At 39.1% G+C, this 62,026-nt stretch overlaps 5 protein-coding genes across 8 annotated transcripts; all 5 read right to left on the bottom strand.

Moving 5' to 3' along the window:
- Positions 1-2,201: 2,201 nt before the first annotated feature.
- Positions 2,202-5,478, bottom strand: LOC131248148 (S-norcoclaurine synthase 1-like). Its single transcript, XM_058248231.1, has 4 exons — positions 5,122-5,478; positions 4,204-4,451; positions 2,575-2,899; positions 2,202-2,468 (listed from the first exon to the last, which is right to left on the bottom strand). Exons 1-4 carry the CDS (start codon positions 5,371-5,373, stop codon positions 2,223-2,225), a joined length of 1,071 nt encoding a protein of 356 aa, XP_058104214.1. The 5' UTR covers positions 5,374-5,478; the 3' UTR covers positions 2,202-2,222.
- A 5,775-nt stretch (positions 5,479-11,253) lies between these two features.
- LOC131248147 (S-norcoclaurine synthase 1-like) lies at positions 11,254-14,793 on the bottom strand. Its single transcript, XM_058248229.1, has 4 exons — positions 14,456-14,793; positions 12,189-12,436; positions 11,735-12,059; positions 11,254-11,625 (listed from the first exon to the last, which is right to left on the bottom strand). Exons 1-4 carry the CDS (start codon positions 14,714-14,716, stop codon positions 11,380-11,382), a joined length of 1,080 nt encoding a protein of 359 aa, XP_058104212.1. The 5' UTR covers positions 14,717-14,793; the 3' UTR covers positions 11,254-11,379.
- A 14,997-nt stretch (positions 14,794-29,790) lies between these two features.
- On the bottom strand, positions 29,791-34,899 carry LOC131248146 (uncharacterized). The gene is made up of 4 exons (XM_058248228.1): positions 34,527-34,899; positions 31,116-31,212; positions 30,304-30,358; positions 29,791-30,206 (listed from the first exon to the last, which is right to left on the bottom strand). The coding sequence occupies exons 1-4, from the start codon at positions 34,692-34,694 to the stop codon at positions 30,062-30,064; spliced, it is 465 nt and encodes a 154-aa protein (XP_058104211.1). The 5' UTR covers positions 34,695-34,899; the 3' UTR covers positions 29,791-30,061.
- Positions 34,900-36,524: 1,625 nt separating this feature from the next.
- LOC131248145 (peroxidase 20-like) lies at positions 36,525-41,469 on the bottom strand. Its single transcript, XM_058248227.1, has 4 exons — positions 41,043-41,469; positions 38,631-38,822; positions 37,119-37,284; positions 36,525-36,982 (listed from the first exon to the last, which is right to left on the bottom strand). The coding sequence occupies exons 1-4, from the start codon at positions 41,274-41,276 to the stop codon at positions 36,537-36,539; spliced, it is 1,038 nt and encodes a 345-aa protein (XP_058104210.1). The 5' UTR covers positions 41,277-41,469; the 3' UTR covers positions 36,525-36,536.
- Positions 41,470-45,043: 3,574 nt separating this feature from the next.
- On the bottom strand, positions 45,044-51,886 carry LOC131248143 (type I inositol polyphosphate 5-phosphatase 2). 4 transcript variants are annotated; one of them, XM_058248224.1, is made up of 11 exons: positions 50,640-51,886; positions 50,433-50,538; positions 50,231-50,311; positions 49,514-49,619; positions 49,317-49,421; positions 48,121-48,943; positions 47,544-47,728; positions 47,017-47,125; positions 46,709-46,857; positions 45,814-46,050; positions 45,044-45,412 (listed from the first exon to the last, which is right to left on the bottom strand). In XM_058248224.1, exons 1-11 carry the CDS (start codon positions 50,667-50,669, stop codon positions 45,394-45,396), a joined length of 1,950 nt encoding a protein of 649 aa, XP_058104207.1. In that variant the 5' UTR covers positions 50,670-51,886; the 3' UTR covers positions 45,044-45,393. The 4 variants fall into 4 exon arrangements, with proteins under 4 accessions (XP_058104207.1, XP_058104206.1, XP_058104208.1 ...); XM_058248223.1 differs by having other exon boundaries at positions 50,231-50,318; positions 50,434-50,538; XM_058248225.1 differs by lacking the exons at positions 50,433-50,538; positions 50,640-51,886 and adding an exon at positions 50,039-50,105 and having other exon boundaries at positions 50,232-50,316.
- Positions 51,887-62,026: the final 10,140 nt, after the last annotated feature.

The following is a 62,026-nucleotide window of genomic DNA, read 5'->3' as shown; positions in this document are numbered from 1 at the left end:
TTGTTCGACAACTTTTATACAAGGATCAAATGTCTCCTTTTCCCTTTTTTGTCACTCGGATCCTTAGAATTTTGAGTTTGTTTTCTTTTGTTATATAGAGATGGGAGGAGTTACACATCTCATAAGCATTGCATCTGCAAATGGATGTTCAAAAGAGTTTACATGAGCATTTGGAAGTACATAACACCGCCATGACTAGGCTCTGCATCTAGCTATACACGAACCAAGTTAGCTTGGTTAGCTTGCTCGACTTGACTTGAAAAAGCTCGATTCGACTCGGTTTGAAAGTGAGTTCGAGCAGAGTCAAGCTGATTTTTTTAGCTCGAAAAAATTTTGAACCGAGTTTGAGCTTGCCCGAACTCGACTCGACTTGACTCGGATAGAACCCCAACTCAAATCGAGCTCGGATCAAACCAGTTCGGTGACTCAGTTACTTTGATATTGATGTTGCTCACCAAGTGTTTGATGAAATGACTCAATGAAGTATCTGCTGGTGGCAACGAATGTATGTATATGAAACAAATACCCTTCTTTTTTTTCTTAATTTTGATGTTGCCTACCAGGTGTTTGATGAAATACATGTAAACAGTTGCTATTGTTTTACATATAATAAGACATTGAAAGTGCATTCCATGTGTTTGTGAAAATGCCGCACAGTCTCGATCTTGGCTCGAACTCGGCTCAAACTGGCCCAAGCTGTTGACTAAACCGAGCTTAGTTGGCCAGTCAGGCTTAAGAACCGAGCCAAGCCGAGTTCGAGCTGGGGTCAGCTAGTGGCCGAGCCGAGCCGAGTTGTGACAAGCTCAACTCGGTTCAACTTGTGTACACCTCTAGCTCTGCAACTTGGGTTAGGGTCGAATCAAAACTAGTTCTTGCACACTCTTTCAAATAACAGATAAGCATTTAATAATCATGAGTCTAATTTGCAATGGTTCAAAAAATGTACAAATCTGACCATCTTAAACATACAGTTGGTAGCCTGAAGAGGGCTAGTTAAAACTTAAAACCATAGTCCAAAAACCTGAATACATGACTGGACTCAGTGTTCAGATAGGGTGGGTTGATTCAAAGATTCGACCCAACTTGATATTTAATTACTAGAAATTCCAAATATTAGGATTTATGATAAATACTCAAAATAGTTCAATTTGGTACAACAATATGAAACATAACTCAAAGTAACAAGACCATTGTTGATATATACACCATAGGTTGTTGGGACTCGCAGAAGCACACAGAGCAGAATCAAACAAAGTAATCACAATTGCATAAGCAAATTCGATCAATAGAGAACATTCTAAATTTACATAGAAATATCCTTGCGATGATGCACTATAAATACCAAAGTTATAAGAGATGAAACTTTACCACTCAAAGCCCCATGAGAGAAACACTAGCTTTTTCTCTCTCCATAACCCTTTCAAACTCTTATATACGTCTAGCCCTCTCCCTAATCCTAATTACACTCATAAATATAAGGTAAAATAAAAATAGAAACAAATCATGTAAAATCACACAATCCGTCGACTTGTCAATTTAACTAGTTGAAACGTGCCAATTGATCAGGCAGACTTGTCAACCAAAGTTTTTGATTGGTCAAAATTTTTAAAAACTGTACAGAGAATTTTGCCAAAAAAATTAAATATTTTCGATATCTTTCAACCTATCGACCAGACTATCTATCGATCGATGACTCCTGTTTCAACATAGATTTAAAGCATCTGATTTTCAACATTAGTTAAGGTTGTTGCCTTTATAACTTAGGTTGGGGATTTTAATCCAGTCATACCCAACACTAAGTTTCCTATAGTCTCTGACTTGTGTTGACTTGACTAGGTTTCAAGTCAAGTTAGCAAGTTTTAGAACTATAAAGACAACCAATTGATGATTACTACCAATTTTTGTAACAGATATTGGATCTATTTTTCCTTTACAGCATGTTTGGGAGCTTGGATTTAGAATGGATTGGGGTCCAAATCACAATTACATTTAAATCAAATTAGTGTGTGTATATATATATATATATATATATATATATATATATAAAAGATAGAATGACTGTAACAAGCCCATTGAAATATATACTTTGGCCAAAGATAGGAAAATTTCAAGCATTGGGTGGGCAATAAACTTAAGGATTACAAACAAGTGACTCGTTGACGGGAGATATTAATGGGAGAGTAAGTGCACAAGAACATAACTTCACTAGCAAGATAACCCATTCATTTTATCAACTTCATGGCATCCAAGGTGCTCTTCCCATCGAGTTTATTAGAGAGAATAAACTTCACATAATCCTCTCTTCTTACAGTCTTATAGTATGCTTCACTATCTTTCGTGAGATCTGGAAGAGGTCCGATTGCCGTGCTCATAGCCGGACTGTGAAATGCAGCGATGGAGAGACGTTCCTTCTCTGTGTTTATTACAGCCCGATGCTCGATGCTTCTATATATACCATTGCTTAGTATCTGCAAATCAGTAAAAGAACATAAATAAATGAACTAAAAACCTCATCTCTGTCGATGAGTTAGACAAAAACCCAAGAGGGGAACAGAGCATTTAACGTGGACTTGCCTCAAGAACATCGCCGATATTGACAATGAAAGCACTAGGAATAGGTTTTACAGGGACCCATTTCCCATCTTTCCTTATTTGCAATCCTTGCACTTCATTGACTTGAACAAGCATTGTTAGGCCGGTGGCATCGGAGTGAGGAGAGAGGCCCAAGACCTTGTCTGCCTGCGGACATGGAGGGTAGTAATTCATCCTCACCCCCTGCATCCCATCCAAAAACCTGTCTGTCAACTTCTCCGGATTGATCCCCAAGTTCTGGGCCATCAAACCCAGAAGGCGAATTACAACTCTTTGCAGTTCTGACGAGTATTTGTCCAATGTATCCCTGCATATCATACACATGTAGTTAAAACACAAAAGCTGATAGACGTCAGGTTAGGTACTGAACATTGAACCCTTTTTTTCTTTGATTGAAGGTGGATGGTACTGCTGAAATTTTACTGCATTAAACTTTGAACATTTGAACACACCATTATATTCATTTGTATAAGAAAAGCCGAATGCAATTACCCGATTACAATAGGTAAGTAACGAAGATTGGTTACAACTCCCAAGTATGATCATGTTAAAATACCTTCCCTGACACTATCCGAAATTGACCTTGTATAGTTCAGTCAATACAGTCTGCTCTAAATTCTAATAAATCAGTAGGTCAACCTAGATAGAGCTAGATTTTGAGCCCCACAAACATGAGTCATTTACTACACCAGAGCATCTGACTCGAGTACTTCAGTTTTTTAGAAGAACTTGAGTCATCTTGTGATGCCTACAGCTATCAGTGGTAGACTACATGCCACATTTGAAGTTTTTTTTTTTTTTTAATAACTTCTATGATGTTAGGTCATAAGTCTGTTATTCGTGATTGTTTACTTGTTTTAATTGACTTACTTTACTTTTACGTTTAAAAATAATAATAAAAAATAAAAATAAAAAAACAATGTAACCAATCTTATGAGGATCTCTTATGTCCTTTGTTTGTAGTTGGGATACTTGGATTTGTATTCTTAAGTTGGGTGAAAACATAATAGCTAATGTAAGACTTGGGATCTCTTTTTCCTAATATATAAACGGCGTCAACCAAACCCTATGTCTAATTTTTGGGCCTTAAATTAGCCCACCAAGCCCATATTGTTACTCTAAAACTCAGGCTTAGGATGGCCGTGACAGACATAAACAGATCCCAGTTTGGGTTCAGACCCATTGTAAATAGAATGGTACTAGAACTGAAACCTGAGTCAAACCAAACAGTCCTCAACTGAATCTAAGCACAACTATGTTGGGAAAAGCCAATGGATGGTGAGATCAGCCCCTTACCAAACATCATGAAATTTCTTTATATTTTCATTCTAATTCAGTGCAAAGTATCATGAAATTTCTTAGTATTTACCAAATGTACCTGTGCCTATAAAGATACATGTACATGTAAGATGCCTTCAGCTGCTTAAATACATGCATCTCTTAGTTCATGTCATACATTAGAAGAACCTATTTAAATGAATAAAACCATCATAATGAATTGTATGGGCACATGTGCATGGATGCATGGAATGTAGGTCGCACTACAGAGTTATTATAGCACCACACAAGACACTGTGTTTGCTGGTTGAATGCAATGGCAGCCTAGAGTACCTGAAAGTCGGGGGATGAATGGGCCAGAATTTCATTTTCCTTGAAGGGATTGGGCGGGGTGCGAGGAAGAGCATGTCTCCCCAGTCGAGTTTCTGCTCCTCTGATATCACGAATGCTTGACCATAGCCCTCGATACTGTTGGGGGGCTGAGAGTATGCCATCTTTTCCTCCAATGGTAGCTTGAAGAATTCATATGTATCAGCTTTCATTTTCTCAGTCACTTCATCTGCAACTCCATGGTTTATCAGCTGCGAACGTACATCATCACCATGTATTACTTAATTAGGACTAGTACTTCCATACGCATGATGCAAAGCCGTCCATCAGGTCGGTCCACCTCCAAAAAATGAGGCTGGCCCACTCATCAGGTGCTGCGGAGTGCACAAAACAAACCGGCGTCCATTTGTTTGCCGTGATGTGGCTCACCTGATGGGTGGATCAGGCTTTTTTTTTTTTTTGGGCCTGGGTATCTAAAATGTGGGACCCACTTAATGGCTTAGATGTCCCGCACGTGTGCCATGGCTGCAGACCATCCGTTCTCCAACGATTCCAATGTTGCGGCCCACCCGACAATCGAAACGGCCTGATTTTTGTGCCAGGTGATCTTCATGATAGGGCCTACAGTTTTCATGGTAGGGATGCCCTGAACAAGTGGCACGTTAGCCAGCATGACCGTACTCATCTAAAAAAATCAGAGCCAATCTTTAAATCAGGTGGCCACACCAAACAAACAAATGGTTGATAGGCAATGACCGACGGCCCAAATTCTCTTCCAAGCATGCCCCACCTGATGATCAGATGGGACTGATCATCAGTAACGGCGTCATAACACCGTTTCTTAAATCCTCACTAAGCAGTGTAAAGGGAGAAAAAAAAAAAAAACCGTTAAAGGACACAAACATTTATGATTCTATATACCTGGAAAAAGCCCCACTCCTGGCAAGCCTGGTGAAGCTTGGCCATTTCAAGCTGCGAGAACCGTTGGTCAAAGAGCCTGCTTAAATCAACGACGGGGATCTCCAGTCGCTCATCATATGAGACCGGGTCTACCTGGATTTCGGGCCTGATGTACCTTTGAGGGATTTCATCAGAGATCTTGGCTGCAAGATCTTGTACATTCCTGACGGGAAGAGAACCGCCTAAGTCCTGTATTCCGTTCTCAATCGTCATCACTCCGTTTTTTTTTTTTTTTTTGCTTTACTTTCCACCACACACTCAACCATCCTCACTTATATAAGTTTGTCTTGCCGTCGCTCGTCTAGGAAAGAATATGTGGCAACTCACAATCAACCGCCTGCTGCTGCTCCCTGGCGTCCACATGCTGAGTATTCTAATTATCTGAACCGTCCCTGTTTGGTAATCTCTGCCATAATGACCACAGTACAAACTTGCACGGGATAAATGTTGCACGGGCGTACCAAAATTAAAATTAGAACACAATTCAAACCAAACAACTATCACCCGAGTGTTAAGATAGGCAGACTAATAGTGACTAATAGTGTATGACCAAGATATAATGAAATTGACTGCCTTATCAGCTACTCGATTAATGTGTAAATAGGATTGGCGATATTTAGATAGTAGGGTTCATCCTCTTATGTTGGGCCATATCTTTAACTTCCATCCGTAAGTACTTTATAAAATAAAAATGAGAAAACGAATTCATAAGGTTAACTGTGAGGTCTATATTCCATATAACATATTCATAAGGTCACACATACCTGTGTGAAGGGACAACACAAACCTTTAATGGCTCCAAGAAGCTTTTAGCTGTAGGTGGGTTCCACTTGAACTTTAGTTCTACCTTGTTTTTGGGCTAATATACTAGAATGATCTTTAAAAAAAATAGATGGATGATATGGATCTAAGAAATACATCATTTTAGGTTGAGAAATTTCGATGCTTGATGTGTTGTGTAGTGCAAAGTGTTGACATGTGAAACTTCTGTGGGCCCCATAATGATGTATGTATTAGATCCATACTACCCATATATTTTTTCGTACCATTTTAGGGCATGAGAACAAAAACAAGGTAGATCAAAGGCTTAAGTGAGTCACACTATAGGAAATAATGAGAATTGGATGTCCATCGTTGAAAGCTTTTTGGAGCCCAAAGAAGGCCCTAGTCAAGTTGATATTTGTGTTTTCCCTTTATCTAGGTGTATGTGACCTTATGAATAGATGACAAATAAACCTCATGATAGACCCTAAGAAGATTTTAACCGAAGTCATTCAATCCTGCTACTTTCTACGATGTGATCCACTTGAGCTTTGGATGTACCTTATTTTTAGGCTCATGCTCTAGAACGATATCAAAAATTGATAGACAATTTGTATCCAACACATAAATCATAGTGGGCTCAAAGAAGTTCCACACCTTAAAAGTTAAGTTGTTTAGTAAGCAATCTATGGAGAGATAAAATGAGCATGTGTTAATCCAAACATTGAATTTTTTTTTATTTAATTCAATAAATAAATATATACATGTGTTAATAACCACCTAATAGGCCACATAAAATCTAATAATTTCTTGCACCAAAATCATCCTAAATTCAAGGATCTTAGGACCTGTTGGGATAGTGGGATTAAATGATATAGAATTGTATTATATGGGATTAACACCATTATTCCGTAATGATTGTATGTTTGGAAATATCATTATATTTTGGCTATCCAATTCCCATATTTGGGATAAAATACTTGTTACGGGAAAACACTAGATTAAGCAAAATCTTATTTGGTGGATCATAAAATTGTAATCAACTAACCAAATTCACAATGAAAGTTGGACAATATTATGTAATTAGAATATCATGTGTGAAGGGCATATGCGATGGACAATATGAACAAAACACATGCATCCATGTGGGGCTCACATGTGTAGTGGATTTTCAAAATTCACACAAAATACCTATAATATTCTTCCTTTTTTGTTTGTCAGCCATAATTGTTTGTCGGCCACTTATTATTATTATTTTTAATATAAATCAAGACTATTTGTGAACCTCGGATGATTGCAAATTTCTATGTAATTTTCTCTTTCATGGCCACCAGCTGGATGTTGGTAACGTTCACATCCATGCCATATGCGCCTTCCCTCCTTCTAGAAGGGGTCTATAATTCTAAAAGGGTCCAGAATTCTAGGAGTCTATAGTTGGGACAGCCTGGATTGACGTAGACGTGTGTGGCCTGGACGTGAATTAGTCGATTCGATTCAATTAAAAAAAAATACGGCAGATACATACAAAAGCTAACTGTCGTATTAGTTGGCTTTTGCCTGTTATTTGACGTTTTAAATCTGGACCGTTGATAAGACTGTCGATTTGTCCATGTTTCTTTTCTATTAGTCTGATTGCAAGAACTGTCAGTGGATACAGCGATCAAGAACACTTAATATGTTCACTATGATTTGTCGCACGTGAGAAAACAGAGGAGAGAAAATGAGAGAAACTGATGGAAATAATGCTGCTACATGGAGGGATAAAGACTCTACGTTTTTAATGGTTTGCTTCTCCATCTTCACTTTTTTCTATGGCCTGGGCCACTTGAGTTTTGGATCTCCATGATTTTTTGTAGCTCATCTTATGGTGTGGGCTGCTTGAGTTTTGAATCTTTTTAGCTTATTTTATAGTGTGGGCCACTTGAGTTTCAGATCTGCATTTTTTTTTTATTTTAAACTCATGTGATAATATGAGTCGGTGGAAAAGATGTACAAGATCGATCTCACACAGGCATCATTGTGGTTTGTTAGACAGCCTACTTACAGCTGATCCTCCTATTACAGGATAGGTGCTCGAAGTTAGTGGGAGCGGATTAGATGTTGCTACCATTACCATGTTGGATAGACCTTGATGAATGTTTTGTATATCCACACTATCCATCAGTTTTTCAATATCATTTTAGTACATGATCCCAAAATTTAAGAAGATACAAATCTTAGGTGGGCCACACCATTAGAAACAGTGGTGAACGACAATTAAAATTTGTGGGGCAAAAAAGTTTTGGATCAAGCCGATATTTCTATTTTCCCTCCATCCAAGTCTGGATGGCCTTATCAACGGGTTGGATGTAAAATAAGCATTACAATTGGCCTTAGGAAGTTTTTAATGTTGAGCGTTAAATCACCACTATTTTGTGTGTTGTGCTCTGCCTGACATTTGGATCAACGGATGGACGGCATGGATGCAAGAAAAATCATCAAGGTAGGCTCCACAGTAAGGATAACACCCACTAAGGTGTTAGACGGTCCCCAACATATTTGCAATCCAGCTTGTGCCAAAAATCTGGTACACCAAAAAGTTCAAGTATTATTCTCTTGAACATAAATTTTTGAACAAGTGTAGCTTTAATTTGGACCGTCTGATGCGAATGAAACTTGACGTCAGGCCTTCCTTTAACAGGCCCTATCCAACAGTCCAATATTACTATATGATTAATCAATGGTAGCCATAATGCATTTTGATAGCTTATGCTTATCCATGGTCTAAGCAACATGTGCATGTGTTTCATGACAAAACTAGCCGCTTGTTTTGAAGTGTAACTTACGAATTTTGTACTGAACAGCTTGGTTTTGTTTTTTTTTTTTTTTTTTTTTTTTTTGTATTTTAGTTAGTAAATACAAGCATGATGTACGGTTAGATCACATGATTAAGATTAAGAGTGTAATATGATATATGAGTTCATGTACGGTCACTTTCCTGTATAAAAAGGGTAGAAAGTGATTTTTTAGATGGATTAGTCAAATGATCCATCGAATGGATGACTTATATTAATGATTAGATACATAAACCATGGATGGACAGGAGACTTGATTTAATGCATGCTCAACGGTTAAGATTAGACAAATTTACAAATGAATGGTTGATTTGGATTCATACACATGACCTTCCACTATGATACCATGTCAAACAACCAGTTAATTTAGAAGCTCGATACTTTAGAGAATGATGCATCAATGCGACGATTCGACTAGCAAGCAATCGTAACCTTCTTCACCTTGTTGGGCACCTTTCATACAGGGATCAAATGTCTCCTTTCCCCTTCTTTGTCACTCGGAACCTTGGAATTTTGGGTTTGTTTTCTTTTGTTGTATAGAGATGAGAGGAGTTGCACATCTCATAAGCATTACATCGGCAAATGGATGTTCAAAAGAGTTTGCATGAGCATTTGGAAGTACACAACACCGCCATGACTAGGCTCTGCATAGAGCTGTACAAGAACTAAGTTAGCTCAGTTAACTTGCTCGACTTGACTTGAAAAACCTTGATTTGACTCGGTTTGAAACTGATTTCGAGCTGAGTCAAAGTTGATTTTTAAAGCTCAAAAAAATTTTGAATCGAGTTTGAGCTTGCCTGAACTTGACTCGATTCGGATCGAACCCCAACCTGAATCGAGCTCAGATCGAACCAGTTCGGTGACTCGGTTACTTTGATATTGATGTTGCTCACTAAGTGTTTGATGAAATGACTCAACAAAGTGTCTGCTGGTAGCAACAAATGTATGTATATGAAACAAATACCCTTGTTTTTTTTTCTTGAATTTGATGTTGCCTACCCGGTGTTTGATAAATACATGTAAACAATTGTTGTTGTTTTACATACAGTAAGACATTGAAAGTGCATTCCATGTGTTTGTGAAAATGTTGCACAATCTCAATCTTGGCTCGAACTCGGCTCAAACTGGCCCAAGCTGCTCACTAAACCGAGCCGAGCTAGCCAATTAGGCTCGAGATCCGAGCCGAGCCGATTTGTGACAACCTCGACTCAGTTCGACTTGTGTACACCTCTAGCTCTGCAACTTGGGTTAAGGTCGAATCAAAACCAATTCTTGCACATTCTTCAAATAACTGATAAGCATTTAATAATAATGAGTCTAATTTGCGATGGTTCAAAAAATGTACAAATCTGACCATCTTAAACATACAGTTGGTAGCTTGAAGAGGGCTAGTTAAAACTTAAAACCATAGTCCAAAAACCCAAATACATGACTGGACTCAGTGTTCAGCTAGGCTGGGTTGATTCAAAGATTCGACCCAACTTGATATTTAATTACTATAAATTCCAAATATTAGGATTTGTGATAAATACTCAAAATAGTTCAATTTGGTACAAGAATATGAAACATAACTCAAAATAACAACACCATTGTTGATATATACACCATAGGTTGTTGGGACTTGCAAAAGCACACAGAGCGGAATCAAACAAAGTAATCACAATTGCATAAACAAATTCAATAGGAAACATTCTATAGTTACATAGAAATATCCTTGCAATGACGCACTATAGATAATACAGTTACAAGAGATGAAACTTTACCAATCAAAGCCCTATGAGAGACGCTAGCTTTTTTTCTCTCCATAACCCTTTTAAACTCTTATGTATGTCTAGCCCTCTCCCTAATCCTAATTACACTCATAAATATAAGGTAAAATAAAAATAGAAACAAATCATGCAAAATCACACAATCCGTCGACTTGTCAATTTAACCGGTCGAAACGCGCAGACTTGTCTACCAGAGCTTTTGATTTGTCAAAATTTTTAAAAACTATCCGGAAAATTTTGCCAAAAAAATTTAAATATTTTCAATATCCTTGGGCTTATTGACCAAACCGTCGATCGATCGATGACTACTGTTTCATCATAGATTTAAAGTTGCTGGTTTTCAGCATTAGTTAAGGTTGTTGCCTTTACAACTTAGGTGGGGATTTTAATCGAGTCAGACCCAACACCAAGTTTCCTTAGTCTCTAACTTGTGTTGACTTGACCAAGTTTCAAGTCAACTTAGCAAGTTTTAGAACTAAAAAGACAACCAATTGATGATTACTACCAATTTTTGTAACAGATATTGGATCTATTTTTCCTTTACAGCATGTCTGGGAGCTCGGATTTAGAATGGATTGGAGTCCAAATCACAATTACATTTAAATCAAATTAGTATGTGTGTGTGTACGTGCGCATGTGTATATATATATATATATATATATATATATATATATATATATAGAATGACTGTAATAAGCCCATTGAAATATATACTTTGGCCAAAGATGAGAAATTTTCAAGCATTGGGTGGGCAATAAACTTAAAGATTACAAACGAGTGACTCGTTGACGGGCAGATATTAATGGGAGAGTTCAAAGTGCACAAGAACATAACTTCACTAGCAAGATAGCCATTCATTTTATCAACTTCATGGCATCCAAGGTGCTCTTCCCATCGAGTTTACTAGATATAATAAACTTCACATAATCCTTATTGCTTACAGTCTTATAGTACGCTTCACTGTCTTTCGTGAGATCTGGAAGAGGTCCGATTGCCGTGCTCATAGCCGGACTGTGAAATGCAGCGATGGAGAGACGTTCCTTCTCTGTGTTTATTACAGCCCGATGCTCAATGCTTCTATATACACCATTGCTTAGTATCTGCAAATCAATAAAAGAACATAAATAAACGGACTAAAAGCCTCATCTCTGTCAATGAGTTCGACAAAAACCCATTAGGGGAACAGAGCATTTAATAACGTGGACTTGCCTCAAGAACATCGCCGATATTGACAATGAAAGCACCAGGAATAGGTTTTACAGGGACCCATTTCCCATCTTTCCTTATTTGCAATCCTTGCACTTCATTGACTTGAACAAGCAATGTTAGGCCTGTGGAATCAGAATGAGGAGAGATGCCCAAGACCTTATCTGCCTGTGGACATGGAGGGTAGTAATTCATCCTCACCCCTTGTGCCCCATCCACAAAACTGTCCTTCAACTTCTCCGGATCCAACCCCAAGTTCTGAGCCATCAAACCCAGAAGCCGAATTTCAACTCTTTCCAGTTCCAATGAGTATTTGTCCAATGTATTCCTTCAAATCATATAGAGTAGTTAAACGAGTTAGGTACTGAACATTGGAACTCTCTCTCTCTCTCTCTCTCTCTCAAACACACACACACTTACTGTTTGGATGGTTGAATGCAATGCTAATCTAGCGTACCTGAAAGAAGGGGGATGCGTGGGCCACAAACTCATTTTCCTTGCGGGGATTGGACGGGCCATGAGGAAGAGCATGTCTCCCCAGTCGAGTTTTTGGTCATCTGAGACCACGAAGGCTTGACCATAACCCTCGATACTGTTGGGGGGCTGAGAGTGGGCCATCTTTTCCTCCAATGGTAGCTTGAAGAATTCATCTATATCAGCTTTCATTCTCTCAATCACTTCATCAGCCACTCCATGGTTTATCAGCTGCACATGCACATCATTACCATGCAGTACTTTGTTATTAAGGACTAATACTTCCACATGCCAAGTGGCCATGTATGGATGGCTTAGATGTAGCCGTGCCATGTTCGCACATTTGTTGGTCCATAGTGGGCCATATATATATATATATATATATATATAAGTAAGTTAGATTTTAAATCATTTATAAGTAACTTTTTTACTTAAAAGTAAGTAAATACTTTAGCTTAATAAGTAGAAACTAAGATAAACAACTTGAAGCATAAGTAATTTATCTTAATTAACTTAGGATCCAAATGCCTCTTAAATAAGTCACTTTTTGAAACTCCCAGAACTCAAAAGTTAGCTAATGAGTTTTTTTTTTGTTAGCTGGTTAGTACACCCCACTGCCAGTTCACACTCACTGTTAGCCACCCCCACTAGGGATCGATACCAAGACCTCAATGTTGAAACGAGTTATCTTTCACTCAATCTGACACTTGAGTATGGATCAGGGTGTAGAAGTTAGCTAATGAGTTCATACTCAAGGTGTAGAAGTTAGCTAATGAGTTGTAATAAAGAACGGGGCAAATAAGTCTCCTCATGAAACTCTCTCATCTACCAGATTTTTGAATCGGGTTAGCTTTTGGACTCCAATTACATGAGGTGATTCATTTAGGGTATATCTGATTTTTTTAAATAAATATAAATGTATCGAAAATGTATAATAATTATTTTCTTTGGAAGTTACCCAATCTTCCCAAGGGTGGTTTTGACTCTTACTAGTCTCAACTCTAAAGGGAGGATGCTGCCAAATATACGTAAGCTCACTATGATATATGTGGATTATCCACACTGTCAATGTGTTATGCTAACTGAATTTAGGACATGAGCAAAATAATAAGGCAACTCAAAGCTCAAATGAACCTAAAGAAAAAAGGGAATCGAACACCCAAAGTTAAAAACTTCATGGGGCACTGTTTACTTTGGTGTGGGCCACTTAAATGTTAGATCTTCCTTATTTTCGGCTCATGCCTTAAAATATTCTGCTAAACGGATGGACAACGAAGATATGTAATATACATCATGGTGGGGCCCACAAATTTAAGCCCGTCCTTGTGAAAACAGGATGAAATTATAATAATTGGTTATCTACAAGGCATTTAAGGTAAATTTGGAAAATCAAACGGACCCTTAGTGGAGCAATCACATGTTGTGACCACATCACACGTGTTCTCATGAAAATCGGTTTCCACGCCAGCATTTCACCGGTAGGAAAACAGAGTTATCCGCTACATTACCATGCAATGTAGATGCGATGTCCAAAAAGAGAAATGGTCACGTGCAGGTCACGGCATGCTAACTTGTCTCGCCGGATTATCATTCCCGCCAACGTGCCATTTATGCGGAAAATCCACACCATACAAACGCTAGGCTCCATTATGAAGATCCCACATCTAGAAATCAATCCAATCCACTCATCAGATGGGTCACCACTGTATACTGAATCAGACCGTTGGTTCTCCATCGATTCCAATGTTACGGCCCACCCGACCGTCCAAACGGCCTGATTTTTTTACCAGATGATCTTTACGGGAGGGCCACCGTCTTCATGGCACGGATGTCCTACACAAGCGACATGTTGGCCAGCATGACAGTTCTTATCTAGAAAAAAAATCACAGCCAATCTTATAATCAGGTGACCACACAAAACAAACAAATGGTTTTTTTTTTTAAACACACGCACACTCACCCCACACACTCACACTGGTGGAATTTCACCACCTATGGGTACTCGAACCCTTGACCGGAGTTGAAACTCCTGAGAGTCTACCACCCGAGCAAGAGTAAGAACCCAAGAAGACAAACAAATGATTAATTAGGCATTTACTGAAGGCCCAAATTCTCTTCCAAGCATGCCCCACGTAATGATCAGATGGGCCTGATCATCAGTAACGGCGTCATAACACCGTTTCTTAAATCCTCACTAAGCAGGAAAAAAAAAAAACATTTAAGGACACAAACATCTATGATTCTATATACCTGGAAAAAGCCCCACTCCTGGCAAGCCTGGTGAAGCTTGGCCATTTCAAGCTGCGAGAACTGTTGGTCAAAGAGCCTGCTTAGATCAACGACGGGGATCTCCAGTCGCTCATCATATGAGACAGAGTCTACCTGGATTTCGGGCCTGATGTACCTTTGAGGGATTTCATCAGAGATCTTGGCTGCAAGATCTTGTACATTCCTGACGGGAAGAGAACCACCGTAGTCGAAAGACTCCGATATCCCGTTCTCAATCTCCATACCTAGCGTTTTTCTTCTCTCCCCCCCACCCAAACTCAACTATCATTCCCTCTCATCCTCAATTAAATACACTTCTCTTGCCGTCGCCTGTTTAAGAGTAAAATGTCGCGACTCAGGATCAACCGTCTGTCGCTGCCCGCTGGGGTCCACATTCTGAGTCTTCTAATGATCTGAACTGTCCCTGTTTGGAAATCTCTGTTAAGATAACCACAGTAAGAAAATTGCGTTGAAACCTTTGATTTTTAACATCATGGATGAATTTAGAAGAATGAGGGGAAATTTTTAAACGGTTCTATTTAAAACTCTAAAAATCAAAGGTGAGGATCATCGTTAAAGCATGATCATCGGTAGAGAATATGGGCGGTTCAAATCTTCGGACCCTATCACGATGTGGGCCCCAGTGGGGGGCAATGCACGCTGGATTTGGACGCGGAATGGGTACTACCCCCACCAGGGCCTAGCTAGAGACGGACGGTCCCCGTCAATGACTCTGTGGGGCGCGCCGTGATGTATATGTATTATCCACGCCGTCCATCCATTTTGACAGATTATTTCAGGCAAATACACCATAAAGGAGGCAGATCGAAGGCTTAAGTGGACCACACCAGAGGAAGCATTGGGTATTGAAAGCGTACCGTTGAAAACTTCTTGAGGGCCATAGAAGTTTTGGATCAAGCTTATATTTATTTTTTCCCTTCATCCACGTCTATGTGACCTTATGAACAGGTTGGATGTTAAATAAACATTACGGTGGGCCTAGTAAGTTTTCAACGGTAGGAGTTCAATCCTCACTGCTTCCTGTGGTGTGGTTCACATCATCCATTGACCTGCCTCTTTTTTGGTCATAATATTAAATTGATCTTTCAAAATAGATTAATGGAGTGGATAAAACATATTCATCACCATATTCATCACGGTGGGCCCCACAGATCCCCTAACAGGACCGTCCCAATCCGTGGGCCGGCTGGATTCTGAGTCGCGACAGAAGCAAAACGACGTAAAGAAATATTTAAAAAAAAAAAAAAGAAAAAAAAAAAGAAGAGTTAAATAAAAAAAATGAAAGAAAGAAACGAATGAATGATCACATGCGGCAGCGTGTGAACATTCGTATCTGTCCTTCTTTTCTTTTTTTTCCCGCTTCCACCATCATATCACGTGCGTCGAGTATCTGATCTGAAATGAGTGGGTCACACCATGTGAAAATTAAGCCAATCCATCAATCGAGAGGACCACACCAATACACTGAGTCATACCAACGGCTGTCCATTGATTTTGACCTCGAGTCCCATTCGATGAGTGGATCAACTTGATTTTTGCATCGGATGCTCAAGCTGGTATGGCCCACTTTTCTCATGAATCCGATATGGTATATATGTAACAGTTTGAAAGTGAATAAAGGGCTGTGTGTGACCAAGAGAAACCCTCGTAACACTTGCAAGCTGAGACCATTTCGGTGGGGTTAGTTAGAAAATGCCTCGGCCTAGATATCAGCGGGACCATCCATCAGATGGACTACACGTGTGGTCTATTGTTGTCGAAATCCTATCTTTTAGGATTAATGATTTGAGTAAATCTAAAGAAAATTGATCCGAGTCGCACCATAAATCCCTTATTATATGAATTTGAAGGATGCTATTGTCAGATATGGAGCAGGTACAGTATGGCCTGGCTCCATCTTTGAAAACGGTCCACGGTACAGTTAAATCCTGTTATATTGTCCATGCACCGCATGAGGAAAAATTGAAAAGACAGAATTCCGGCCAGGAGATTAGATACCTCTTGACGAGAGATCATTACCTAACCGGAGTATATGTGCTATGTTGTCACGTTGTCCATCTTTCCTAATTGCATGTACGTTGTCGGGTACGCAACAAGCTCTGGTCTTTGTGAAAGTAATCTCAAATAAAATCAAACAATATGATAGGGAAAGAAAATTGAAATAACAGCATAAAATATGCAAAATTTACCTAGAAAAATCTTTGTAAGAAAAAACCATGATATTAATTGTCAAACAATTCATGACCATCAGAAAGTTACAAGAGATAAAAAACTTACCAATATAAAAATCCTAGCTTTCTCACTCTCAAAACTCTTAACTCACAAACTCTCACGCTTTCATTAACCTTAATCTTGTATTAATTCAATTTACATAATACACATATAGAATTATAAACAAATTCGTGCATTTACGCAGAAGTTGCACAAACCGTTGATTGAACCATTGATCGAATCAACTCCAATCGATGACCCATCGATCAAATCGATACCTAATGTCAATCAAATCGGAAATGTTTAGAGAGTTAACTTATATTTTTCGAATTTTCTCGATTTAATCGACTAAGCTGTCAATCAAATTAAAAACTCTGATTCAATATTAGATCAAAGGCACCCGATCAACACATGTATCTCATCTTTTCTATTGTATTTCAAATTATTTTAAAATAATTTAGTGTTTCAAAATATCCGTTGAGACGGGCCATGACTGTGGCCAAAGGTGCACATGTGGCCTACAAATGTGTCTTTTCACTTAAGTCTGAAAGGTTGCATCCTTTTAATTTTTGTTTTGAAAAGTTATCTTTTGAAACCTAAGGGTCGCATCGATTGGGTTTAAACCCAATAGTCACAACCTTTTTGAAAGGGTGTCTCTACACCCTTAAGGGTGTCTTCACAAAGTCTATAAATAGACTTTCTCTCATCTGTTTTAAATTAATAAGAAAAAGTTTGTTTTACATTAAAAGTATAGTTTAAGTGTTTTCTAGTTCAGGTTAAGAGTGCAAGTGATTCGAGCCCGTGTACAGTGAGTGCACCGCTGGGACAGGGTCATAGTTGTTATATCCTGGAGGTCGATTGCTCTGAAAACCTGTTGCACTTTCTATAAATTGATAAGTTTTCTAACTTTCTTATTTTAATTTTATATTTTTAAATAGTTTTCCAAAATCCAATATCCAACCATCTTGAAATCGAATTTTCTTGGAAAACTATTTAAATTAGGGAATTATGGTTGTGCATCTGTCTTATTCAAAAGACATTGAGGAATAGCCCAAAAGCATATACCACCGACTTGATTTGTGAGTCAAGGCCCATATAACCCAGTGCCATCATATCCCTAAAAATTATGGATATTTGGTTTTTCAAAACGGACAGTCCATATAAATATGTTGGTATATTTCGCAGTTCCTAAGTCCCTTATGGCCATGGCTAAAATCTCCTAGAAATTACATTATAACCCCTTATGTGTTCCAACTCAGTGAATCGGGGCGAACAGGATTTTGCTTCTCCTAGAAGTAGCACCTGGCATATACATGATGAATATTAACAAAAACCCACCAATCCTTCAACGGTTCCTTATGAATGGGCCAAGGAGATTACATAAACGTGAATTATCACTTACTACCTATCACTAGCATATAAATTAGCAACATAAGAGAAAACATCACCAATTTGAAATTTATGATAGTAAGATCAAGCCAAGTTTTAGTAAGTGGTCAATCCATCTTGGTGCCTGTAGGTTGTACGGTTCAGATACACTTGTATATGATCCATGAATGACATAGCTCTTAACTATCTTTCTCATGGTAATGATATGCTATGTCCATTTTGGGAAATAGAGGGCCCTGTACAATACCTGCATCTCTGCATTCGAAATCATTTTACATGAAATTGGTACAAAGGGTGAAGAAAGGTGTTGCCGCTTATTCTTGAGTTTTCTTTTAGAGAGACCTTTCAATTTTATTTTATTTATAATAAAAAAAACACGTTGGAGTCTTCTCCTTCTTTTCCTAAGGGCAATGATGATCCGACGATTTCCAAAGCCGCTTTATACAGAGTCTTCTAAGATCCCTCTATTCCATGAGATGACGATTCGTGAAATCTCAAATGCCTATGGTTAGGATTCAGAAATTCTGCGATTAAGAGTCTGACGAGTAAAGGATCACAAATTCTAGGGCAGGAGACAAAGCTACATTGTGTGGGATGTCGTTTTACTACAATTGGTCCACTTTTAGGGTGGAGTCTACTTTTAGGGTGGAGATATGGAACATTCTAATTATTAGTTTGAGAATGAAAGGCCCTAGGATTATTTATGTTTAAGAGATCATCATGGAGTTATGTTTATAGATCTATTTTGAGAAACCAAGATTGGACGGCTCTCATTGCTTCTTACAAATTGAGGAGATTTTATTATAATGAAATGAAAAGAGACAGATAGGGAATAGTTCTATTGAACTAGTGAGTCATTGGATGAATGGCTAAAATCTATTTAGCAGTTCTCTGATGATGAGATTTCATTTGGGAATGATCCCATTAGATATTTTTCCCAATTAGGTGGGAGTCCTGAGAGGGCCAATCAATGCCATCTCCAACCATAAATACATTTGAAGCTCTGACGATGGCAAAAGTGGTTGCAAAGAGAAAAACTTTTTCTCTATCAACCATTCAAAGCCTTAATAACAGGAAATGATTGGTTATGTGATGGTTCCAATGACAATGACAGGGGTTTGTTGTTGTTGTTGTTGTTTATATGTGTAAATCCTGACCCGGATTCCAGATTCGAAACGTTGTGAGAATAGATGACAGTTGTGGATGTGAGAGGATCTAATGGCTACAAGGTCCTAAAATTTTAAAGAGAAAAAAAAGGATTTCCTCATTTCTGTTTTCATATCTAAGGTTTTGTACGTTAGGATTATTCTAATGTCTATTCTCTGGTTGTGTCTATTGTTGAACTTTCGTATGCACCAAAATTCTCGATGCTTGATATTCGTTACATACATCAGGTGTGTCCTTTGATGTCATGTCATGGAGCTAAAATATCATGTTTGGATCTCTGGTTACTATATAATAAGAAACGGTTCATGTAAAAAAAAAAAAAGGGTTTATCAATCGATGGCTGAAATTATCCTCTACTGTCCACCCATAAGACTCCACTAGATGAACCATCTGGATCACTGGGGTGATGCTCCATCTTTATAATGTAATGCTGTCTTGATCAGGAAACGGTGTCGATTCTCGCTGAGACTGTATATTAGGCACAAAGTTTATTAAACTTTTATCCTAAGAATTTCCAAATAAGCGGTCACGATCATCTCTTGGTAGGCAAAAGGAGCGAATCCCTTTAAAAACAATATCTCCACAATTGTTGTTATAAACCGCTAGATGGGTAGTGCACATCCTGTTTAATTTAACATAATTTAAGTTATGTTGATGTTAACATGCATTAGTTGGGTGATGTTACTCATGACTCGTCAATTTTCTTTGTGGATTAATTGAGAAATGCAACACTCAAATAGGGAAAGATTCTAAAAGTTCTCATGTTAGTATGATGCATGTGTGAGAGATCTCGACCGTCTACCAAGTAGGGTTATAGATAAACAGGCTTTGTCTAAATGTTAAACATGGATGCTGATAAAAAAAAGCATTCTCTTACAAGTATATATGATAAGTGGATTGGCCAGGGACAGGGCATTATCTATAATCAAATGCATATATTGCTTAAATCGGATCCCTCTCACGTGTTGCAAGTCATATGAAGTAGGCATAACACTTCTCATTGTTGGAATAGTTTTCTGTCATATGATTTCATGCTTACTTAGAATTATAACTTTAGATCTATGGTGCGTACTGCATGCATAGAATCCATGATCCAAAATATCAATTTTAATCATGTCATTTTTCATATGGCACATGTGAGAGTGAAAATATTATTTAGTGGGTTTTGCCTTTAATGGCCTAGATGGAGGGGTATTCATCTCGGACACATGACACATGTAGATAATGCATCAGTGCTAGCCATTGATGGAAGTAGTATCATGTAAAGGCAAAAGGTCAAAAGATGAATAGTAAAAAAAAAAAAAAAAAAAACTCTTGTGGTTTTCAACTAGGGGAATTGATTGGAAAGACCGACTAAATGCATAGTTTGGATTCACCGTTAGATGACAATTGGATTGTAATTACAATTTATTTTAGATGTGGTTCTTCATTGGTTGTTCTATAGAATAATGGTTCTCACATGCCTTGATTGGAATGACTTCAATTGTGGGCCCCACCATGATGTATATTTGTCATCCAACCCGTTCATATGGTGGGCCACTTCCAGCAGTGGGCCCACCCCAAAAATTAGTCGAATAAACGGCTCAGGTGGCCCACATCAGAGGAAACAATGGGATTGAATGTATACCTTTGAAACCCTGTTCTGGGCCACAGAAGTTTTGGATCAAGATGAAATTTATTTTTTTCCCTTTTAGCCAGGTACGTGTGACCTTATCAACGGATTGGATGGCATACAGACATGACGGTGGGCCCCACATGGGACCCACAGTGATGTATGTGTTTGTCTCCCACCATCAGCGGACGGTGGAGCCCACTATGATGTATGTGTTTTCTTCATACCATCCAGACGGACGGTGGAAAACCCCCCAGCATGTGTGTGCTTTATTCATGCTGTCCATCTATATGGGGTCCACCATAATGCACATGTTGCATCCAAACTGTCAATCCATTTTGCAAGCTCATTTTTGGGCATGAGCTAAAGAATGAGTCAGATCCATCCACCTATGGGATCCATCATGATGCATGTGTTGCATCCAAGCCTCCCAACCATTTGGAAAGCACATTTTTGGGCATGAGCTGAAGAATGAGGCAGATTTAGGATCAAGTGGACCACATAGCAAATAGTAGTGGGGATTGAGTCTCTGCCATTGAAATCCTTTGTTGTCACAAAAGTTTGGATTATTAGGAAATGTGTTTTCCTCTTAATCCAGGTTTGTGTGACCTTATGACCGGATTGGATAGAAAATAAATGTTAGGGTGGGCTTTGGGAACCTTAATGGTGGAAAAATCACTATTTCCACTTATATTTGGGTGTGGCCCATTTGGTATGCATGGGGCCCAATTGGTGTAGTCCATTTGAGATATATAAAGCCCATGTGATTAGGCCCATTTTGATGTATTCTAAGGCCCATGGGTTATGGCCTATTGCAATGTACATAAGGCCCGTTGGTGAGGCCCATTAATGCAGCCCATTTGATGAATGTGAGGCCCATGTGATACGGCCCATTTGATGTATCTAAGGCCCATGGGTCGAGGCCTAATGGGTTGTCCTTAGGGTCCATTGCAATGCGTGATTTCTCCATGGTTTGTGGCAGGCTATGCCTTAGGAGCAATGTTGGTTTGACGTCTACATTGCAAGTGTAATGTTGGTTAAATGTCCGCATTACGACTCTCCCCAGGACCCATTGATAGGCCGTACTTGTTGTGTGTAGGCCGTCTAGGCCCATCTGCATTGTAAGGATAATTCATCACTTTATAACATGCTTAGTATAGCTCCATGATACATGCCCATACGCATCATATGTATGCTTGATATAAGGAATGTTTGATCATAGCATAAGCCGTTGGACTGAGGCATTTACGAGACTCCTTATGAGACGGAGTGCCCCCACATGAGTGCGTGGTACGCGCAGGATTGCTGCATGATTTGATGACGTGACTCATGCATTCCACATATAGGTGACTTGATCACTGCACGCCCAGGCGACATCAGGGTCGTGGCTCCACATACACATCGTGGATGGCCGCATCGGATACTGAAAATGCTTGGTTCTAGCACTGTGGGTACTTTAGATGTCTTTGGGTAAAAGTCCCAGAACCTTTTTGGTACCAAGAGATGCTCCAACGTCTAGACCGAGTGGATACACGAGTGCTCAAGTGCCGAATATCAGTAGGCCGCATCTCCTACTGTGTCGTGGTCGGTTGGAAGGGGGTGTAGCCTTATCCGCCCGAGTGAGGGGTTTATAAGCTAGGCTGAGTTTGACCAGCTCGCAAATGAGTCCGCTATCGATGAGCCGGGTAAGTATTGGCAGACTACTGGTCAGGCGGATAGTGTGGTCTCTTCCACTTGCTTGACTGTGCAGCTAGGGAGGAGGCAGTCAATGTGAGTGTACTAGACCTCGGTGATATCCAAAAGGAAACTATACTGATATGTGTATTTGATGAGGACTGGCATGCTTGCTTTGCATCTCGCATATGACATTTGGCTACATAGGCCTCACATCACATGGCCTTGGTATGGCCAATAGCATTCATGCCTTGCATTACATCGTTTTGATATAGCTGATTGCATTCATGGACTTACCGCATATTTTCGCATTACTCTGATATTGTACACTTGGCACTTGCTCTACGCACACACTTACACCACCCTCTAAGCTTTTGTAAGCTTATGCACGACCGTTGCGTGCAGGTAGCGTTGGACAGCAATAGCGCTGAGGCAAGAGTGCGCATCAGTTTATTTTAGAACTTTTTGATCACCTTGTATTTCCCTTCCCGCTTTGTACTTAAAGTTTTTGATATAGTGGATATGTGGTGATGTTGTTTTGGTGACTTGGTTATGCTCCATTACAAAAAAAAATTCATACTGAAAATCCTCCTTGTAGGATCCCAGGATCGGAATCTGGCATGTGAGTGCCGGGATCTGAGAATTGAGCACTACGGAGGCTGTCAGCGCCGAATTTAGCGATCGAAAATTTTGTGAGCCCGTTTTTCGAGTTTGGAGCGTGACATCAATGGATCTGATCAGATCGATGATTGACTTAATTAGACCATGAGCCAGTTATAACTATTCTTATATAAATGCTTACATTTTCTTCTTGTACGAATAAATCCACTTGTAATCACATCCATCCTCAACATCATTCTATGGTAGGATCCAATACTTTTTTAAAAAATATTATTTTCATCCGATCATATGCCAATGTACGACACATGTGTTAGATCTAGTCAATTTATATGATAGTTCCAATGAAATCCTCAACTCAAAATTTGGTTAATAGGTTTATCAAGTAATTCATAGATATATCTATCTAGACTAAACCTGAAATTGTGGGGGTGCACTTGAATGCATTTAGATAAACCACTTAACCCATGGAGTATAAGTTTAATCAATAAATATTTAATAAATGGGTTGACATAAAGGCTTGTACCAAGAAATGTATATGATGAATGTTATGGATTAATATGCACATGTGTTACATTAGTATCATATAGGTTTTGTAGAAAAGATATCTAGAATCAAACTGATTACATGTTTTGATGATCTTAATTGGTGGTCATTGAATAAATGGTTAGAAAGAAAATTGTTAGTGGTTTGAATTCAAAAGATGATTGTTGGGTCAATAAGATTTTTAGGTTATATTTTATTCTCATTGGAGGCTAGATTTGAACATTTGGGATTGGTATTCATATGAGACTATAAGTTCATTTGATGAACTATGTTGTTTTACTATCAACAAATGTATCTAATAGCCAAACTTATGCACTTACGGAGCCCATTGTTCAATCCGTCGATCAAGATACTTGATAATGAACTTGAACATTTCTCCTCCATATTCAGTTGCCAAATATCCATTAATTGTATTAAATTCTAATCACTAATTGATGTAAAGCGGGTCACGAACAGTTTTATGGCCAACATGGATCAGAAAAGGCTCGGTCGATGACAGAAGTGATCTAGACCGTCGGACCTTAGATCGGGCGTATCTCGCAATTCGGAATGAGTTATCTGACGTAAAATATATGATTTTGGGATAGAACAAGCTACTTTAGCCAACCAACTTAGCTATGCCGGGTTACGCAGCCCGGAATTGCGAAAAACCCCTGGATCGACGGTCGTTTCCCTGTTTTAATTTCGTTTTTTACCATAAATAGTAAGTTTTAGTTTGATTATAACTCTTCATCCATCAGGCTTTAGGAGTTGCGCCCAATGTGAAAAGAGCTTAGAATAATTAGGAGAACGGTTTGGTGAAGCCAAATAGGACACTTACTATTTTTAGCCGAAAACCTTGCGCACTAGTAGACATCACGACCATCTATAAATAGTAAGTTTACTATTTATAGCAAGTCACAGATTCTAGGAGTTTTAGTTGTAGTTTGATTCTGATTTCTTTCTCATTGCTTGGTACCCCTATTTAAAGGGTTGTGAAGTCATTTTTATTCATTCACTAATCAAATTCGAATTTATTATAATTTATTTCTATTTCCTACTTTCTTTCCTCATGGATTCGAGAAGTCTCTGTGAGGAGTTTAGAGAAGTTCCGTAGATTCGGAATAGTTATCCTCTCGAGAAAGACGGTGCTCGACCTCACGTCCTCCGCTGCGTCACTAATTGATAATTTGGTCAACCTTTAGCATGTGATAACGTGATAATATTATAATATGATTACATGCATGACAGATTACTTTAGCATCTTTGTACTGCAGATACAATAAATTGCTTGAATGGTATAAGTACATTCAAGGCTAAGAAAATTGTATTTAAAGCCGGTGATACGACAACTATCATAATAAAAGTGATGCTTAATATCTGTTGTTTGATAGAATCATAATTATTGACTCTATGAGGTTAGAAATGAGTTTGGTATGCTTTGGTTCGAAATATAAATAGTAAAAGATGTTGCAACTGACTGTCAAAGATTTGACTGAGGAGCAAAATGAAGAATCCGCCTAAACAAAGACTCATTTTTAAGTAACTAGTTGGTGAGACAATAGCTTGGCAATATAATGATTCCTAACTGGTCTGAAAGGATGATTAGCCACATTGGGACTAAAACATGGCCAAACTCCTATGAGAGGTAACAATTGTTAATTTTTTGTAATAAGCGAAAGTTTAATGAATCAATGACGAGTGGGGTTAAAAGGCCTACGGGTCATAAATCTTTTGACCAAATGACTATCTAAAAGATTAGGCAATGATACATCGAAGGGAATGGGGCTGAGCCTAATATATGAGTTACCAGTGTTGGCAACCCAACCTATACAAGTAGAGATCCTATTAGATAGGTGTAGCGTCTCGAAATTCAAGGACCGAGTAGCAACTCGGCTCCCGAAGTGTTTTCTAGTTCGGGTTAAGACTGCAAGTAGTTCAAGCCCGTGTACAGTGAGTGCATCACTGAGACCAGGTCATAGTCATTGTATCCTGGAGGTTGATTGCTCTGGAAACCTGTTGTACTTGGGATGTTGTTCAAGGGGAGCAAATTCGATTTCAAGCCGAGTGACTCACGTCACGCCTTGACTTCTATAAATTGATAAATTTTCTAACTTTCTTATTTTAATTTTATATATTTAAATAGTTTTTCAAATTCCAATATCTAATAATTCCTACCCACATGCATGCTGGTACATAAGAACCTTAGAATGAAGTTCACCCACGTAAAAATGATTGGGCTGATCTACTCATTATGTGGGCTACAAGGGTGCCTTGAATCCAATAATGGTTGTCATTGATTCCAACAATATGACCCACTTACTGAGCAGACTGGCGTGATCTTTTGTTAGGCCTCAGTATGAAGATCACTGACTTAGAAAATCAAGATGATAGGCTCATTAAGTGGACCACGCTTAATCTTGAAACAAATGTTAGATGTCTATTAACTCTAGTGATATGCTTCGCCTATTAGCAAATGGGCATGCTTTTCTGAAAAAATTGTGTTAATTGTAAAAATTCATAAATGAATTTACCTCCCTTGCACAATCATGTTCATCTTCTTTTATTATACAAAAACACACGGAGTAAAATCTATAGAGATGTTAATTATCAAGTGTGAGGAATAAGAACAATACATTCCATGAGATCTTTACATTTGATGGACGATAATTTCTAAGAGATAAGAGATTTTTTAAAAGCTAGGGCTTGAGAAGAGGGATAAGTGTCTTAAACCAAAACTATATGGTTAATTTATAAATCTCCATCTTAAGGATATCCTACTTGGATACTAAATTCAATATCTCTTATGTTACGTAGTAATAAGATATATTGAATTACAATGCTCATTTTAATAAGAAAATTCAATCTATACCATCCAATCAAGTAGACCTAGTATGAGACCTTTAAGACTACAACCCTCGGTAAGGAATGACATTACACTAAATCCAAAAGTGGATTAAAAACAATTCATCCTAATTTTCAATTTCTTGTTTTAAACCATTGATCTGGTCACACTCAATTAAGCACGTTTGATTCCATACACACACACACACACACATAAATCTCGATACTCTGATTATGATGCAAACTTATCTCTTTTTGAGATCAAATATATTTTATCTTTACAAACTTGATAGATCAAAATCCGTTGAAAATATTAATATAAAAATATTATAAATATTTTTTAACAAACAATTCTCAATAAAATTTGATCATCTATTTGATCTAGTGCCTTAAATAAGTTTTATATGAAGCATCATAATCACCCAATCATCTACAATCTTCCTCGATTTGATCTTTGTGACCAAATCTTGATTGGCTACTTTCCCTGCGTGCCTCTGGCCCAATTAAATATATGCGCATGGCCTTGAGAATTTATACCAAAGTAGCATTACACAACCTTGCCACATAGTGTAATGGGGACATAAGAATCACCTCAATTCACACTTCGTAAATGATCAAACGTTCATCGTCTACATCATTATCATGTGGGATTTATCCGATTAATCAATGATCGATCAATGTTGTAATATACAGGCTTGAATTATTAGACCGAGTATGGAGCTGATTATGCTATCTTATCTTCTTCTTCTTCTTCTTTTCTTTTTTTTTTTTTTACACACGCACACACACCCCACACACTCATGCCGAAGTGGAATTTCACCACCTATGGGTACTCGAACCCTCGACAAGGTGTTGAAACTCCTGAGAGTCTAGCACCGGAGCAAGAGTAAGGACCAGCTATCTTATCTTGATCATTTTTATCTTATATATGCATTCATCTCAATACACATCACTTTTGTTGTGTCCAGACACACAAAGGTCTACTTTGTAAATATCTAATGTTCCACCTTCTCTTGAGAATTGTAAATCTTCTCTAAGTTATTGTTTTTGGGCCACTTATTTATTTATTTAATATCCATAGGACATCAATCAAGACAATGTGTGGGCTTTGGGTGATCTGACCGTCCCTTTCATGGACTCGAATTGGATGGTTAGGATCATTCATATCCATGCCATATCGGCCTTTACTCCATCTAAAATGGGTCCATAATTTGGACAGCCTGGGTTGATGTAGAGGTGTGTTGCCTGTGAGTGGATTAGTTGCATCGGTATAATAAAAATTGTGGCAGATACATATAAACCCAGACCAAGCTAACTGTTGTATTGTTGTTTTGCCAGTTATTTACGTTTTAAATCTGGACCGTTGCTGGGACTATTGATTTGTCCATGTTTCTTTTCTGTTAATCTGATGGCAGGACACCACTCTATGATCAGTGAACACAAATGGGTGGTCAAGATCACTTCATAAGTTCACTACAGTTATGGCACGTGGAGAGAAGAAGAAGGAGAGAAACAAATGAAAATGGAGCGGCTACACGTAGAGATAAAAGAGAGAAGACCCACGTAGAATAGTTTCGATGGCCTATGATTCTTTTCTGTTAATCTGTATGAGGTTGATCATGTTATGTACGTGTCACCCAATCCGTCTATTAAGTCCATCCCACTATGATGATCAGATGTCCCAAAATTCACACCTATCCAATTATTAGGTGGGCCACACCATACATGGATGGTTCAGATCATCGAACCACTTAGCAGGTGGGCCCAGTGCGGTGCCACATACGGTGGATCTTGAGCAACAAAAGGCATATCAAGATCATTTGGAGCGGCAGACCTTTTTCCTTCAAGACAGTTTAATACTCTGGCAGGGTGTGAAGCGTGATGGATGATACGCAGGCGCTTAAAACATGCATACGTGGCCCAAAATTATGCAGATTAAACAAATCAAGTTATAGGTGCCAGCTGAGATGTTTCATGTAACAAAACCCATTCTTATTTGATTGTCTAACCATCAAATTCATCAGACGGTTAAAAATGAAAGATCTTAAGATCTTATTTCGTGCTCAAGGCATGGAGATTAATACCATGCCAAACGTATCTGCGAGGTCTCTGATGATCCAAGGCCTGGCTATATGCGTAGTATCTTCAGGCCTTGAGTGCCTACAAGTGGGGTCCATGAACCATTGATATGGTGGGCCCTGATGTATAAAAAAACTCTCATGTCGGACAATCCCAGTCCTTCAATCTCTGTCTACAATGAATACAAAATAAGATTGCACCGAAGGTCCATGGTCAATGTAGAAAAAAAGTTTGAACAATGGAAGGAGGCCCATCAGATGGGTCTCAAGATGGCCCGAAATCTCTACGGTTGGAAAATCCAAGCCACCCCAATACATGCAATTTTATTTATTTATTTATTTATTTTTTTCAGTTGAATATAGAGGATTGCTGTATGCAACTTATTTTGAAAACCATCTATTTGTAGCATAGTTCAAAAACCTGAAAGCCTAGACATCCAGGCAGGTTGGGTCCAACCCCACGTCGATTGCCTACTGATACTGCCAGTTTTGGCTCGGTACTGGATGGGGCTGTGGGCCCAAAATCTCCGTGACGTATGTTTTTAATGGTGAGCATTCAATCACCACTGTTTTCCTATAATGTGGTCCACCTGAGATTTGGATCTGCCTCATTTTTGGGCTCATGCCCTGCAATAATGATGCAAAATGGATGGATGGATGGCGTGAGTAAAACACATACATCATCGTGGAGCCCACAGAGCACTGTCCAGTAGCGAGGTTGCTACTGGCAGTGTCAGGACACACTCCGCGTCCGATCGAACCGGAGATTACACCCAATCTATATTAAATTTAAAATATCTATAGTAACAAAAACTTAAAATAGCTGTATACAGATAAAATATATAAAATGGCTAAAACAAACCATAGTTAAAAGACTCTGGCCAGAGCTGTCCAGTCTTGAGTCAAGTTGTGACTCACCCGAGTCGGGAATGAATCGGCCTGATTCAGCTGGGTCTGGGGTGACTCATGGTATAGAACTGGATTAGGTCTGACCAAGCCCAAGTTGCAAAGGTCATGAGTTATGGTCCCTTTCCAAGTTGAATTTTTCAGCAACATGTTTGGAAATCTGAGTTTAGAAATATGATTCGTAGGCCATCGATGACAAACAGTAAGTAGAGATGCTAGGAGATCATACCCATTGAAGGTATAGGCCAAATTCAAAGCTATATAATCAGATGGGTCATAACACACCTTTCATTCGACCTTATTTTCTACCATAACATCATCCTTAACGTATCTTCAGAGAGTAAGGGAGTGTTTGGTTGCATTGAATTAGACTAATTAATCACAAAATATGATATTTGATGCAACCAAATGCACCCTAAACAAAGAAAAGAGAAGGAAAAACTCGATTTCTTTTTGGATCTTTGGTTCTCCATTTGAATGGAATCTAAAATTCCCCAGGATGCCACGAAACAGAAGGGTTAGTTACCCGACGGCATCATTCGGTCATTGATGCAATTGGTTTTGTTGGCGATTCTGAGTCGAATTGGGGTCTATCTTCATGAAATGGAAGCCCATGACATCCCTGTATTCCCCTGTCCCAAGACACCGGTCACAATAGCCGAGGCCACTTCCACCACAGGTCCTGCACCTGCTTAAACCACACAGCTTTTCATAAGAGCCAGGATACGGCACCATATTCATGCAACTACAGAAATGGCACACAATATCAGTAATGGGTACCTCACCATTTCGGCCATTCGCCTTTCGGAAGCATTGTTAGATTTATGCAATTCGTCCTGCCTACCAAGATCAGCAACAGCAAGAAAGAATGAGATGTGCAAGCGGAGTGGAACTCCTATACATCTTCCTTCAAAACAAAAATAACAAGAGAAAAGTTTCGATGCTCTGCCAGAGTGTGATGGATGATATACAGGCACTTAGTCATTACTTAGAATACAAAAATACCAGTGTAGATGTATTATGAACCTAAGGTTATTTGATTATCTGACAATTAGATTGGCGGACATTTACTCGGCAGTTGAAAATGAAAATAACCAATGTTGCTATTTGATCAAACATGTGTTCATGGATCAAAGGTCAGGATCAGACTTCACGACAGTGAGTTTCACAATTTAGTCGGTTTCGTTTCAGTTAATGCATGCCATTTTTACTAGTTCTGAATGCCTATGTATCAACCATCAAATACTGCCTGAGTATCATATTACCCTACCAAATCAAATATCCACAGTTCATTCAAATAAAGAGATAAAACCAATGCGTCTGAGAGATATTGGAATCATCTGAGTGTGATTATGGCCAAGTTTTTGTTTGGTTCATCCATGTACTTGCATGTATAAATCCTTGCATGGATGCATTACATATGATTGTACAAAAACACACAAAAGTATCATGCACGGATGCATCATCAATCCAAGCAGATGAATATGTCATCGATGCCAGTGCAGCATTTACAGCTGAGTAGACGTACGTGTGTGTGTGTGTGTGTGTGTGTGTGTGTGTGTGTGTGTGTGAGAGAGAGAGAGAGAGAGAGAGAGACCTCTTCCACGACAGTGGTGGCAATCCACTCTCCCACTTCCACTGCAAACTACACATGGTGGATTGGGTTTCTTTCTTTCTTCTTTCCAAACATTCGCCTGCACCAATCAAGAGGATTATGATAACTAGGAACACTTCTGCAGTTAAATGGTATTTGACTGCACCAAACAAAAGAGTTATTTTCCTCCAAAACCAAGTTCAATTATGATCTCTCACTCAAAATCTAGACAGTGAATTGGAGATTGATGGCTTGACTACTCGTCTTGTAGTAACCAATTACAGCTAAATCCAACAAAATAGAAAAACACGAAATGCATGCACATGATAGAGAAACATGCCCTAATGAATCTTAGGATGCATCCAATGCATTCAATACATTACCCTTTTTTTTGGGGGTGGTATCATATTACAATCATCATCAAAAGCCCACCTTTACAGGGCTAAGGGTTGCAATTCAATCCAATGGGACATCCAAATGCACCCTCAGCATCGTAGTTCTTATCTTGTATTTTTGACATGGATATGGTCTAGAAATGCACAAGTTTGTTGCATTGGTCATTAAGCTGCTACCTCTTAAGTTGTGTATGAAGCCAGAAAGTTGGGAATTGAAGGAACATTTCCCATTTTCATCATGAAGTTAGTGACAAAGAAGACAAGAAGGAATATATGGTGTTAGTTGTCCCTCTATATCAAAGTAGAACAATCGAACAGACTTGTAGAAGGCATCAGGATTTTCTTTTTAAGTTCTTTGGATTGTATTTATTTATTGTTTTTCTTTAACGAAATTTACTTTTCGAGAGTAAAGTTGACATCTGTGAGCTCAAACCTACAGATCTTTTTCCTTTCTTCTTTTTATTGAGAGTAAGTTGAAAAGGGGACAGTGTATGAATAGGAATCAGATGGATCTTTACAGTAACTCCAAAAACTGCTCCTCCATAATCACCATCTCATTCAATTGTTGGTGACACTGAAGAATAGAAGCTTGCCACATTGTTTGACTTGACTTGAAAATTAAGTTTTCCTTTGTATTCTAAGTGCGTGCAAATAATACATTACATTACCCAACTAGAGGCACACATTCAAGTACAACAAGGATCAGGTGCTGCAGATCATCAATATCCAAATTTTCAGAATATGGGTACAACAAGAATTCACCACTGCTCATCTGTATAATCACCTCTCTTTCTTTTGGACGGTGACAACAATTTTCCGGCGGCATTTGGTTGCAATTTAATGAGATTTGGCACAACCAAACACACCCTAGAAGAGAAAAGCAGACAACCAAAGAAGCTCATACCACCATACAAAAGGGCATAAGATGATGATGGATCATCCAGCTATGACAAGGATGAAGCCATCAATCGAGATGCGTCGAAAAGACCCACTGCTAAAACCAAAAAAGAAAGGCCTTAAAACCCAAAGCCCAAATACACAATGCTGCTCGTGGCCCTTCAAAAAACATCCAGGAAGGTTTCACCTTTGTTACAAAATGGTCTGTTATGGCACAACTGAACTCCAAAATTCCAGCTTTTTAAGGGACACGAATATCATGGGATGAACCTTGTAATCAGTTATTGAGAGTGTGCTTCAACATTGCAGCTGCATTTGGATGTATAGCCAAATAGAATGCAAACATTCAGTTCATAAGGAAATGCCCAAATGGTAACAAGATTTCCTTATCAAAACATTAGTTGCATAAGCAATTTACTGAGCCACCACTCCCACTTCAAACAGTGCTGGAATTGCACTCACGCTCCACTTCCTTCTTATTTATACTTGCTAACATTTTGAAAGAGACGCTTCCTGCAGGAAAACCCGAATCTGTTGCTGCTTCAGTTTAATCTTTGTGTGACAATAATCATAATGACGAAGTGGCCCTCAAATTAGATTTCCATTCCTTCCAAGTCCATTATAAATTAACATAATCACAACTCCGGGCTCACTTGAAAGTCACATTGCTCCTTGTTTCTTTATTTCTTTAAGAGGGTGTTTTCTAGCTCTTTCTTTCTTTCTTGGCTTAGGGGTCATTTGGCAACCCAAAATTTAGTACTTGCCCGTTGTATGCCTCATCGGAATAGGATTGCACTATTGAAATGCAGAATTTGTGTTCAGGTCGTGGGGAAGGGTGGGAAATGAAATCCCATACGAATCCAATCTTCAAAATTTGCCACTTTTACGATTATTATCTTTAAGAAGGGTTGGAAATTTGTGAGAAATGGATACCATTCGAAGGTCAAATAAAAAGCTTCTTCTCTACTATGCTCTCCATTCCTCGAAAGAAGGAATACAGTCCCTTGGAAGTCTTACAATCCCCAAGGGTTTAAAGGCCTAGTTTGTTATGATCCATTCATACCAGGGTGGGAATTTTAGCATGTTGGTTAGGTTCCTGAAACATGGCTTCAGAGCCAACACCACGTCTTGCATTCGAGACAATGAAGGGGGTGGGACTTTTAGCATGTTGGTTAGGTTCCTGTCACATGGTATCAGAGCCAACACCACGTCTTGCCTTCGAGACAATGAAGGGGGTGGAACTTTTAGCATGTTGGTTAGGTTCTTGACACATGGTATCAGAGCCAACACCACGTCTTGTGTTCGAAAAAATGAAGGGGTGGAACTTTTAGCATGTTGGTTCGGTTCTTGACACATGGTATCACAGCCAACACTAGGTGTGGGACTTTTAGCATGTTGGTTAGGTTCTTGACACATGGTATCAAAGCCAACACCATGTCTTGCGTTGGAGACAATGAAAGGGGTGGGACTTTTAGCATGTTAGTTAGGTTCTTGGCATATGGTATCAGAGCCGACACCACGTCGTTCGAGACAATAAAATGGGTGGGACTTTTAGAATGTTGGTTAGGTTTTTGACATGGTATCAAAGCCAACGCCATGTCTTGTGTTCAGACACTAATATTGGGACCCTGTGCATGTTGGAAGATCTAGCCACTAATATTGGGACCCTTTTGTAGTTGAACCTGGACCATTGCCGTATTTATCTTCTTAACTCTCTACTTGCAGGCCATATTGAAAGGTTAGGATTGTCCAGTCAAGGCAATTTTCGAGCATGGCTCTGTTATTGAGAGTATACTCGAGTTTTCGGTTTGTACAAGTGGACCCCATAATTCAGTGGTCGAAAGTCTCGTTATATTCAACCCTAACATGAATAGACCATCCAACCTTTCAATTTGTAGCCTCCAAGTAAGCAGTTGGGAAGAGAGATAAAAGGAATGGTCCACATTCGACAGAAAAATAGTACAAGATCGATGGCTAGGATCTTCCCGCAAGGAAGATCGTCGAGCCATGGTTCATCCACGGTCATACCGAAAGGACCAACGGTACCATTTGCACAAACTGAACCGAGAGAGAGAGAGAGAGAGAGAGAGAGAGAGAGAGAGAGAGAGAGAGAGCTTTGTACCTCAGTTCTGACGACCCATGACGGTTTTGATAGCGCGAAACGAGGCAGAGGGTTTCGGTTTTGGGGGTAAGCGGAATCGGACGAAACGGCCGAATCGGATCTGCACGACGTTCGCAAAGGTGCTCTTCCTGGTGAAGCCATCAATCGCGACGAACCGGCATAGGCCATCTTCGGTCTTTCGCCGGAGAGAGAGCGAGGAGACTATGCTAACATACGCCGGATGGATGTTGGTTCTATCGCTTCAACCGTTTCTTTTATTTGAGCCGTCAATTTAAAAAATAATGATACTCTGGCAGTGTGATAGATGATACGCAGGTCTAATTTCTTAGAAATTCCATGCGTGGCGTGGCATACAAATGATTCAAACTAATCTATCCACAGTATGGTTTTCAGGGCAAATATATCACGAGAATTAAGATCATTTGATTGTCTGACTGGTTGGTGGACATTTAAGGGACGGTTGGAAATGAAAATCATCCAATGGCTCTATTTCAACAAAAAAGCGTCCGCGAATTGGAGGTTAGGATTGTCCAGCCAATTCACTGTGAATTAGGGGAGCGGATTAGGTGAGACCCCGGATCCCCCGAGGAAGGTGGGACCCCAGCTGTGGGGCCCACTGTGATGTACGTGATTAGGGCATGATAAAAAAATAAAGATTAAAAAACCGAAGCAGTTCCAAATCCCAGATGGACCCTATCACAGAAACGGTGGTGATTGACCATTAAAAACTTCTCGTGGGTCACAAAAGCCTTCAATTTGCCTCTTTTTTTGGGCTCATGCCTTAAAATAATATGTCAAAATGGATATACGGTATGGATAAAACATATACATCACAGTGGGACACACAAATCCCCTAACACGACCATCCGTCTCTAGCTAGGTGGGGTTAGTACCCAATCCGTGCCAGTTACAATTAGAGTTGGGCATTGAGTCCAGTCAAACCGAGTTAGGGTTGACATGATCTGATCCAGTTTTGAAATAGGCCTGACCTGAACTCAACTCAACTCGATACTGAGTCTAACATGCTTGAACCGATCCGAATCTAAGTTTGGCCTGGACTAATTTGGACTAAGTCCGACCTGGTAAAAAGTACCGAGTCTAATCGAGTTGGCACTGATTTAGATTGAGAGATGAGGGAGAGAGAGAGAGAGAGAGAGAGAGAGAGAGAGAGAGAGAGAGGATGGTGGTGAATTCAGTGATGGTGGTGGGTGGTTGCCAGGCTTGGAAGAGGGTGGGAGAGAGAGAGAGAGAGAGAGAGAGAGAGAGAGAGGTGATGGTGGCGGGTAGTTGTCGGGCTTCAAAGCCTAGATGAGGAGAATAAGGGAGGAAGAGAGAGTTCGGGATCAAGTCGTGGTAGGGTTGGGTGCGGCGTATAGGGTAGGGATATTTAAAAATTAGAATTTTTTATTTTATATATACCCGATTCCGAGTCGAGTCAGTTTTGGACCGAGTCGAGTCTGACTGGATCAAGTTTCAGGTCGAGTTACTGGATAACTTGAACTTGACTCGGTTTTGATTTCGGATTGGGCAAAGCCTACTCGGTTCAGACCGACTCACCCATTCGGTTTGGGTCGGGTCGTCGAGTTGGACAAGTCAAGTTAGGCAAGTTGAGTCTATTCATGGCCAGCTCTAATTACATTGATTCGTCTGTACTTTCGTATGGGTTCTAACTTCTCACACATGCAAGCAAGCAAGAGTGCGAGAGATCCACGCGTGCTAGGCCATGCTGGCCTTGGACCTTGGGCCAGTACTGGCCATGCCCATCCCAGCAGAAAATGGGCCCATTTCCACCCTCATCTCAGTTATGATTTTCAGTGGCAGTGGGCCATGTTAGCCCATCTGGTGCTGGCCCAGCCCACCACAAGGAGACTTTACATTTTGTAATAGCCCATGTTGGTAGACTCGACTATTCTCATCTAGTTTTCAAAATAAGTACATTCAAGCATTATGAGGTTCTTCCTTAGCAATTAGCACTACAGCAATCTCAGGATCATTAATCTTCAACTCGGGTCACCATGAATTCACAAGGCTACAGTTCCGTCGGATCTCGCCCTCATCCCCGACCAGCGGATTGATTCTCCCCATCTTCACGATCGACAACTTATATTCTTTAAAAAATCTACGTTGATCAGATGCGTATGTCCACACCAACTTCACAATCTCACCTCCTGGGTCCTGAGAAATAAGTACATTATCAGACTCTAGCAGCCCTTTGTCCTGAAGAAGGTTTATGTAGTATGTGTTATCGAACTTGGCCGAAGTCATGAAGTCGAGAGGGACCAAGGCCTCATCTCTCTTATCAGATCTCGGGCATATAGACCGTAGGATTCGACGAAACATAGAACTTCTCTTATGATTATGGTCCACTTCAGAATGTATGGGAACATCAGTTTCATCTTCGTGGTAAATCCTGTCCTTAAAGCTTAGACATCTTGATTTTCCAATAGTGTGACTGCCTGAAATGAAGAATGCTAGAAAATTTTAGTATATTCATTGTATTAAAATAAATGATATGGACAGACCATTTTGCCGATGATTGATTTGACGGTTGGGATCGCATGATCAGGTAGAGGTTGATCAAGACTACCTTACCTGAAAGAGTGACCAAGTCGACGAAACTGAGACCTTGGGCTTCAAAGTTAGAAATGAGGACCTCTAGAGTGGAGTTGGGGCTGGGAATGTTGAGGTTCGCATCATTCAGGCTCGCCTTCAAAGAGTCTCTTCTACCCAACTCAACCTTCCACTGTGGCCCACCTCTCTGTTCAAAGGATAGAAACTCATTAAGACTAGGGTCCAATCTCGATCACAGAAAATTTGGTGGGCCAGGCCCAATTCGAAAATTGACTAATTGACTATTTCCTACGGTGAATATTCTAAATCCATCCGTTGGTCAGGTGGGCCCATTGCTAGCACTATTGGGAATGGGCTGGATCGGGTTGGATTGAGCTACAATAGGCCTGTAATCAGTTGGGCTGGAATTCAAGAAAGAGTCCAGGCCATTTATTTCTAGGGCAAACTTGCCCGCCCACATCAGTCATATATATAAGGGCCTGGATACTGAACAAGGCCCATCTTGATCAACGGTTCATTGTAAATTCGGGCACGCGAGCAGCCCACAGACCGAAAGTATGGGCCCAAGTCCAGCCCATCCAGCATGCAATCGCTGGACGGACCCAGAATAACGCATGTTTCGATGATCCCAATATTCAAGTGGGCCATATTCCAAACCACATAACGATTTAAAATTTTCATCATGTAACTTTAAACTGAATGTAGACTGTCCATTTGAATGCCACGGAAGTGGATAGTCAAGATCATTAGTTGGCATAATTTCCATACCAAAACCCGCCTGTTGTAAAATATGTTGGAAAAAATTGAAAATAAAAATTAAAGAAAATTATATCTTTTTAGCACCAAGCTAAATCATGTGTAAATACGTTGTCTGATGGTTTGCAAGAGATCTGTTGGAGTTGATTGAATTTTGGACCAGAACGGTCTAATTTATATAGGCATAAGGGTAGTGGACTGTTTCTAAGTGGCCATCAATTGTTTGGAACATTTAAAAAATGCTTATGATCATTGATAATGAGCTTGAGCTGTTACAGATTGTTGGAAAGAAAGATTCAATTGTTGATTATCAAAGTCTATCTGTTTTTGGACTGTTGATGCACACGTGCTAAGTGCAAATTGTGCCAACTAACACCACTACAGCCACGTTTGTGCATTAACCCAAGCATCTCAACCTCCAAAACTTTAAGTAAGAATACTACATATACCTCTATATATAAAATATAAAACTTGTTTTCTCATTTTCGATGTGGGACTCAAGGAAAACCGTACTTTTTTCATTAGAAACTTTTGAATGACTTGACAGGAAACGAAAATCTCAAATGGATATGATTTTACAAAAAAAAAACAGCCGATAATAACAAAATTGATGAGTTTACTTGGATCATCGTAAATGCAGCCGTGCGCGGCCTGATCGAGCAACACAGGGAAGATTATACATATAATCAATGAATATAAGAACTGCCATGATCACAATGTATAAGCTCAGTAATTGGAAAAAGAGCAAAAGAACCAAAATCAAAGGCGATCCTTTACCAATTGAACAGCATCTCTGGCTGCTATTGCAAGAATATCGGCACAAGAAACTGTTTCAGGGCATTTCTTTTCCAGTAATTCCTTTATTTTGTCCACCACATCAAATCCTCTGATTGAATATATATTCTGGACTGCTCCCTTTTCGCTTTCGATACCGTCGATGCTGTCCAGCAGAATTGATCCGTCGCATCCCTGAAATTGAGAAACGAGTCAACAAAACCGAAGAAAAATGACCTTTTTTTTTTTTTTTTTGCAGGTGGTATAATAAAGATGATAGTAGGCAAAGTTCTAGAACTCAGTGAGTGGTAGACTCTCAGGAGTTTCAACACCCGGTCAAAGGTTCCAGTATCCATAGGTGGTGAAATCTCACCCTGGCGTGAGTGTGTGGGGGTGTGTATGCGTGTGTTTAAAAAAAATAATAATAATAATAAAGTTCTAAAACTCAGTGAGTCAACTCAGAATTCTACCGAGCCAACTACACCCATCTAGGTTTTGGGCTGAGTTATGTAGGTCGAAACATACAAGACTCTAGTCTAGACTCAGTTCGATTGGCCGAGTTCAACATTTGTTCCTAATCTAAATATTATTAAATTATTAATAAAATATCAAATGAAGGATCAAAGACTCATTAACCCTTCAAGCTAATCCAACTCAGCTGGACATATGGCGGGGATAACTACTGAATCCACGGAGCTCTCTGGACTCCTCATATAACTCCCTCAAATCCACGAGGATAAAAGTAGGAATAATTCCTAATAAATTTGAAATAATTTAATTAATGATTAAGAAAATGAAATTACAACTCAAATGAAATTACAACTCTTTAAATAAGAAACTCAAACTTAAGAGAGAGTTTTGAACTTAAGACTCCAACTCAAACACCCTAAAAATGTGACTTACTATAAATAGTAAATTTACTATTTATAAACAACCTCTATTCCTATAAGACTTCATGGTTTTCGGATAAAAATAGTTAGTGTCCAATTTGGCCCAACCATGTTATTCTCAAAACTCTCCTAAGCACTTTTCATGCTACGATCAAAAGTTATACTCAAACTAAAGCTCGTTGTTTATAATAAAAACAAAACTAAACCGAAACTAAATGGGATATGATGGAATCTCGCAAATCTAGCAAGGGGAACGGGGCATAGCGGGGTTGGTTGGCTTAAGTAGGTCTTCCTACCCCAAAATTATATATAATATATCGAAAACTCATCCCGATTTGCGAGATATGGCTGATTTAAGGTTTTGACAATCTGGATTGTTTCCGCCTCTGATCAGGCCTTCTCTAGTCCATCTTTGTCATGAAAGTGTCTGCAACCTACTCTACTTCAACATTGAGCTGAGTCCAAAGTTCCAAATTTTCAAACCATGCCAGTGGGTATGTTGGTCACATGAAAATCTCAAATGCATTGCATTCAATCCATTATGAATGGAGTGGAATGATCTGTTGCACACCTTGTACAAATGAGTATATGGGACAGCAGTGATGAGTGTGGCCCACTTCTTTATGTGGGGGTGTCGATGGGCGCAACCAACTCCATCTACATCAACCAGCCGGTGAGCAGTACATGCGTAGAATGTTTGGAACAATGACATCTTGATACGTTAGGTTCTGTTTACATCCACTACTGAATCGCACCCCGGCTTTAGTTCAATACAGCGGGGGATGTCAAGCACCGCTCCAATTAGCAATTGCGCCTACTTTCAGTCTGCAATTGACCTTCAATTGCAAAGTTGCTAAATACTATTTGAAACTTTATTAGCATTCAGTAAAATTGTGCATCCAAACACTTCCTTCAGTTGCACTCTAAAAAGAAATGGGTTGTTAGATGTTTTTAATTTGTTTGTAAGTGGGGCTGTTGATCCCATTGAAAGCCATTCAATCCATCGATCTGATCGAAGGTAATTTTGATCTCATTGATGAGTTGCTGATGGCACTTGATATGCGGAATTGTGGATTTTGTTTCTTAATTCATTTTTAATCCTTTTTAATGACTTGTAATTGTAAACGTGCTTAAGGCTTTCACTAATTAAATATAATTTAAAGTCAGGATTTTTGTGGTATTCCGAGAGCATTCTCAGATCAATAAGATCTTACATCTATTGTAACATTGATTACCAAAGTAAAGTCACCGTTGCTTTATATCATGGTTTTTTTCCACGAGTATTTTTTCACGTGAAACTTTGTGTTCTTGATGTGCTTTATTTGTTTTATTTTTTATTATTTTACTCTTAACTCCAAATTACTTCCGCCCATACCCCAACAATATGAATACTATAAAATATAATCAATGTTTGTTAATTCCCCAACCCTAACACTACGATCATAACTGCTAAGAAGCTAGCCACACATCCAAACGATATCTTAATTATAATAAATGAAAAAAGGAGGTGTTTTAAGAGCTTAACCAAAACGAAGCAATCATGAAAATGGAGGCGGAGGAGCGACGCAGCCATTCGAGGGTCTTTTCGTATGGCGATCCTGACCTGTTGTCTCACAATCCTCTCTGCTTGTGGGCATGAATTTTTGTAGTAGTCAGGAAAAAGGACCAACCCATCATCAAAAGCTTCGATGCCATGAAAAACTAACAAAGAGATTGCTATAGGAAATATCGCCATTAGCAATATCCTAATCAGGCCCATTAGTGAAAAAAAAAGAAAAAGCCTTGGAAATGCTTCAATTGGGAGTGGTGAGAATGCTGGTAGAAATGAAATTACATGAAGATGGTTTTTGCTCTTTGGCAGGAATGTAAGCACCCATCATGTCTCTATTTATAGATGTTCTTTTGAGTAGAGACCGGTTCCCAGGAGGAAAAAGCTTAATCTCCGACTACGTGTGTGGGGCCCACTACTTTGATGTAGAGACCAAATCCACTCCATTCATAAGGTGTATCCATTCCTGATCAGATGGTATAAAAAAAATCAGACCGACCCAAAACGTATTTGGGCCACAACACAGGGAACTGTTCAATAGGGACGCCCACAGTAAAACCATCATGATTTTGTGTTTGGCTTACCGTGTTCTACATACGCCATCCGATCCATTCATAAGGTGAGATCCACAAATACAAAATCACACGTCAAAAATCACACAATTCCAAAACTCAGGTGGCCCATGCTACATTATTATAATGACTCTAGTAATGATCTTACATGGTGTGGCCAACCTGATTATTTGCTTAGCCTAATATTTTTTCCATATGGAGAAAATGTTGGGTCTCACATGATGGACGGAATGGATCTAACATCACGGTGGACCAAAAAATGTAGTCTTGTAGAATGAGATTATTCTACAAACATTGCGTATAACCACCTCTTTTGTCAATCCCTTTCACCGCTCATCCATGGAAGAAATTCCTGAAATTAAGTCAAAGTAGGTTGATGGAACTACTTCAACCTACTTGCTTAGGCGTGGGCTACACTTATTAGTGTTAGTTGAGTACCATAGTGAAAATGTGGTGACTTATCCACCTAGCATATTAGGCTGATTACAGCTATCATGACCATCCAAATTGTGGGTCCCATTATCGATGGATGGATCGTATCTTTAAAATAAAACCAATCAAGAAATCCTAACCATCCCATTAATGGCCATCAAATGGATGGCTAGAAGTTAAATATTGAATGGTCCACATTCTATAAGAAAAATCGTATGGTTAATATTATCTTCTCAGGGCAACTATTTACTGCAAATGTGTCACATTTGTAGGAAATATCTAAGCCGTGGTGGTGTCAAAATCAGGTCCATACACACGCCGTCAATCGACAGCCGATAGTACAACTCAATGTATGAGTTCGACCACCAAATGAGTAGAACAGGCCCACTTTTTATGGAAGGTGATCTTCGTGGTAGGGCCCACCTGCTTAACGGATCAGATTTCCTACATATGTGGCGTGTAAGGAGAGAAGATGGGGCTGTGTATGAACGTTTTGCTGTGATTATTTCTCCATTGATACATTAGCTGAGTGTGGAGGATACGCAAGCGTTTAGAAATTGCAGATGTGAAACGCAATTAATTCAAATTAAACCGTCCAAATTGTGGATCCCAGTTTAGATGCATCACATATAAAAAAAGAATACTCTAATTTGGTTATCTGACTATCGGATTGGAGGACACGTATCGGACGGTTACAAATAAAAATATCCAACCAGTCCCTTCGTTCAACAAAAAGTGTCCACGAATCAGGGGTCACGATTCTTCAACCGAAGTGATTTTTTGGACTGTGATTCAGAAAAAATGGGTTCGAAAAATTATTGGGTTTAACTTGAGCTGCATATCAAGCACCATTGTCTGTCAGAGTATCAAATAACTCCATTTCTTGTAAAAATACCAATTCCCTGATTTCTTCTGTGAATAGACGTATGCCCGAACGACCCCTACCTACATTGCTTTTCTTTAATCCATCAGAAGTAATTTCATTTCAGGAAAAAAAAAAAAAAAAAGATACTCCAGCAGACTGTGATGGATGATACGCACTCACTTAGAAGTTACTAAGAATTAGTATAGGTTGCGTAAAATTAATTCAAATTGAACGGCCGAAGTTCTGGGTCCACTTTAGAGCATCATGAACAAAAATAAAAAAATTTTAAAAATTTTTTAAAAAAATTCTTAATATTCTATCATCTAGTATTAGATTGGTAGCAGTGTGTACTGAAGGATTTGAAGTGAGAAATATCCAAAGGTTCTATTTCAACCAATAGGACTCTATCTTTAGCAATTATGGGAAAGTTAATAAGAGGGTGAGATGTAGCATTGTATGAGTAATAAAAAGTGGATAAAAAGATCTTCAAAGATTTGGAGCACTTTTTACGGGTGTATAACTTGCATAAGTTTAGTTCTGTGTCAGTGGATGGTTGACAGAGTGTTGTAGTCAATATACAAAAAACGAGGTCAAACTATTTAAGATATGAAAGGCGACCAAAGATAACTGATACAAAACCTTGATTGATAAAATGAAGTAAACGATTAAGAGGCGTTCAGAAGTAAAACCATCGTAAAAAGAAACGTGCTATAAGAATGATCTAAAAAATATAAGAATCTATAAAAGCTTTTGGACTGTAGTAGCCATTGCAGTAATAGAAGAAGGATTTGAAGGAAAAAGCTACATTAAGAATCTATAAATAATAGAGGAATGTGACAGATTAAAAAATAATACAATAAAATCAATCTAACCAATAACTATCAATTAAATTTATCAATTTATCTTTTATCTTAGCTTATCCTAAAAACAACAGTAACTCTTAACTATTATATCTAGATGTAAGCTAGGTCTTCGCTTATACGATTGGATTTATTCTTTATCCAATATCAAGCGGTTCTTTCATAAGATGCATTCTTGTAGTTGTTTGAAGTGACCGATTATAAGTTTTTCATTTTATTCAATTTGCATTGGTATTCTAAAAGTTTTTTCTTGTGAAAGGCACAAAATAATCCAATTTCGAAGGAAGAACCTCACCTTTAGAATATGATCACAAACATTTATATTGGACGCATCTACTTATTTTGAATCGAGCCCCTGTATTGATTCTGGTACTCTTGCATAACTAAAAAGAACCAAGCAGCCAACACAACCAACAAGTGTTGACGAATCAGAGGTTATGATTGCTTAACCAATCTCATTTTGGGATTTTACTTAGCAACAGTATTCCACAATTTATAGCCATTTTAGTTTGAGTTAATCTATGCCACATATACAGTTTTAGATTGCATGTGTATCAAGCATCATACACTGCCAGAGTATCAAATAACTAACCATTTCATTTTTGTGTTTTGCTAACTTTCACACGTCAATGGAGTTAGATGGTTTCTCCCCTTCAGGGATATGAGTAATTCATTCCTAACTTTGACTTGGATCTCTGTAAATTATAGACGTTAAACTGGAAAAAGAGGAACGGCTCACATTCGATTGGATTGAAAATCACTATGATCGATTGGTTAGAGTTGTCCAATCAATACCACATGCGGGCATCAAGTAGCCCAACTGTGTAGATAATCTGGCCCATAAATCAGAGCCGTCCACGCATCAGATGGTCCCTATATGTATGATAATCATAGACAAAATAAAAGAATTACCAACACTCCACATTCAACATAAACTTGGCCTTCCCAACTCACATAAAAGCCTGATATTTGGGCCATGTGATCTGCACACCTGGCCCACCTGATGAACAGCTCAGATGTCCCACAAACCGGCCTTTTCATGCATGGGGCACGCAGGTGTTTGGTGTTTGGTGTTTGGTATTCACCCTCAAGACTCATAACTGAATTTTGCAATGCAATTCCACAAGATAGACTATAAATGTTCAAAGATGTTGGTGACAATGGTTCCCAAAATTTCCTACCAATAGTGTTATTCCAAAACCCAAAAACTACACAAACTCACCTAAACAATTTTTATTTTAAAAAAAAAAAAAAAAACAGTCTACACATTTTCTTCAATCTTGTTAATTTTTCTACACTGATTTTCATACTAAAATAACTTTTTACACAAACAACCCTATAATCCCCACAAGAAAAAAGAAGACGAAAAAAAAAGAAGGTTTTTTCATATATTTTCACCCTCATTTGTAACTCAGTAACCAGATTTGGACAGAAATCGGGCTCTTACGTTGCTTGAATGCAGTCCATGCCCGACGATCACTCACATGTGTTTTTACTAGTAATATCTTCAATGGCTGAAGTTCCACACCCGTGTTGTGAAGTCTAGCTAAAGCCGCTCAGAGACTCACAGTGAGTTGAAGCAATGTCCAAGTGACATTCTACAACATGTTGTTTCCCCTGCTTGAGATGCATCTTAAAGGTCATTGATAGCAGCGAATGGTCACCGCCTTACCATAGTTCTAAAAGAGGAATGATGTATGATCTGTGCATACGGTGTTAAGATATCTGATCTGTGCATATGGTGGGCCCCAAGATGAAGATTGACTTGAAGGTTAGGCTGTTACACTCATCAGGAGTGCCACTCGATAAGTTGAATGGTTGGCGGGTCTGGTTGAGACCAACCATTGCTTTCATATGGGGTAAGCTTGGTTGATGATGAGTGACCACCCTGACTTTTGTGCCAGGCAATGTTCATGGTGGGGCCCACCTTATGCATGCAGTTTGGATGCCCCAAACACCTGCAACATCATGACTAGAGCTAAATTGCACGCGATAGTTTTGTGGCTGCTCCTGATTACCTGATGTGTGTGAAGCTTTCAATTTGGATGTCACTGTCGTCCTCTTCGACAAGGAAATCTTCAGGGTGAACTCTAGCATCTGTAAAATGCAGAGCCCTCCGGAGCTTCCGATGGTCGAAGACTTCGACTTCAACCAGGAAAATAGAGCTGATGGGGCGATGATCTGAAAGGCTCAGTTCAGCCTGCCTGTAAGAAAGTTGTTTGATGCCCTTTCCTAACCAGAGTATTCGATCACACCTACATGACAACAGAAACTACAGTCACCAATATGTATGTAAATAAAGAAAATTGGCTAAAAGGCAGCAAAGAATCCATTTCCCAACTCTAGTTTCATCTGTCAGCTTGTCGAGGTTATTAAAAACAATGCCATCTACATGGATTGCAGGTTTATATGACACTTTAATCAGCTTCCAACAATATGGGATTAGTGCAGATTCCTTACAAAAAACAAAATCCCTTGGTAAACAGTCATTAGTACATCTTGATCAGGTAGTCAGTTTATATGAGTGGGACCCATGTTTCAGTGGTCCAGACCGTACATCTGATGGGACCCAACATGCCCCAAAAATCTCCCAGATTGGAACATCCTAGACTCCAAGATTATGCCATTTTCAGATGAATTTGGACTGCTATTGTACTTTGTAGCTGTCAATTTACAAGCCACAAATTGAAAGGTTGGGATTTTCCCATCGAGGAGGTCTTTTGGGTGTGATCCAAACAGTGAGGCCGAATGGACCGATGTTATGGATCCCTGAAACATGGGCTCTGCTCATACAAACTGAGAACTGAAGAAGTATGCTGTGCACATCTGCATGTCAAGGATCATAAAATTCCTCCAAAACCCAAATCTAGTCTTGTCTGGAAATGTGCTACACACAACAGATTCAAAATTTACCATGCTGGAGATCTCTTCTTTTCGCCCTCTTTTGGGTTTTCTCCAACATACCGATCAGAGTTGAATTCATACTTATAAGTCGGCGGGAATTCAATCACACCTTCCTTCCAACCATCAAATACGCGCCCACTTCGCAGCTCTTTGGATAACTGCGACATCCCCCGATAAAACAATCAAATAATTTTATTACCATAAATTACTTGGAATGTGACAGAACATAAATATTGAAAATCTATTGCGAATGCTAACACTCAACAAAATACTCTTTTATGATTTGCAACATCAACATGAAGTGCTAGAAATATTACCTGATCACTGTTGATAAGTTCATCCCATTGTCTCCCAGCGACAAGCTTCCTTACATCAGCGTCCATCATATTCAGACGGTAATTCAGATCCCCAAACCAGAATATCTGGCTGCGCACATTCAAAGAAAGACAATCATGCATTTCATTCCACGCATCGAATTTCAATCATTAATCTTTTTAAAATGGAAAAGTCCAAATTGTGTTTTCCTTAGCATTTGAATTGAAGATACGGGCAGCTCCAAAATGCAGTTACGCTATTTTCAAGTTTGGACTTGAAAGAAGTGTAACTACTTCCTGATTAAGATGATTTCCTCTTGAACTAAAACAATCATTCTCAATCGGAGTCACTTGTGCAGCCAAACACAGCCTAAATATTTTCCATAAGAGGAGAAAAGAGAAGCCGAACGTTCTTGTCGCAAAGTGTTACAATGACTAGAAAAACAAATTGCAAGCTTCCTTACTACAGCCATTTCAGATTCTTGATTATTTCTGGAATAAATGAAAATGAGTATAGAGACGAAGCTTACTCATGTGATGAAATAGTCTGTGGTTGATCAGCATCATATAGAGAAGGAAATCGGGTACGGCGTATGATTTCGAACACATCAGAGTTACGCTTCTGTTCATCCCCATACTTGTGACCAGATGTGAGATGAGAGCAAACAAAGCATAACCGTGTTTGGAACAAAGACATGCTGACAGAAACGGATCCCTGCATTATCAGATATATTAGTCAGACATCTAGTAGCATCTATGATAAATTTTCTCATTTGGGAAATCGAAAGAAAGGTTTATTCTCGTTCGACCCAACAATGATACTGGTGGGTCCCATATTTGATCTGGTGAGCCACGTCAATTGATGGGCCATGCCCCAATAACTCCTGTGCTAGATGATCTGAACCATCTTTATATTGGGCTGAATCAGTATAGACAGTTAGGATCATCCAATGGGGAAGATATTTTGGGCATCTCCCATCCACCACTTGATCCACCATATGAACGATAAGGCGGACCCTGATGTACAGCTTATTGGGCTGACCACATGCACAATCACCATAAAAAACATAGCATTTTTAGGGTGCGACTTGAGAGGGATGGCAAGACCTTGTTTCCCATGTAGCCCATGAGTCCAACTCCAACTGGAGAAACCTTCAAGTTGTTTATATGCCTCCTCAACCTTTTACGAACCCAAAGCGATACATAGATCCCGACCATTTGCTTGCTGACAATGCGAACATATCTATCTTGGAGCTTCTCACATTCTCCATCAGCTCCATCCTCACATTTACCCACAACATTTTCAGAATACAAATCAGCTTCCTCGTCGGATAAGTTGTCAGAAACATCAGATAACGAATCAATTACTTCCGACTCCTCTTGCTGCTGTGACCAGATAGATTGGAGGTTCCCTGAGCTGCGGTACACCCGTCTCAATCCACCTTCTAATGCTAAATCTTGAGAAGTGGGATTTAGAGGCTTCTCCATCCAATCAAATCCCATCCTCGCAGAACTGCTCCAGACTCTCCTCAACCTTGAGTTAGATGACAAAACGTGTGGCGGTGTGTCTAATGAACATTCAGGCCAGTCTAGTCTACTATCACTGTCAATGCCATAGATTCTCTTTAGCTGGAGCTTCTTTCCCAAGTTGTTTATTTCACCCAAGTGTTTGCTTTCGAAAGAAATGCCATTAGCAAGCCCACTAGGCTTACAGTTCCCTTCAGGAGCAGCTATCTCATCAGCAAGAGCATCAGCAGCTGAAGATGTCCGCATTACAGGAGAGGGAGGGGCACTGTAGCATTTGAATTTTGTTTTCGGCTGCAATGATTTGTTAAGCGTTCTACGAATTATTGCCTCCCATTTCGGGATTGGTCTGTTATCCTCTGCTCCCAAAACGTTTCCAGCATTTAAAGGGACCACTTCTTGGAAGCTGCAAAAAGAGAGGCAGGTGCAATTTCCTTATTATGACTAAAATTCAAGCTTCCTAACTTAAGAAAGCTTCAACATGGGTGCATTCTCACTGGAAATCGGAGACTGTTTTCCATTTTATTGTGGAAATGACTCGCTATGCATGTTGAAAATGTGATTCCCGCCTACTTTCGGGAAAAGAGAAGGAATCCCATATTGAATTTGCGCAGGTATTCCCACCCACAGCCAATGGACTGTGGAAGATTTTTGGAACACAGCATGTCTTCCAATAATTCAAACTCGCATGTCAGACATCATTAAAATAGATGGCAGTGGACATCACTGTTTCATGATATTCCAAGAAATTCAGAGCGTTCCGCGACACAATTACTCACCCAAGAATGTACATGTCTACAGGTTCTTTTGTACACAGCCACTCATCAATATCAACATCATTATGTGGAATTCTTCCAGCAACATTCCATGTGCCAATTGTGACCCTACATACCACAATGGAATATAAACAAACCCAATTCGCTGTACCATCATTCACAAACAACTGAATCATATTCAATAGCATTAAGAGTCAAACCTCACATCCTTTGTGTTTATGTACTGAACGCGTAGAGTTTCTGATTTTCCCCTCCTATGCCTCGACGGGTAGCCTTTTGATGGCAGATAATCCTTTGACATCATTCCTGAACATATCAAACATGTAAAAATTGATAAAGAAGGATGAAAATCAATAAAAGATCAGAAGATGACAGAAAAACATAAGGAAAGAATGATGATGGTCGATATGTATAGACTGAAATTAGGCCTTCCAATCCATAAAGCGCTCAAAACATAAGCTTGAATGAAGAAACGAGGTATCAAATACCACAGTCAGGCTGGTGAAGCAAGACTCAATTTCATATGATTGCCCATGTTTGTGACTTATAGTAATTTTTTCAAATAATAAATCATAAGTTCCATGTTTGAAAAATATGAATTCAACTATCAATTCGTTAGCCGCAACAAGACCACAGATATGAGATTTGGTGTCCATTTTTTAATGATCCATTCTTTTCTAAACAAGTACTAAAAATCAAATTCTTGGAAGTTGTAGTAAACCCACTTCCAACATTGTAAGATGTTCTTACTGCAACAGTCATATTGCTACAAGAACTTTTTCAACTCCAATCCAGTCAAATAGTGGGGGGAAAAAATAACAAACACAATATCAGATAACGATAATACCAAGTTTAAACAATAATACAACTAGCGGGTGTAATTCTAACATGATGAAATTGCCGAATTTTAATCTTACCATTACTAGAAGCTTGATCTGAGCATACAGATTGGCTCCCCTGCATTCTGCGGACATGCATCGTGTCTGTTCTTTTCACATCTTCAACAGAAATTTAAGACAGTAAGAGCAGTTATGGACATAACCCAATTACAATCTCCATACGTCGAAATTGTCAAATAAAAAAGAAATGGAAAAAGAAAAAAGAGTATTACAAGCTTACCGTCATCCTCGCTCTCAGTTTCCGTGTCTGGCTCATCTTCGCTGAATTCATGTACCTTAGGCTTAATGTTTAGCCACTTCTTCATAACAATGGATGGCCAAAAGGTCTAATTACAAATAAAAAGCGCACAATTAAATCAATGAACATCTTAAATTTCAAGACACAAAATCACAAAACAAAAAAAAAAAAAGAACTCATGGGATGTACCTCGGAACGCTTTCCTTTCCTCGCTCTCATGGCCGTTCGATCAAAATCAAGAAACTGATATCAAAATTCAGAAGCCCAAACAACAGGTATAGAGATAGCTGCTCCTAATTACGAGACCAGGCGCAGAAAGCTAATAACCAGTGATCTTGTACTCAAATTGGACGGCCACAGTATTGTTAAATAAGACTTTCAGACCATTATAATAAAAAAAAAAAACACGAACAGTCGACGGTAGGCGTCCCTGAAAGCAAAAGGAAGGTACAAGTGTGCCCAAGACAGTGAAATCCGTTGTGAGACCAAAAGCAAAGGACAGAAAGAGATTGCAGTCAAGCTAATCACATATCAATAACTTCCAGCTGCATACTACTCAATGGTCCTCTCGACGTCAGTTGTAGTTATAAATAAATATATAAATAAAATCTTTGTATGATAATTGGAAATCCAAGACAAACAGACCAGAATTTAAAAACCAAGATGTCTCTTTCATTGTACAAAAAAACTTCAACTAAATGATGCTACAGCCACTTGTTCAGCTCGTGAAGTCATTCATCACAAAAACAACAGCCACAACGAAAAAAAAAAAAAAACAACGACAGCGGTACCCGACTCAATCATACTAGCACAAGCACTAGATAAATTCATCATAAGAACAAAGACCATCAATTTGGGTTGTCCTAACTTTTCCATCAGGACCACACTATGCAAATACATCATTAATTCAAATTTGACCACAACGAAACAAAAACATCCACAGCGATGCCCAATTGGATAAAAACAGCAAGTAACTAGATTAATTCATCGTTAGAACGAAAACTGCCAATTGGGTTTCTCATAATTCATCACAGCCGCACGATGAGTGGTCCCATTGCCGTTCCGAGCGAGTGGGCCGTTGAATACCGAATCACAGCCATGGCTTAAATGCTACTACTTAAACAACGACAGAGACAGCTCATCCATGCTCAGAAGACAAAATCAACGGGTACAGAGCAATGATTACGACCCGGTGGGCCATGCCTGATAAACAAACAGTAGCCGTTAATCATATCATGTGTCTACAGAAGATTTCAGTGACCCACCAAACAAACAAACCGCCACAAAAACAGAATATCTCCGACCAAAGCATCATTGCAATTACCGAACTAAAATGCTACAGAGTCAATGGGGTAATTAAGTAATTTACAAAGATAACCAATGGCAAATGCTAAGACAGCTGGAGACAGTGATAGCAGGGATCTCAAGCTACATTTTTTTTTCTGCAAGTAGGAATAGGGATAAGAGGAGGAAAGAGGAGTTTTATGATCCTCGACCCATAGGATATGCATGGTATCCTCGGGTTTTGTGGTTTGTATAAGTGGGGCCCGTTTCGGGTGATCGAGACCGTTGTTCTTATGGCCAACAGAATGGATGGACCATGACGCTAAAAATAACATCATTATGAGTTTCCTAACTGATCAACGGTCTACGGTAATGGGACAAATTTTGGAGGGATAGGATCTTCCGATGTGGGAGGTTTCCTGAGCATGGCCGATCCACAGAAGGAAACGCCATATCAACGGTCTAGATCAGTGAAAGGTGGACCCCACCTGTACAAAAATGTAAAAGCACGAGGAGAAATGCGCGTCGGTGAGGGCCGTGTAATCCGCGTGGGAGAAAGATGCGCGGCTACGATTAGGGAGTAGGACGCGAATTTCCTGTAATACGAGGAGCAGGAAGCTCGTGCAAGAAAAGAGCTCTGTGGGGCCCAGCGTGATGTCTGTGTTCTATCCAATCCGTCCATCAGATGAGTCAGCTCGTGATAGAAGGTGATCCTGAAAATCATGCACATTAAAAAATTTAAGTGGGCCACACCACAGAAAACAACCAAGAAGGGGACGGGCATCGTCGCAATCTTCTTGGGGCCACCGAATTTTTTCATCAGTCTTTTATTTTTGTTATCTTTCACTCTATGAACGGGTCGGATGGCATATAAACATTGCAATGGGCCTAGGAAAGTTTCAACAGTAGTCCTCCACTTCCCCACCGTTTCCAGTGGTGCGGCCCACTTAAGCTTTGGATCTGCCTGATTTTTACGTACACCATCTACCATAATCCGGATCAACTGATGGACGGAGTGGATATCACACAAACATAACGGTGGGCCACACGGATGCTTTCATTGGACGGTCTAGCGTTAGATTGCGACGTATCGGGGGAATAAATAACGCGGTGAAATGTTCGTAAAGGACAGGCGGAAGAGGCGAAGCTCTGAGTACTAAGGTGTGGCGGTGTGGACCCTGCGCACTATTCGGGGGGGATATGGGATTCCGACCGTGTGTGGTTCAGTCGAGGTCGGCTTCAAGGCGTCTTCGATGGCAGCCATAGAAAGGGAATAACAAGTCAGGGATGTAGACTTCTCTGTGCTTTTTCTTTCTGCCAAGTCCGAGTACGGTCCTCGACCCGAGAACGTGCTCCACGTCCTCGAGCTTTTAGGGTTGTACAACAGTCCAAGGGACACCCAGGTTCCATGAACCGTGTTCCATCTTGTTATGAGGACCGCAGCTGTGCCCCAATGTCCTTTAAAAAAAAAAACTTCTTTTCAGTTGTACGTGGACGGTTGCTATGCTTCTTCTCTTATAACCGTCCATTTACAGGCAGTTGATGACAGCGTTAGAATCCTTGTGTGTAAAGGATTTTTGGGAAATGGCCCATCAGTCCATCGTTTTGGATAAGCGGTACATTGGATGGGATTTGGATTAGGTGCGTCCCAGATCCAGCCACGTGGATGTGGCCCTGACCGTGGGCCACCTCGATATATGTGTTGTATATCTCTCAGGTGGACCATGCAATAGGAATTGAATTCCTACCATTAAAACCTTCTCAGGGCCACTGAGAAGTTTTGGATTAAGTGCTATTAAACATTGCAGAGAAACTTAGGAAGTTTTTATTAGTGGTTGTTCTGTTACTACTGTTTCTTGTGGTGTGGTCCACCTAAGATTTTATCTGTTTCCGTTTTAGAACCATGCCCTAAATGAGCCGGCAAAACAGATGGACCGCTGGATATACAGCATATACATGAAGGTTGCCCACGGTCAGGACCACACCTACCAGGCTGGATCCGGGGTCGCACCTGATCCGCGTTCCATTGGGTAGAAACTGAAAATGTTAGGATCCCCGGACCCAGAATATGTGAAAATACGCGGGTTTACGGTTTATGAAGGTGGGAGCCATAGTTCAAGTATCCAGGCGGACCAGGCCCTTGTCTACTGCAGCCCGTTGCAGGATTTTTCATTCATACCATCGATCTGCTACAAATTCAACGGTTAGAATATTCTAACAAGTAGACTCTTGGGGCATGTCCATCTACCGTGGCAAGCGGATTACCTGGTGACCCCGCTATTAGGGACATCCATGGTAGGCGTTGTGGGGCCCACCTTAATATATGTGTTTTATATCCACACCCTTCATCTGTTTTTCAAACTCATTTTAGGCATCCAAAGCTCAAGTGAACCGCACCAGTGGGTGAGAATAATGACACCCACTATTGAAACCTTCTAAGGGTCCACCATTTTATTTATTTGCCATCCAACATGTTTAAAAGTCATGCAGACTTGGATGAAACGGAAACACGGAATCAGCTTGATTCATGACTTGTGGCCCAAAAAGTTTTAATGGTGGGCATTCAATCGCCATAATTTCCTGTGATGTGATTCACTTCGAGCTTTTGATCTAATTCATTTTGAGGCTCATTCCCAAAAATGAGCTAAAAAAACTGATGAATGACATAGATAAAACACATACGTTATGGTAGGGCCACATTGCCTACCACCAGCAGGTTCACCAGGCACCCGCTTCCTCCGGGGTGAAGCTCAAATAGAGCAATGAACTTGCAAGTTGCAACCATGGGCTTCACTTGCGCCCAAATATATCAAAAGAGCTGCAACCACTGACAAATATATTCTCTTGAAATATTGACAGAATAAGATTACCATATTAATATGATAATAGTTAGAAAATCTAAGCAGATTTTAATCTATTAAAAAATCCTCACAATTTTTAGCTATGTTTTTGTTATTTTATTATTTATGTATACATCTAATATTTTAAAATTATTTATGAATTTATAAGATTTTTTTTAAAATATTTAATAAGATTTCCTCTATAGAATTTCAAGAAAAGAAAAAAGAAAATAAAAACTTTTAAGATCTAGAAATCAATTCTAGCATTGAGATATTGCCAAGAATAGATTTGTCACCATAATTGATTGATGGGGATTTAAATCTTTTTGGAGCGTTTGGTAGCAAAGATTTTGAAAGATTTAGATTTTGATTACTCCAAATTCCCTCCAAATGGCCTTTTAGCATTTCCACCTTAAATCTGATTTGCAAAATACTCTCGATGCCACAAGTTTCAAAATCCACTAGTGAATATTAAATTCACATTGCCAAACAACCCATGAATGTCACGGCTTGGAGGTTTATTTTGTGAATTTTGTTATTTTTTGAGCTCGCGTTATGAGGCTGAGATGTAAAATAAGGTTAAAACTTTTGTAGACTTGTATAGAAAATTATTAAATGTTCCATTGTCTTCTAAAAAGTCTTCTAACTAGAGTTAGGAAGGTTAGTTCAAAAGCTTTTTAATGTATCCTCATCCTTTAGATGAATGTCATATCTTTTGGGCCTCACTTCAAAGTGTAATCTGCACTAGCGGTTGGTATTTAATATTTAATGGTGCAAGTAGCGATCGGCTGACTCAAGTGGAGTGCCTCATGAGCAAATGAATTATGAAGTTGCTAAATATCTTTATTTTGTAGATTCACTGGTGAAGATACGCCATGTATTGTTTACCAATATTTGATATATCAAGTGGAACATGTGCCAAGAAAGGAAGGAGATTAACAAAAGGTGAGAGAGATAGAAGAAAAGGAGGGTAAGTGCACTAAAAGAGATGTGGCAGATTATGAGAATATTTATAAGATTGCCAGTAGACAAAATCTAGAAATTTATTTATTGAGTTACCATTAAACAAAATCTATGATAGGCTAGACATTATAGAACCATGATAATTTATCAACCGATCAGTGTGTCGGTTAAAATTCATTATCCATTCAAAGTGTAAAAAGTGCGTCACTATCGCCTCTACAACGCGTTGCCCATGCCACACGTGCGCCAACACGAGCATGCTTGTATGTTCGTACTGGAACACGCAAACCAACCTTCTTCTCTCTTTAAGCAATATGGGATTAAATTTTTTTAAAGAATTTTTACTTTTTCAAACAAGATTTTAAAAGGAAAATGAAATTCAAATCTTTTTTTTTAATATTATCAAATAGTGTAAGTATAACAACTCTAAACATTTCTATTATGTTATTTAACCAAGCCAATTGAGATAAAATCCCAACACTAAAAGAGAATTAAATATATCTCTCTTTTTTATATGAATTCCTAAAATGATACGGAGAAATGGATGAACGGCGTTGATAAAATACATTCATTGTTGTTTGGCCCACAGGGCACCAATCAATAACCCTCTAGAGAATGGCTTTGTCACTATTTAAACCTTATTTTGATGTATGTGGCCCAGACCATAGTAAATAGTGGAAGCCACTTATATCCAAACACAAGGCTTACTTTCTTCTTATGGCAACTACAATTATATCTGGTTAACCTAAACAACTCTTGTACATTGCTTTAATACCCACTAAGCCCCATGAAACGCATGATGTGACAGAATTCAACTCACAACAATACAATACAGGGCAAATGGTGAATCCAACCATGCCCTAAATGCATGGAGAAACGTCCCACAGTCATCATAGCAATCTTATGAAGCCTTTGGAATATGGATCGATTACTCTTGCTCCGGTGGTACGCTTTCAGGAGTTTCAACACCCAGTCAAGGTTTCAAGTATCCATAGGTGGTGAAATCCCACTACAGCGTGAGTGTGGGGTGTATAAAAAAATAAAATAATAAGTAAATAAATCTTAGCAAGCCTTTGTTGCACAAGCTCTCTAATAATATGCTTCGGCCCAGCTACATATAAAGAGGATGAGAAGGGTGAGTAACACTCACAAAACGGAATTAAAAGCACAAATGTCCTTAAAAAAAAATCAAAATCAAAATTATTTAAAGTTTTTTTATAAGTGAAATTTAAGCTATATTTTAAATAACAATAATATTTTTTAATTTTCAATTTCTAAAATACTCTCAACTTTATTTAAAATTGTCTTTCTCTGGCTTTTCTCTATCCAAAGTTCTCCATCCCATGGAAACTAATCCAGGGAGATGATACAATCGTGCCCCACCACTGACGTTATATGATTGTACCTTTTGTCTTTGGCATTTTAAACAAAACTTAATTAGATACTTACAAATGGCAACGTTCCTCTCGCGTTTCAAATTTAAGTGATGGACTGCACAAGCTGCCAAACCCGGGCATTTACACGAGATCTGGGATGTTTCCTTCACAAGGTCCCCTAGCCAGCTGTCTCCCATCCTCGAAATCAAGAAGACCCACTCATCAGGTGGGCCACACAAGTAGTAGACTATACATTTTTTTACATGCATGTTGTACGCGGTAAATGTACGGAACTGATGATAAGGAACAGTCCTAGTCCAATCTGCCGTGTGAATGGGCCTGGATCTCACAGACGTGTGCACGTGCAGAGCACTTATCTTTTGGGCTGGAGATGGAGAACTGCACCTCGCGTTTTCACCTTAGGACTGCACTAGTATACTTCTGCCGATGTATGCGGATTAGGTAGTCAGGCTTGCATCACTCTCAACAGTGGTGTGGTAATGTGGCGAGATGTGATTGGTGGGGCCGTACTTATGGCCGACTCAGATGAAAACTAAAAAAAACCAAGCTTACGCTCATTTCTAACTTTGTACGACCCACCAATCACATCTCACCACGTCGCAATACCGGTGCTGCTGTTTTTGGCAATTTCTTTTCCCAAAGGATATCATATGTTGAAGTTTTTATCCGATGTTATTATTGTGAACATCTCACCAAAAATTAAAAGAATAAAAAATATTTATTTTAAATTAATAAATACATTAAAAAATTTAGATATATTTTTTATAACAAATTTCTTAGGATTTTACTCTATTTAACATTGATATTGCAATATTATCATTAAAAAAACACTTAATATTTTAAAATCTTCCTATATTTTGAAAATCTGTTAACAATGGTAATTCAATATTTTAAAATCTGGGCCATATTTGTCACACGGCCTCTCCATAGACATGTGGCATGAATAGGTCAACTCTGCTGACCAAAAGCTACGCGGTGGAACTTTCATCAGATCCGCACCGTCTATCAGTAAGCTTTCTCACGTTCACCACAGAACCCAACAATCATGAAGATCGAAACTCAGGTAAGCCATACTGTAGGAAACAGTTTGGGTTGGGCATGCTTAACATTAGTTTCATATAGGGCCCACCGTGATGTTGATCTGTCATCCAGTCTATTCGTTTGATATGCCTGGTCAAGATGAAAGAATTACTTAAAAATCACACTATTCCAAAGTTCATGTGGGGCCATGATACGTGAATTGAAAGGTTTTTAATATAGTTTTATACTGTCCTATGAGGTGGCCCACATGACTGTTGAATCAGCCTGAATTTTGGGATCAAGGTCAAAAATGGGATGCCTTATCTGATGGACCGGTTGGATTTACTGCCTGCCAAATCGTTTACCCCATGTTAAAAAAAGTGACCCAGCCTGGTATCCACGCAATCCCTTTCCCGTGCCTCAAATGGTAGAGTGGGCACCGTGTCTAATCGGACCGAGTTAGGACTGACCTGACCCCCATCCGGTTTTTAAAATGCAGAGTCGAACATGCTTGACTCGATCTGAGTCTGAGTTTGGCGTGGACTAATTCAAACCGAGTTCAACCTAATTGCAAGTGCTGAGTCACGTTAAATTGGCAACAAGTCGGGTCGGTGCAATGGGCATCCGTGAACTGAAATCACGACTCAAGACGTAAGTGCACCAGCCAGAATTGTAGCCTCTCCATAGCTACACGGCATCTTATATCTGAAACATCTAATCTAGTTTTTCTTTCTTTATATATATATATATAAATAGAGTTTCGAATCTAGTCGAGTCAGTACTAAGTTGGCTTTCGGATCAAATTCAGTTAAGTTATTAAGTGATCAAACTCGACTTGATTTGCGTTAAAATTGGAAAAAAATTTACTCAATTGGGATCGACTCCCCCACTCAATTCAGATCCAATCAAGCCAGAACAAATCGATTGAGTCAAGTTTGCCGTGTGAGTAGTACTGTGCCTAGCTCTATCAAATAACCTTGACTCATCCATGGTTCACAGGGAGTGGATTAGGTGAGATCTGGGATCCACGGAGGTGAGTGCGACCCCTTACTATGGAGCTCACAATGAGGTATGTGCCTTAAATCCATACCGTCCAACCACTTTGAAAGCTAATTTTAGGGTATAATTACAAAAATGAAGCTGACTCAAATCTTAGGTGGACTGCGCCACAGGAAGCAGTGGTGATTTAATACCCATCATTAAAAAATCCATGGATTCCACGGGAAAGTTTATTTTCCATCCAGCCTGTTGACAAGGTCACAAACACCTAAATGAATAGACCACACAGATGTTATCTTGATCCAAAGCCTTTGCAGCCCAAAGGAAGTTTTTAATGGTCAATCACCATTGTTTCCCGTACAATGTTCCATCTGGGATTTGGAACTGCTTCATTTTTTAAATCACGCCGTAAAACGAGCTTTCAATAGGGATGAACGGCGTGAATCAGTTGTCTCACCCACCTCAGGTGGATCCGGGTCAAACCTCGGTGGCAAACACGTGAGTCATTCCGGACCTCCCAAAAAGTGTCCACTGGTTTGTAGACGGAGAACATGCCGGAAACCACAATGATGAATGATCGTACACACACCTACCATCAGCTGTGAAATTTGGACCGCTGACTATTTTATTTTCAGTCGTCCTTTTCACGATCACCACTTGAGCAAGTGGACTCAAATTTCCATGATCTCCGTTTTTCTTGACCAAAATAATCCATACACACCTAACTTTTAAGGCAAAACGTTCATTCATCAATTATGACCTGATCAAAGAAGAACCTTGTCCTAATGCATTGGGAGTTGTTAAAAGTACCCATCTTCAGATTCAATCGTGCATTTTATCAGCTGGTGTTGGAAGTGGGCCCCACTTGCTCAAGATTGATCACTGGTGGGATGTGGGTCCCACAGCAATGTCGGCTTGAGACAGCCGTCAGAACGTACCGAGATGTTGTTGCATGCCAACCTAGAGATGTAGGGACATTTACCTGGTGAATGAGGTGGTCCACAGGGTGAAATGGCCATGTGCAAACTCGTTTGGAAACATCCTATCTTTTTAATATGGGACTGTCCCAACTGACTAGGGACCAGCTCGATTTCTTTGCATGGTCATCATAGTGCTTATGGAGAAGATAGCGTTGAAGTATTAAAAAGTAAATAAAGTTGTAATTTCACTTTTATAGTGTTATAATGCAAGAATTTTAAAAGTATTTATAAAGCATTCTATAAATTAAGTATTTATTTATTTCTTAAAAAAAAAAAATTAAAGTGCTACATTATGACTTAACATCTAAATGTGTACTAGTCCAACTTAAAAGAAAAATCTGCTCAAAACTAACTAACTGAGCATGTATACTTGATTTTACTAACTTTCTAAGATGATTTCTTACAAATTCATGAAAATATCTTTATATAATAAGGTAAAAGAAAAAGAGCTATCAAATTATTATGTTTTTAGTACATTACAAATATTTTATATTATCTATAAATAAATTATCTGATGAATTGGATCACTGATTGGTGTGAGAAATATGGCATCCATAATAGCCTAATGAGAGATGTTAGAATGCATGGCTACATGGTCTCACTGTGTAACGTTTGAAATTCCCATTATTATATAATGTAAGAAAACCGTTGAAAAACTGTCAAAAAGGGAAACGTTTCTTCTCCAGCAGTAAATGAGAAAATCCAAACAATAAGGAATCTATGGGTTATAAAATTCCAATAAATTTATAGTTGAAGAAATAAAAAAATGGAAGTATTATCTAAACTAGGGAGAAAGTATTGCTATCAGTGATTAGTAGCCAAATGGCACTTCAAAGCCATGGAAAAACCGTTGAATCTTTCCACAATCAGAAGGAAACGAAATCTACTCTACATTTTCAAAAAGAAAAGGAGAATCAACCCCTCACGGTTCCTTACTCTTGCTCCGGTGGTAGACTCTCCGGAGTTTCAATACCAGGTCAAGGGTTTGAGTATCCATAGGTGGTGAAATTCCACTGACATGTGAGTGTGTGGGGTGTGTGTGTGAAAAAAAAAAAAAAACCTCACAATAAACGAATTTCATCTCTCCTCCATTCCTTCGACTTTAGCATAGAGACTCTTTTCTACCCTGATTTATCGTAAAAAAATAAATAGAAGAGAATGAAATTTAAGTGTTTTGCTGTAATCTTCCTAATTTTGCTCAAAAAATAAATAAATAAATAAATAAAAGAGAAGCTCGGCATTTTCCCATAATCTCCCTGATTTTGCGAAAGCAAAAGGTGTAAGTTTGCGTAAGAAAATGGGGTGTGAAAATCCCTCCCTGAATTTCCTACTCTCTCCCTATTTTAGGTTGAAACGGTTGAACACCCTCTCTTTTCTAATTTTTGTATTGGTACTCCAAGGGTGCACCCAATTAGGTGCGCCACCACCCTTTATAAAAGTTTTTAAAAAATAAAAGAGAAGAAAAAACCCTTAATTTAAGTCCATCTCAAGACCTCCCACTTACTAAACAAGTGCTCCAACCAACCAACTTACGAAAGTTTTCTAATGTAGTTAATTAGATTATAATATAATGTTCTCTATCTTCCTTATTAAAAGAAAAAGAAAAAGAAAAAGAAAAGGGAAGCTTCAATTTAATAACCACAAAAAGGAGAGTTTAGCAATTAACTAATTGTGCTAGATAAGGTCTTGCACAGCCACTTGGACTTAGGGCCTGTTTGGATTCGCATATAAAGGTGTATTGTATTATATTCAACTATTATTTATATATACGTTCGATCAATTTCAAAATACATCCAAATCAACATGCCATGAATCATTGTTTGGATAGTAGGTATTGTTCGGGCTAAAATATACAAATTCTTGTATAGATCAATGTTTGGATACGACGAATTAGGGCTGCGTATTGTATATACGTATAATATTGATAGCGTTTGTACAACGATGGCTATTTTTAAGTTCTCAAAATGAGAACCTAGGTGGGGCCCACCGTCATGTTTGTGAATAATCTTACCCATCCATCTATTTTGTGATTGAATTTTAGTACATGTTGCCAAAATTAAACCGTCTCAAAAGCTTTGTATGTGTAATCCAGG

This window comes from Magnolia sinica, chromosome 6 (assembly GCF_029962835.1).
Source record: "Magnolia sinica isolate HGM2019 chromosome 6, MsV1, whole genome shotgun sequence".
Taxonomy (NCBI): Eukaryota; Viridiplantae; Streptophyta; class Magnoliopsida; order Magnoliales; family Magnoliaceae; genus Magnolia; species Magnolia sinica.
Note: the sequence above shows the minus strand (reverse complement) of the source record. Positions and strands in the feature narration are given on the sequence as shown.

What these genes read in the sequence shown, in the direction of transcription:
- LOC131248148 (XM_058248231.1), bottom strand. Translation starts at nt 5,373, where the DNA reads ATGACGATTGAGAACGGAATACAGGACTTAGGCGGTTCTCTTCCCGTC. An exon ending in AGGAGTGGGGCTTTTTCCAG is followed by an intron (nt 4,452 to 5,121) that starts GTATATAGAATC and finishes GTACGTTCGCAG; the next exon opens with CTGATAAACCATGGAGTTGC. An exon ending in ATTCATCCCCCGACTTTCAG is followed by an intron (nt 2,900 to 4,203) that starts GTACTCTAGGCT and finishes TATGATATGCAG; the next exon opens with GGATACATTGGACAAATACT.
- LOC131248147 (XM_058248229.1), bottom strand. Translation starts at nt 14,716, where the DNA reads ATGGAGATTGAGAACGGGATATCGGAGTCTTTCGACTACGGTGGTTCT. An exon ending in AGGAGTGGGGCTTTTTCCAG is followed by an intron (nt 12,437 to 14,455) that starts GTATATAGAATC and finishes GTGCATGTGCAG; the next exon opens with CTGATAAACCATGGAGTGGC. An exon ending in ACGCATCCCCCTTCTTTCAG is followed by an intron (nt 12,060 to 12,188) that starts GTACGCTAGATT and finishes TATGATTTGAAG; the next exon opens with GAATACATTGGACAAATACT.
- LOC131248146 (XM_058248228.1), bottom strand. Translation starts at nt 34,694, where the DNA reads ATGGCCTATGCCGGTTCGTCGCGATTGATGGCTTCACCAGGAAGAGCA. An exon ending in CCACCACTGTCGTGGAAGAG is followed by an intron (nt 30,359 to 31,115) that starts GTCTCTCTCTCT and finishes TGATCTTGGTAG; the next exon opens with GCAGGACGAATTGCATAAAT. An exon ending in AAAGGCGAATGGCCGAAATG is followed by an intron (nt 30,207 to 30,303) that starts GTGAGGTACCCA and finishes TGGTTTAAGCAG; the next exon opens with GTGCAGGACCTGTGGTGGAA.
- LOC131248145 (XM_058248227.1), bottom strand. Translation starts at nt 41,276, where the DNA reads ATGGGCCTGATTAGGATATTGCTAATGGCGATATTTCCTATAGCAATC. An exon ending in TTCATGATTGCTTCGTTTTG is followed by an intron (nt 38,823 to 41,042) that starts GTTAAGCTCTTA and finishes TCTCAATTTCAG; the next exon opens with GGATGCGACGGATCAATTCT. An exon ending in CGACTTGGTCACTCTTTCAG is followed by an intron (nt 36,983 to 37,118) that starts GTAAGGTAGTCT and finishes TCTTCATTTCAG; the next exon opens with GCAGTCACACTATTGGAAAA.
- LOC131248143 (XM_058248223.1), bottom strand. Translation starts at nt 50,669, where the DNA reads ATGAGAGCGAGGAAAGGAAAGCGTTCCGAG. An exon ending in AACTTATCAACAGTGATCAG is followed by an intron (nt 46,858 to 47,016) that starts GTAATATTTCTA and finishes GGGATGTCGCAG; the next exon opens with TTATCCAAAGAGCTGCGAAG. An exon ending in AAGAAGAGATCTCCAGCATG is followed by an intron (nt 46,051 to 46,708) that starts GTAAATTTTGAA and finishes GTTGTCATGTAG; the next exon opens with GTGTGATCGAATACTCTGGT.